This window comes from Schistocerca cancellata, chromosome 9 (assembly GCF_023864275.1).
Source record: "Schistocerca cancellata isolate TAMUIC-IGC-003103 chromosome 9, iqSchCanc2.1, whole genome shotgun sequence".
Taxonomy (NCBI): domain Eukaryota; kingdom Metazoa; phylum Arthropoda; class Insecta; order Orthoptera; family Acrididae; genus Schistocerca; species Schistocerca cancellata.
Window position 1 is genome coordinate 134,162,922 of NC_064634.1, and position 72,089 is coordinate 134,235,010.

Here is a 72,089-nt window from a genome sequence, read left to right on the forward strand (position 1 = left end):
CAAATGCTGGAGGAACTCCAGAAGTTTTTCACTTCCATGTGGTCACACCACAAAAGTGTCATCAACAAAGGCTTCAAGGCAACTGCTTTCAGACCTTTCTCATCGAAATCCTCCATAAAGAAATTTGTCACATCCGCTAATAGAGCACACCCATGGCGACGCCATTCGTTTGTTCATAATAGTCGTCATTGAAGACAAAGAATGTTGATATGAAAACAAATTGAAAAAGATTAGTCGTTGTTGGGTTGAATTTCTTTCTGATCGTCTTGAGGAAGTTAGAAAACTGGACTCTGGTGAAGAGAGAGACCACATCAATGCTCACCATAAGGCCCTGGTCATGAAGGTGTAGTTCTCGTAGCTGTTAAATAAAATGTGTAGATTCCTGATGTGGTGCTGACATTTACAAAGGAAGGGATTTATTACGCGTAGGTGTGCCTGTATTATTCACAATTGGATGTAGTGGAACATCTTGTTGGTGAACTTTTGTAAACCGTAGAGCCTTGGTGGTGCAGCCGCTTTTTGTCGAACCTCAGCCGCCCACCACATCGCGAGAAGCACTAGTCCGGCCCTAGTAAGGGGAAGGGCCGATACACAAGTCGGGAACTGGACGCAATACCTGAGGAAGTACACACACATCACTTGCCTGATTCTTGGGAACATGTCTGTTGGGATAATGTGGACCGATATCGATACGTACTACCAAATAAGTCTTCCAGTTCCAACGTCTGGCTGTGAGAGAGTAACACTCGCAAGAATAGTTATGACGAACGGTAGTCAACGTCGAGGGGAAAGAGATTGATGATGCGGCAAAATTAGTTTTGGAAAAGGGACAAAACCTCACACCATCACCCACTGCTGTACCATGCGCAAATTTCATTAGTGGTATAGAACAAGTAATTGTCAGCCTCTCCATAGAAAGCGAAAGGAGTTGCCATTTTCGAAGTATGGAATGATCTTGTAATAGCCATTCTACCTGTGGGCAAAGGAAATGCCAATGTACTACTTCCACTGTCACTGTACAACCACAAAATGTACAACTCACTGTAATATTCAGAATACTGGAAGCCTACCTACAGAGTGAAAAATAAGGCCACTGAGATTTTATGTCAGTCCCTACCGAAGGAAATCGTTAATAAACTTCACCCATGAGCTGCTGCACCATCAAGTCTCTACAGTTTACCAAAAGTGCACGAATTAGATATTGCTCTTCGTCCAATTGTGAGCAACATAGGCGCACCTAAGCACCAGTTGGCCAAATATCTAACGGCAGTATTATCCGCCTATATCTAATTTCAGCACAACATCACAAACTCTGTTCATTTCATTCAACAGCTGTAAAAACTACGACTTGATGGCCAGGACCTTACGGTGAACTTCTATGGGGTCTCTGTCTTCACCAGAGTATAACTTGTTGACTCCCTCAAGTTGATCTTGGAGAAGTTCAACCTGACAATGACTAATCTCTTCCAGTTTGTCCTCACATCAACAGTCTGTCATTTCGATGGCGACTATTATGAGCAAGAAGATATCGTCGCCATGGTCTGCACTCTGTCACCGGTTATGGCAAACTTGTTTGAGAAGGATTTCGAAGAGAAAGGTCTGGAAAAAGCTTCACTGAAGCCTCTATGCTTCTCCAAATACGTTGATGACACAATTGGGGAGGGGGGGGGGGGGTGTGGCCACATGGGAGTGAAAAACTTCTAGAGTTCCTCCAGCATTTTAAATCTTGGCACCCTAGTATCAAATTCACCAAGCAGCAGGAAAAGAATGGCGAACTCCTCTTTCTGGACCTCTTAGTCAAGCGCAAAACATGCAGCGCTATGGGACATAACATGTACAGGAAAGCCATCTACACTAATTTGTATCTCCACGCTGCCAGCTGCCAGCATTCTTCACAGAGGTGAGGATGTGTTATGTACCCTGGTACACAGAGCCAATCTCCTGAAACGCCTGCGGTGCTATGCACGGTGAAAGACGATTTGGGCCTCTGTAAACTGTATTCCATGTAAATGCAGTAAGACATATATCGGGCAGACTGTGTGGACAATCGAAGAATGATGCAACGAACACAGAGGATACACTGAACTTAAGAAACCAACAAAATCTATGATTGCAGAACGCTGCATGGCTACAGGGGACTCAATGAAGTATGAAGAAAAGTGTTAAGGCAGACCTCGTCGTTTTGGGGCTATGTTCAAAACGAGGCTATTGAAATTCGAGTGGCCAGTGTGCTAACCAACAGAGACAGTGGCTACGGAACAAGCAAGGCTTGCGACTCAGCACTCAGCCAACTGCAGTCACAACATCGGTCAAGAGCCACCTCCAAGCCCAATGGGGTCGCAGAAGCACTGAGCGATCGGGATTCGCACCCGGACTTCGGCGATGCCACCATCCTCCACCAGTCCACCTGACACATCATGTGACCAGGGGAGGGTTGGGTATGTCAGGGGTGAGGAGAGATCATAGAATAAAGGAAATGGGATGTTGCGAAGACGCTCGTTCTACAGGTGTCACATAGGTATGGACACAGATGACTTTGAAAATAGTGATATGAACAAATAGAATTTTCATATGTTCAAAGTAGAAACCTGGAGACGATGAAAACATCCGCTGTCAAAATATTGTGTTACGAAGACAACTGCACCTGGTTGGTCACCTGAGAACATTACAAGCATAGACAAAACATGATTGGCGGTTTGTTATTCAAGAGGTACTACAGAAGAGTCAGGAGGACTGGGATCCTTGGTGGTTTATATAATGTGATATGTTAGCCAACAAATAAGACGCACTCTCATTATAAGGCAGCAGGTAGAATTACGGTCGAGAAATGCTCATCTGAGACTAGAGAGTGATTACATTAGATTAGATTTACTTTAATTCCAGTTGATCCATAGAGAGGAGGTCCTCCAGGATGTAGAACATGTCAGAAAAACAACAATACATGACAAATATTTACAACTCAAAAAAATAAGCTAATGTACCATTCCACAGGTCCCAAGTGGAATGATTGTCATTTTTTAATGAACACTATATGAAAGGATCATTTTACAAATACTAATGCACTAAATTTAAAATAAAAAAGTTTTTTATTTATTTATAAGGTAATAAACGTGTAATACAACTACTATAATACTTATTTACAATGAAGACATTACTGCACAGAAATAGTGCAGAAGTTAGATTGTACTTACACACACACCCACACATATTTACAATGAACACATTACTGCACTGAAATTGTGCAAAAGTTATATTGTACGTATATGTACTCACAAATCAGTTGGTTTTACTGAGAAATTCATCAATGGAGTAGAAGGAGTTGGCCACCAATAAATCCTTTAGGCTTCTCTTAAACTGAATTTTTTGGCAGCTGGCAAGTTATTGAAAATGTGTGTTCCTGAATAATGCACACCTTTTTGTACAAGACTAAGTGACTTTAAATCATTGTGATGATTATTCTTATTTCTAGTATTGATTCCAGGAATTGAGCTGTTGGTTTGAAAAAGTGATATATTTTTAACGACAAATTTCACTAAGGAATAAATATATTGGGAAGCAGTAGTTATTTTCCCTAGTTCCCTAAACAGGCTTCTGCAGGATGTTCTTGAGTTCACACCACATATAATTCCTACTGCACGTTTTTGTGCCCGGAAAACTTTAACTTGGCTTGATGAATTAACCCCAAAAAATAATACCATATGACATTATGAAATGAAAGTAAGCATATTATGCCAGCTTTTTCATTTTTATATCTCCTGTGTCTGACACAATTTGCATTGCAAATAGAGATTTGTTAAGCCGCTTCAGCAGTTCTGTGGTGTGCTTTTTCCAGTTGAATTTATTATCAAGCTGTAATCCCAAGAATTTAACACTGTCCACTTCTTCTATCTGCTTGTCATCGTATGTTAGGCATATACTCGTGGGACACCCCTTACAAGTTCTGAACTGCATGTAGTGTGTTTTATCAAAGTTTACTGACAAAGAATTGGCTATGAACCAGTGATTAATGTCCACCAATATTTTATTAGCTGATCTTTCTAAGGATACACTTGATTTGCTATTTATTGCAATGTTTGTATCATTGGCAAGCAAAACGAACTTGGCATCTGGTAATGTTACTGATGAAAGGTCATTGATATACACAAGAAAAAGTAAGAGCCCTAACATGGAACCTTGTGGGACCCCACATGTAATTAGCTCCCAGTTGGACGATGCCTGATAGCTTGATACATGTCTCTTTCCTAATAACACCCTTTGTTTCCTGCCAGAGATATAAGATTTGAACCATTTTGCAGCATTACCTGTTATACTGTAATATTCTAATTTGCTTAAAAGGATATTGTCATTTACACAGTGAAATGCCTTTGACAGATCACAAAATATACCAGTTGCCTGCAATTTTTCATCTAATGAACTAAGCACATTTTCACTGTAAGTGTAGATAGCCTTCTCAATACCAGAACCCTTTAGAAATCCGAACTGTGACTTTGACGTTATGTTACTTGAGATAAGATTGTTATAAATCCGATTGTACATTAATTTATCTAAAATGTTGGAGAATGCTGGCAAAAGTGTAATTTGATGCTATTTCTTTATCTCCCTTCTTAAACAGTGGCTTAACTTCAGCATATTTTACCATTCAGGAAATATTCTACTGATAAATGACTGGTTACACAAATAGTTTAATATGTTACTTAACTCAGAATCATATTCTTTAATTAGCTTTGTTGATTTTCATTATATCCACTAGATGTTTTTGATTTTAAAGCTTTTATGATGGACATTATTTCTGCTGAGGTAGTGATGGTCAAATTCATATTATGGAAGTGCGGAAAGGTGTTAGGAAATCAAGGTTGTGGGAGTTCCTGTATGTTTACTCGATCCACAAATTATTGGGGTTGTGAAAGTAATAGAGGGTAACATAGAAGAGACAGCTCCAAGATCTTGTGAAAATGTGGAGTCTAAAGCATCTGAAGTGACAAAAGAAGTATATGTGTGCTGTACGCAAGTAAATGGGTGATTGAGTAACAACATGGAAGATATTAAATTTTATGCAGCAGTATCCAGCCAATTCGTTGATAATGGTTGTTGTTTTGAGGGTGTGGCTCCTGGTCCAGATGTACATGGAAGCAGATGTGCCACTAATTTTTGAATTGCATGGAATGGTAATGCAGATGGTGATTGAAAGCAGATGCTATGGAGGATGATGTTAGTTGGTGTTGCAATATGTTGTATAATGAAGACATGCAGGCACACAAGCAATAAGTATGTTTCCAGGCAATGCAGTTATACTAGTGCCTTAGGGCGCTACAATAGCCCCCACTCCAGCTCCCGAGTTTGGCCTCCTGCACCTGTAGCATCACCACCTAACCTGCTCAGCCTCCATATCCACTAAAAAGCCTAACCTGAGGGGTGACGACTACACTGCCATTTCTTGGCTATTAGCAAAGGTGAACTTGACTTTCTCAACATTGACAGCTTCTGCATGATATATCATGATAGAGAGATAACATCGACACAGATGACTTCAAAAATAGTGATATGAATAACTAGTATTTTCATGTGTGCTTAGTAGAAAACTGTGCATATATAAAATGTTGGTTGTTTTTCGTAAGGTATAATACAGCCGAACTACAGGAAATACTGTATTAGTATTCAGTCTCTAAAGGAAGATTGTTGGGGCTCTGTGTTTAATTATTAAGAGTCTGTGTTCTCACATAAAAAAGCACTGGAATCGGTTCCAGTCTAAATGCTTTTTCAGAAATGAATGTGAAGGTGGTACAGTCGTTCAAGAAATAATGTTTTACAAGTTCTGAACATATTGTTGACAATTAAGAATATATTTGTTGTACTGAAATGATTCTGTTTCAATAGAACCGACTGGTTGACTGTTACATTAAGAATATATTCTTCATATTGTATAAATTTTGCCCACAAAATCCAATTCAATGTCATTTCGATTTTATTAGGGCAGATACAGTTGTATAAACTTAGAAGGTGGAGTTACCTTAAGTATTTTCTCAGTTTGTAGCAACTACTGTTTGCAATAGATGATATTCTAAAAAAGGGTTGAAGATGAAGCAGAATATTTACAAAATTTATATTTTCCACTGTGTGTGACAGTATTAAAAGTGATTCTATTTTAGTATAAGGAACTGGTTATCTTTGTAGTGTGAAAAATATAAAACATATCAAAAGTGTGGAAATTGTAAAAAAAAAGTACAATGCGCAATTTAATCTCTAAATATTCCTTGTCGCTTGTAAATTTTCAGTTAGCAGCATGTGCATGTAACTTTCATTGAAATGTAATAAATTTTATATCTGGAATATTTTTTGTTTGAGTGTTTCCTTTCTTAGTCCTTCTTTATTGCATTACAAAGACAGAGACGAAATTTACTGATGATTTTATATAGTACAATGTTTTGACATAAACATTAGTGGGGTATAAAAAAAGACCGTAGTAGTTGATATAAACATTAAGTGCCGTGCAGGATTAGCTGAGCGGTCTAAGGCTCTGCAGTCATGGACTGTGCAGCTGGTCCCGGCGGAGGTTCGAGTCCTCCCTCGGGCATGGGTGTGTATGTTTGTCCTTAGGATAATTTAGGTTAAGTAGTGTGTAAGCTTAGAGACTGATAACCTTAGCAGTTAAGACCCATAAGATTTCACACACATTTGAACATTAAGTATGAAAACAGAGAGAACATTATGCAATGTGAGATGGAATTTACAGTTCAGTATTTGGCATAAACATTACTATTTGAGTGTGTGTGTGTGTGTGTGTGTGTTTGTGAGCGACTGTATGTGCATTTCCTTAGCAAAACGTATTGACAGATAATCCAGTACTTTATAACCTGATGCTAAAGAAGCATATGGGAAATACTGAATTCTTTTTAAAACAAAAAAAAACAAAAAAGTTCTCCATGTGTGTGTGTGTGTGTTGTACCATTACCTCCTTTCTGCATAATTGTTGTGGTGTTGAATTAATATAGTTATCCATGTAAGTCAGTGAAGATTGCTACGTGTGGTTTGAAATATGCATGCAGGCGTCAGTCACAACCCACAACGATGATAATGTAATGTAGCAGTTTAAATTCTACATATTGTTTTTGGGTATGCTACGTATATTTTGGGCATGAGTAGATGCGTCTTAAATATACGTAGTGTGACTTAATCTCAATATGCAGTCAAAAAGTTATCTATTATTAATGGAAATGTTACACTCTCTTTCAATGAATGACAACATAACGTAACCTGCAACTAACCCAAAGATAATGCAGAGTATGATATGATTTTTTTTCAGCAAATTAATCTAATTTTACACAGAAATAAAGAATGGTAGAAACACCAGCGCATTATTAGGATAATTGCAAAGAATTTCTTTATCACTTTAATAACTGAGTTAGTTTTTAATCCTTTGAAGTAACTGAAAATATATTAAATCACAGGTGAAGCCTCATCTAAGCCTTGCGGTATTAAATATCTGAATAAGTTTCGTAATCAAAAATATTAACTAACTTTAATATTGAAAACTGACTGTAAAAATTCATAAAAGCAGTTAGAATTATTTTCCTTTGCGAGTGAAGCTTGCAAACACTGAAATATTTTTTAGTGCACGTAATGGCGGACTCAGCGCCAGTCGAAGCCAGATGGGCAATCGACAGCATTATTATTATTATCTTTAAATAAAGTTCACATGGAGTGAGAGATATTTTTGAAAGGAAACATAAGATACTTTCAATTAACAATATATTGTAACTTTAAAGTACAGACAGTGAACTATACATACATGGACCCACAGGTGAGAAAGAACAAACAGACGAAAAACAGAGAACAAACAGGGGGCGAGCAACATGGCTCTTTTGTATATATGTTACACTTGAAGTTCCATGCTTTCATAGAATGTATTGAAATACAGTATTTTTAATGGAAAATATTTACAATATTTGTCACAAAATATTGTCAGACTCGACAAAATGACTTATAATATTACAGATATTACTACTTTCTTATTTTGCATTACCTTCATATCGGTAAATAAATAGTGTCATACATGAGATTATGCTTCCAGGTCACGTCATAGTGTGTGTGTATGTTTGTGATAACGAAACTGTTTGATAAATAATCAGATGTCACCATCTTGTGGTGTGATTAGCCGAATCTTAAATTTTTAAATTTACAGCTATGTAGCATAACTGATTTTTTTAAAATTTACCGCCATCCACCATCTTGCAATTTTTAAATTTCCTGCCTTACTCCATCTTTAATTTTTTTGATTTCACTCCATCCAACATCTTTAATACTTCAATTTCCCACTAGTCACCATCTTGATGATGTCATGTTTTCAGTGTCTTTGATGGTGTCAAAGGAAGAGGGGGGTGTAGATTCTCTAAGGTACTAGTGATGTGGGAAGTGGCCCAGAATTATCACAGCCAATACAAATCTTTAATCAGTCTTAAACTTCTCAACATTACCCTTAAGACATTTAAAATGCTTTGGCAGGTCACTGAGTACATTTTTGTATCTGTCTCCTTGCTGTACTACTGTTTGTTTTTAAAGTAATATGCCTCTAATAATATGAGCAGCATAAATAACTGAACTAAGGGGCTTCATTAATTCTAGGAAGTGGTTTCTCATCAAGGTTGTGATCAACGTGTGGTCTCAAAGACAACACCATTCGTTGGTGTTTTCAAATACTTCGCTACTGTGTTTGCAGTAGGAGGACTGGTACTACTTTTCATTTCTGTACTTGCATGGTCTGCAGTAAGAACAAAATTTTCATCTTATTTCAGTGCATGCACAGATCTTTTCTGTGTTGATGCGAGAAGAGCTTTTCAGAATGACATCCACTACCTATGGAGCTCACAGATATCATTAACAGCATACACACTCCGATATGTACGAGCACTGTGCGATGCTTACGGTAATCTGACTCTTTGTGGACAATACTTGTGCTATATGGAAATGATACAGCCATTATGTAAGATTAGCAGATAAAATGTGACCCTAAACACTAATATAAGTTGTGGCACTAAACTCGTGCATATGTGCCAGTATGTAGAGTCAACAGAGTAAGACGATTCGAATGGCAAAAAAAAGAGGTGGAACATCCTGGCAGATTAAAACTGTGTGCTGGACTGAGACTCGAACAGTGAGGTTTACCTTTCCTCGAGCAAGTGCTCCGGCTACTGAGCTACCCAAGCACGACTCACTGCTCGTCCCCATCTCCCATTTTCCAAACTCCACAACAACACTCCCATGACTAGCAGTCCTGGAAAAAAGGATACTGCATAGCCTGGGGGATGTTTCCTAAGTGAGGTCTCGAGTTCCTCGGTCCAGCGCACGGTTTCAGTCTGTAAGGAAGTTTTATAAAAGCGCACCCTCAATGGCAGAGTGAAAATTTCATTCTGGAAACATCCCCCAGAGGCTGCGGCTAAGCCGTATTTCTGCAATATCGTTTCTTCCACGAGAGCTAGTCTTGCAAGTCTCGCAGGAGAACTTCTTTGACGTTTGGAAGGTAGAAGATGAGGTACTGGTTGAAGTAAAGCTGTGAGGACGGGTCGTGAGTCGTGCTGGGGTATCTCAGTCACTAGGGTACTTCGTCGCGAAATGCAAACGTCCCCATTTCGAGTCTTGGTCCGCCACACAGTTTTAATCTACTGGAGAGTTTCATAACAGCACACATTGCAGAATGACAATTTCATTCGGGATGTAGCGTGTTTGGACGTACACTGGACCACAACGTGTACGAAGTTGTCGGATTTGTTGATGTGTCGATGTCATCTGTTCAATGTGTATTGAAGGAAAGTTGTACCACTCGCAGTCCCGTAGTACTGTGTGAGAACAGTGGTCATGGTAAGATCGTAGCCATCATAAATGGAGTCGAGTGTCACACGTAGGCAATGATAATCGGTTTCATATCCAACAGGAATTGCTATTGACAGCGAATGCAGGTCTATTTGGACCAGTTTAAGAGCGAAGAACTGCATTTAATGGACATCTGAGGTCGTGCAGCTCGCAAAAGGTCATTGCTCAGAGCAGCACATACGGGGAGGGGTGGAAACACCGCAATAAATGTATGCTTCAACATAAATCCAGATTGTACGTATATACATGGAAGCGATGGGTGAAAATTTGTACCAAAGCCGGGAATCTAAATTGGGTCTCCTCCTTACTAGGCAAGTGCGTTAGCCACTAAGCTAGCTTGGTAGTTCACACAGCTGCAAGGATTACCGTGGCGTGCCTCGCTCATGAAGCCAAATTCTTACTGCCACCCCAGCCCGCTTTAAATTCCCCCATGCACACAACAGAATTGCCGATGTCATCTCATATGCATAAGTACCCTGTACCTGGGTTTCAGAGTGGATACTGCCCCCCCCCCCCCTCCCGCCCCATTTACGTTCGATGGTTAGGTGCTATTCCGGGACATGAAGAGCGTCGGCAATTCTGTTTGTGTGAAAGGGGGAGTTTAAGGTACACTGGGGTGGAACCGAGAATACGGATGGAGGCGAGAGTGTGTCAGGGTAATCCGTGCGACTGCGTAAACTGCTGTGTCAAGATAGCTTAGTGGCTAAAGCATCCGCCTAGCAAGTAAGAGAGCTGCGTTCAATTCCCGGCCTTGGTACAAACTGTCAGTCGTCCTTGAATTTCTATTCACAAAATCATATCTGTATGAGATCAGTAAAGTCTCTGAAATTATGTCATTTCATTTTTAAACGCTGATGCTAGCCGAGCCTGCAGGTTACACTCTTGTATTTGATCACGAAACGCAAGCTGTGCAATATCCTCAGTAGGCTGCGTGCGAGCGTGGGTAAATTCTTGGTGCTCCTATAGTGGGTGCTTCCGTGACCGAGGTAGCCGAAATGTTTGACATTTCAAGAGACACCGTAACGAATTTTGTACCGCATACCGGGAAAGCGAGAAAACGTCATCCACTAAGTCACAACACGGACGAAAGTGTGTGTTGACTGATCGTAAGGAATCGTCATTGAAGAGTATTATGATGAAAAATAAGGAGACGAAGGCTGCAAAGCTCACTACAAAACTGAATGTCGCACTCGCGAACCCTGTCAGCACCAAAATATCAAGGGAGCCCCAAAGAAGGGAATTTGAGGGAGACCTGGGATTACAAAACCACTCACCAGTGATACAATGCCCATAGAAGGAAAACGTGGTGCCGAAGACATAAAACCTGAATTACAGATCAATGGAGGAAGTCACTCAGTTTCACATGCTTCAAACTTCTGGGATGGCTTAAATCCCAAGAGTGAAACATGACCGGCGGAAGGGGGGAGGGGGGGGGGGCGATTTGGTCAGCCATACAGTGGTGTTCCGTGGGTCTCGTGTTGCTCTGCAAGGTCTCATTACTGTCAGGCTGTCAAGGATTGTGTGAGGCTTTTTGGCTGATGATAACCTCCCCATGGTACAGTGTTTGCTCCACATTTGTGAAGCTGTGTTCCACCAAGATAATAGGACCCTGTTCACACAGCTCGCATTGTCCAGGACTGGGTCTGAGAGCACGGGGATGATTCTCTCGCCTCCCCTGGTCACCATAGTCACCAGATCTCAAGCTTTTGTGGTCTACTTTTTAGAGAAGGGTTCGTGATTGCTATCCACCTCCATCATTGGTACCTGAAGTGCGTCTATTTTACAGGAGGAATGGTATAAGATTTCCTTGAAGAGCCATGTACGACCTGTATTTACCTATTCTGAGCAGTTTTGAATGCAAACGGGTTTCCTAAACTACATTAGGCATGGAAATGTGTTGTAATTTAGATGTTTCTATGTTTTAATGCACCTCCTGAAAAGCTGCAAGCTTTAGTGGGCCTAGAGATGGTTTCAAAAATTCGATTCCATTTCTGGGGAGCTTTCCTTGTAAGTGCTCTTCATACCAGGAACGTATGCGTTCAGCTCTATGAACATGGCTGTTGTCATTCTGGAAGATGGGAGCATTCACAGCATACTTATCATGAAGATGTAGAAGAAAGGGCAAGACTTGGTCACCAAGGGAGTCCCATAGGGCGCCTCTGTTCCTGCTAAATTGAATGAGTGTGCCGAAGTCATGATACGAAAAACACCCGCAAAACATCACTGAACCACCTCTGGCTTGAGCTACAACCTCCACTCATTACACCCTGCAGCCATTCACGCAGGGGGCCCCTCGGTTGCGAGTAATCGAAGAAAAAATTTTGAAATTTATGTGATGGTGTATACCCTTACAAAAAGGAGTTTTGTGCAGATTGCTTGCGTAGTGTTATGGTTAAGGTACAGTCCTCACATGCAAAGGCTTCTGGCTTCGAATCTCATCAGGTGTTTTCAAATTTTTTTTATTTTTAAATATTTAACAAAATGAGTTTTGTCTTTATTCATATTCTATTAATTTCTTTAAAAATAATTTTTTAGTATTTCCAATGCTTCGTTGCATCATATTAGTCACCATATTAATTTCTTCAGTTAGTATCGTTTATTATTTCTATCATTCTATTTGCACTTGGAGTCTTCGTTAACGTGTTTTTAATTATTTTTATGTATTAATTTCGATTTAATTCCTTCCCTTTTATCATCCTATGTTTTCGTCCAAGCTATTGCATTCATTATTTCTATTTCTCGTTTTGCTTGAATTTCGTTACACTTATAACCTCTTCTTTCGTTTAAATCTTCAAGAGTCCAAGCCGAAAAAGAATGATAAAAAAAATAAAAAACGACACCAACTGAAAAAGTTATATGGTGATAAAAATGATGTCACGTGACAAAGGAATAAAAATAAAAAATAGATTTAAATCAGTTAACTGGATAAAAATAATGATCAAATTCATTTTGATAAATTTTTGGACAACATGGTCGTGGAGATGAAGCAGCGATTAGTACGATTAATCAATTATTCAAAAAGTCTTAGTCGTATTTATTATTATTATACCGCATAGTTTCCTGCCGTTATGTAGACAGGAGTGACATCACCAGCAGTCGACCAATGGTGTAAACGCCCAGAAGATGACCCCTACGTCGGTTTGAAATCGGTTGGCGGTATAATAATAATAATAATAATAATAACGATTAAGACTGTTTTTGAATAATTCATTTCGATAAAGATTTAAACATAAAAAATTTCAAAGTAGCTAATGAAATTCGAACCCACAGCCTTTTGGATGCGAGGTTTATACCTTTATCACCATGCTACACAAGCACATTATTTTTTCAGGGCTTTGTGGCATCATACGAAATTCTGAATTTTTTTCTTCGATTACTCGCAAACGCGGGTGCACCAGGGTGAATGGCAGCGAGGTATGATACCCGGCCAGTGGCTTCAGCTGAATATGGGAGACCTGAGGAAACCTGTTGACTTCCTTACGCGCCGAATTGAGGCCATTATCGAGGGCAGAGGCGGTATTACTCGATATTAGCACAGTGTCTCATGATGATAATTATTAATTTTTCGGTGTGCTAACAATTTAAATAGATAGTTTTCAAAAATAACCCTAATATATTGTTTATTTTTCAGTTTCAGTTAATTCCATGACAACTTTCGACCTACCTGCATCATCTTCTGATCTATGTAGTTGCGTCAGCAATTAGTCGTATCTGAATCAGAATCACACATCAGATTACCGTCAGTGACGTGTGAGCTAGTTAGTTACATCTTCCACAGATAATCTGAACGATTATTTTATAGAAATCACGTGAAACGAGTCAGTTTACAGGATATGACTAAGCAAATAGTGTTAACATTAATGAACACATTATTTTTTAGTACAAGTGTACTTAAAAACTAGTTTTTTTTCTCAGGTTACGAGTTTTTAAAGAGAAATTTCTCCATGGAATAGAAGGAGTTGTCCAGAAGAAATGATTTGAGGTTAGATTTAAAACTTGTTTTTCTACCTGTCTGATATTTTGGACTGTGGGCCAATATTACATATAATTTTTGCTCTCGCTCTTGTGCAATAAATACTATCTTTCCAGTTATGTCATAAGACAGCATTGAGTGGAAATGTGCAAAATACGTCAGGAAGTTAATTCGTTTCTTTACTTGAATAGCAATAACATAAAAGCAAAAGCAGCTGAAAATACGATGTCTGCTACGGAGATATTTTTTTCATTCTCTTTGTGTGAGGCACCACACCCGTATATTTCTTAAAGAACATTTCAAAGTTTTCCACCTCGGCTGTTTTTCATAAATATTCACTTTATTGTATCTTGCACGATTGGTAATTTCGGCCTTAAAGACCATTTTCATGTGGAGTAGGTTTCAATGTGTTTTTCAATTATAACAGATAAGCTCTTTTTTATGTGTGTCATGAATTCATCATTTTGGTTGACTTTAGTGACACCCGCCACATAATTTTTTGAGTAATCGTTGTTTTTATTTCTTGATTTACAGAAGTCGACGTTTGATTGCCAAATGGAACTTTTATTCAGCAATTATGAACATTCTCCTTCCATTAACTTTTATATTGTTCTCCGTTATATTTATTCATTTCTTATGTGTCCTTACAGTCGTACAGTCCTTCGTGGATGCTTTTTGGACTGCTGTGAAGAAACAATTTTGTGCAGCAAGTTATGGTTTCTGAGGGAGGGGGGTGGGGGGGGGGGGGAAGCAGGAAGCTATACAAGTCTTCAGATATCATAGAGCAATGGGTGAAATATTGAACTTATTGCAGCCTACTCGAAAAAAGTATTAGTTACAGAGCAGTTTCTTGTGGACAGGGGTCTTGCTTACAACGGGCACTGGGCACTGATTTGGGGAATCCAGAGACCTTGAGCTGCAGGGTGGTCAGTGACGTCAACTTTGTAGTACTATGAAATCTGGGAGTGTTCAGCGAAAACTTCTGGGCTATAAAGGTCTGATTGAAAGGTCTGCAAGTACTGTACGCACGAAAAGTAACTGAGGAGCTTAGAAGCCACGGGGCGAAAGTGCACCGAGCGAGGCCGTGCAGTGGTTAGCATACTGGACTCGCATTCGGGAAGACAACGTTTCAAATCTACATCTGGCCATCGAGATTTAGGTTTTTCGTGATTCAAACGAGTGTCAGGATGGTTCCTTTGAAAAGACATGATCGGTTACCTTCCCTATCGTTCCAGAGTAATCCAAGCTTGTGATCCATCTCTAATGACCTCGATGTCGACGGGACGTTAAACGCTAATCTTCCTTTTTTTAGGTGTGGAGCACAATGAAACGTACTTTACCACGATTTAAGGAAATTAAGTGCAAAGTTGAGCAAATAGCCCTTTCTGTGGTTGGATTTAATCTAGTATGTAATACAGTTTCTATTTTGTCTGTACACCGACATTAACGTCAAAGAGTTAAATGCTCTGAATATATATCGATTAGTTCACGTTCAGAAATTCATTAATGGAGCATAGCACTTACTTCATTGGGATCCTGTACTGTAAATTGTAATATGACAATGTAAAGCAGGTAAACACAGGATTCTTCTGTACTCTCACAAAAATGACTGCAAAAAACCAAAATCGTTCACATGTGAAGTATCTACACTTCTGACTCAGGCTGCGCAGCAAAAGTACGCGCAGCTCTCCATTACATTCTAGTTTGTGGTACTACTGTCGTCTTCGATAACCGCTTCGACTCTCCTCTTCGTGAGGGAGATTTATGTTAAATCAATGGTAGCTTGATGGAATGAAGCACCATGTCCGTGATGTATTTCATGTATGTTGGATCTTCCACCGTATGCTTCATATACCTTTCACTGTGTTGTAGTTCGGGATTTCAGCTGTTTTGAAGTCTGTCTTCTACATCCTTATGATAGCAAACGTTTTGGAAGCTTTAGCAACTAACTGTAGCCATTGTTCTGGGACATATATATCTCGCTAACACTGATGTTTACTTTTATCGATTATCGTGAAATCTAGATCACATTCGTTAAAAGAGCGTCCTCCCTTCAAGTACTTATGGGTATTAGTTCCAATTGATAAACTGTTCAAGACTCGCAGTCTTAATTTCGCCACATGGTGGGTTTCGTTTTGCTCAACACAGTTGTCACTAAACATTTCATTGTGCTCCGCACCTAGATGTAGTACTACCAGGAACTTCAGTAATCAACAGTTTATTCGTAGCGACCACGATAAAGTTCATCCACACTCTTAATCTTCATTGTGTGATTCAGTTTTCAGTGATTTCCCCCCAAAAAATTCTGCTGAAAATCTTGCCTGCAAAAACCTTTCCAAAATAAGAATTCATTTCAGCATCCATATTCATCACTTCCGAATGAAAGCCAACTGCCTGTGAGTGACAACATTTTGGGTTTCATGGTTGTCTCAACTGCTCACCAAGCAATGCATTTTCAATCATTCTTAGTAAGAGTACTTATTTCTGCAGCTACATTTCAGCACCTGCTTGACTTGCAACAAAACCCTGCTCATTCTTTCGGTAGACTTTGTTACCCATTCATCTGTGCAACGAACGTTATGCACATGGAAACTGCACTTACACCAAGGGCTTCTAGGCGCCTCAGTTGAAAGCATTTCACAACTCATCTCAAAGCGTATGTCCAGTTCTATGAATCTGTGTACTATGAGCAGTTCACTTGTATGCTTGATTTGTATTTACCGTATGAGTACGCCGACAGTAAACTGTTCGCTAATTGTTTTTAAGACGTCACTTTCAGTGTGTCATGAAATTGTGGTCGGTACGAAGTAACTGATTCTAAACAGATCTTATTGATATTACAGTTTGTTTCATGAATCACTGATCTCTAACAATTTCCTTTTTTAACACCAAATAGGTTTATCGTGGTTGGTCTCTCTGAGGACCGAGTGAGGTGGCGCAGTGGTTTGCACACTGGACTCAACTTTTCATAACTGGGATTCAAAGTCATGTGAAATTTCTTGAAAGATATCATTTTTACGCCAGTGACTGTTAAACTTTTTATTTCCACTATTGCAATTTCTGCCTTAGGCCATTATCAAGTGCAGATGTTTTGGCTTTAAGCCAAATGTGTCAGCTTGTATAAAGTAGACATGGCTTAAAGTTCAAATGGTTCAGATGGCTCTGGGCACTATGGCACTTAACTTCTAAGGTCATCAGTCCCCTAGAACTAAGAACTACTTAAACCTAACTAAGCTAAGGACATCACACACATCCATGCCACTCCGGCCGGCCATGGCTTAAAGCCAAATCATCTGCACTTGATAATGGCCTAAGGCCGAAATTGCAATAGAGGAAATAGAAAGTTTAACAGTCACTGGCGTAAATATGATGTCTTTCAAGGCACTGGACTCACATTCGGGAGGACGAAGGTTCAATCCCGCGTCCGGCCATCCTGATTTAGGTTTTCCGTGATTTCCCTAAATTGCTTCAGGCAAATGCCTGGGCGATTCCTTTGGAAGGGCACGGCCGACTTCCTTCCCCATCCTTCACTAATTCGATGAGACCAATGACCTCTCTGTTTGGTCTCTTCCACCAGATCAACCCAAGTTCTTTCTCTGTAATAAGTTATCCAATTTTTCTGAAATTGTAATCATTTTGTTTGTCTGTACATGTACATCACATCTACTGATTTCCATCGCATTCAGATAATTACTCCGTATTTTATATTTTATTTATTTATTTATTTATGTCTTAGAGTGTATATGGGAGTAACGCTCGACAGAACTCTTATACTCAAAAACCATTGTAAGAACAATGAAATGAAAGTATCCACACAAAAAATCTCATTCGTTAAATTGGTAGTGTGAAATATGGCTTACGCTGTTAAACAGTCCGTCTGTGTTGTTCTGCTGCTGAATATGCCTCTCCAATCTGCTACATACCATCGTATATCATATTTGGATACAGCGTCAATGAAACATGCAGGCTGATTACAGGTTGTCTGAAGCCTACTCCAACAAATAAACTTTGTTACGTAGCTGGACTAGCGTCACACCTTGTACGCAGTTAAGTGGTTGCTGAGGTTTCAGTGCTGATGACACGGATTGTGGATATGATCAAGAGCAAACTACAAGCCCCTTGCTTCAGTGCCTTCTGCTCCCAACTTCCTGCTCGGAAAATGATGCCGCACATGCTATCTAAGTGCCTTGGAGGTTGCGATGTTCTGGGTACATGCTACGTGAAGATACTAGTTCGCTATGTGTGTTGTATTTCACCAGTATAAATTATATACTTCCTGATTTGATTATCAGAAGTTATATTTGTATGCTTTTAACTCGAGAATAAATGACGGTACTAAACCATAAATGATGAAGAAAATCTCAGGCGAATCGTAAAGGGCACTATTAACTGTGATTTTTTCTGCCTGCCTTTCCAATGATATTGAAATTAAAACGTACAATTAATATTCAAACATTTCATTACAATAGTAAAATATACTTGCCGATACTGACTAACCAACAATATGAAAATATAATTCTGTAAATAAATTTTAATGGGTAGTTGCTACCGTTACTTACTAACCCTTTTAATTACTAAAGCCACTGTTTCCAGAGTTTCGTAAATATTCACTATGGATGTAGTTAGATAAGTGAGTGTTCCGAAGCATCTTCATACATGTCACCTTTCAGAGTTAATGCTTAAGATAAGAAACACAGATTTTTTGTGTAGTGGTATTAGAAAGAATTTATATTTAATGGGAAACTAATGTTGTTAGAATCCTCTCCTGTGACTTTAATAAACAAAATAATATATGTTCGCAGGAGTGCGAATAAAAAAGTGGAATCGTTAGGCGCGACTAACTGTCTTCTTGATTCTTCATATTTGTGACTTTTAGATTAAAAAAATGTAACTATTATTTTGTTGTTGACCAGTAACAAAAAAATTTCACTTCTTACATCCCTTCGAGTCCAGAACGCACAGGATCTTGATTTAGTCCGTCGAAAGCGTTGTTGTAGGGTACTTCTGAGTAACAAGAAGTATTTTGTCATCCTGGACACTATAAGTAATATATTGCCAAATGTTTGAATCTGATGAGAATTCCTAATGAGCAACTGATCAGCTATTATTAAGTTATCTTCGATCGTCTTTTGTTTCTTCTTTTACTTGATTTTTGTTTCGACATCATATTAGTATACGTTGGTGGCGGCTGTAAGAAACCTATGAAAGGTGCGAAACAGAATTCTACTAACATGTAAACATCCACTAAGTGGATAATGGGATGAACGTTTTTTATGTGCTCTTGGCGGAGACGTTTTTAGACTCATATCCATGTTTTCTCTGTGTCAGATCGAGAAGATGTTGAAAGAATATTTATGGGAAGCAAGGTCTGTGGGTACGTCACGAACCCTGAGGTAAACATTGTAGCGTATTTCACACGCCAGTTTGGAGTACATTTCCGTGTCATGACTGGAGATAAAGGATTGTCAAAGAGTAAGACAACAATGGAATTCATGTTTTGTAAGGAAATTTATTACATTTAGTTGTATTCATCACTCATGCACCAAAGAGACTATGTTTACAAGAATTGTAGAAAAAAAATTCAGTCTGAAATTTCACATTCGACTTCACACGTAAGAAGTTTTACACACATTTTACAAGTTAAAAGATAACGCTGAAATTTACCTTGTAAATTGGCTTAATAATTACAATTCTAGTCTCTGATACTACTATTATGGGAAGAATTAGAAACTCCAACCAGTAATAGTTAACACAAAGTAAATGCATTCCTTTAACATGGATCAGGAAGCGAGATGTAGTTCGCTAGTGATGATCTTTCCTGAAATAAAAAGTATTTTTACTGTGCATGACTTAGCAGTGTAGTTTAATTAACGATGTGATCGATATGGCGCTGTTCCGTAGATATATATGTATATATATATATATGTTTCCATTTTGTCAGCGCTTGGGGAAGGTCGGATATTCGGTAACACACCGTAACGAACGAATCCTTTCGAGTAAGCATTCGGTATATTAGATGTCGTAAATGACTTTTCTCGCTGTCTTCTTTTTTTACGAAGTACTACGCGTGAGTGAAAATGACTGAGGAACGATTACTCTTAAACGAGACAAGACTAAACATCATTTTCACTGCCGTAAACGAAATAATAATCACAACACATACACGACAGACGACCTTTTAAAGATCATATTTCAGGTGCACTGACTGGTGTGCCTCTAGGTGTACCTAAGCATTAAATTTATTGTATAAATATCTAGAATGAATGGATTATATCGCATATGTGAGACAGCTGTGAAGACGACACGGCGTACTTGCTACAACAGCGTAGATATTTCTGCGAGCTAAGGTAAGAACGTTGTCACGGTAGAGAGGGTATTTTTACAGATGTATTGTCGATTTACGGTTGTTGTAGGTTCGAGTCGAGTGACTTACAGCGGTGATAGAAGGTCGCTATTTACATTATAACCGTAATGCGTGCTTTCTGAGATGTTAAACACGAGATACTGCATAGTTTAGGGATACTTGTTTTTTTAACATTTTTCACGCTTGAATAACTTTAGCGTTGTATCGATCTGTTAAGTTTGGCCAAATATGATAGTAGTAGGCAAGCTTTGTGATGGTTCCGAGACAGTAGCGGACACACATTTGGTGAAAAATCGCGAGGCGGCAGGATAGGAGGAACAGAGAGGTGAGGCAAGAAAGAAGTAGAAAGGACAGTCCTTTTTTTTGTAGGAAAGAAGTGAAGCGGTGTTTCACGTAGATTGCTGGCTGCCCGACGCGTACTGCCCGGACGAAGCAAGACGTCGGTTCTGCTCGCGAGGTCAATCGACTGAGGGCGAAGAAAGCCGATCCGAGGTTCACGTAGGGTAGGCGAAGGATGATTTTTGACGCGTCGGGCAGCGACGCGAGGATTTACGGCGAAGGTGAGGGATGCGAGCCGCGGAGGCTGGGGGTGCTACTGTCGGTGTGGCGTGGGCGGGCGCCGCTTAGGCCTTCTTCTCCTTGTCGGCCGCGGGGGCGGCGGTGGGGATCTCGGGGTACTCGAGCTTCACGCCGGGCTCGCACTCGATGATGGGGCAGCAGCCGGGGAAGGGCGCCGTCTTGTTGGTCTTGTCGCTGAGCTTGCACTTGGGGTTGGCCTTGGGCAGAGGTCCGCAGTCCTCGACCAGCTCGAACAGCCTGCCGGCGTTCTCTCCCTCGCCCGGGGTGCACGTGGAGCGGCCGCAGAAGGGGGTCAGGTCCCAGGTCTGGCCGGGCTCCACGAAGCCGCAGCGCGTCGACGCGAAGCACATGCCGGGGAAGTCTGCAACAGGAGCGGCACGTTAAGTCCAGCACTTGAAATGACTCGCGACTGCACAGTTTCACATGCGGCTCAGGAACGCTTTAAGGCAGGGCTTCCCAACATGTCGTCCGCGGACCCCTTAGGGGTCCGCCGGCTCTTTCTAGGGGGTCCGCGGCCACTTTCCACTAAATCGTGTAAAATTGAATAAAAATTCACTCGCTCTGAAATTTAAAGTTACTGTGCTCTTGACTCACTAGGGGTCCGCCATGGATTTTCGACTGAAGAAGGGGTCCGCCAGCTGAAAAGGTTGGGAAGCCCTGCTTTAAGGTATTGTGGGATTTCAAGTACATCTATTACACAAATGCTGACCCCAGGCCCCTCCTATCCGCATCCTCCACTGACAAGACGTGAGGATGACACGGCGGTCGGATGGTCCCGGTAGGCTACTCGTGGCCTGAAGACGGAGTGCTTTTTATTACACAAATAATTATTCCTTTTTGTGTTCAAAAGTGAAACAGCGCCTTTGTCCCGCTAGTAGTGGGTACATACACTCAGTTCTTATTACGCTCAGTGCTTACTTTCTAGAAGTTAGATTTTGGAGAAAAGAGAAGTCACGTAAACGTAAATACCGTGGTGAAGGCATTGTAGTATTAACCTGTAGTGTTAGAAATTAAAAGCTGCAGATTCTCAATTGTTAACAGTTAGAAATATGACCTACTAATGTACTTAGGTAGTAGGTTAAATTGTATAATTATAATGTTTGAAAAAAAAAAAAGTTAATACCGACGGGAGACCGTGACCCAAAGAGCATTACAAGTACTTAATAACCTCATCTCTATAGGTCATAAAGGGCAACGGCCTTGCCACAGTGGATACACCGGTTCCCGTGAGATCACCGAAGTTAAGCGCTGTTGGGCGTGGCCGGCACTTGGATGGGTGACCTTTCAACCGCCATGCGCTGTTGCCATTTTTCGGGATGCACTCAGCCTCGTGATGACACTAGTCGTGCCCTGCATCCTGTCAATTTGAATCAAGTCGAGGGGAAGTTTGTACCGTTCCCCCGTAAGCAAAGACTGGAAGGCCGAAAGCTAAAAGGAAACATAGCGATCTCTATAACGTAACCAATACTGAAGACAATATTATAGAAAGAGACGCGGGAGTAAACGAAATTGAGATGTGAGATATGATACTGTGAGAGGAATCTCACAGAGTTCTGAAAGACCTAAGTCGAAACGAGTCCGCTGGAGTAGGTGACATTCACCCAGAATTACTGAGATCCTCGGAGAGCTATCCGTGACAAAAATATTCCATCTGGTGTGCATGATATATCAGGCAGGTGAAATACCGCAACACTTCGAAATGAATGTAACAATTCCTGTTCCAAAGAAGGCAGGCGCTAACAGATGTGAATATTACCGTACCACAAGACTAACAAATAATAGTTGCAAAATACTGATACTAATTATTTTCAAAAGAATGGAAAAACTAGAAGACGCCTACCTCGGGGTTGTCTGCAGAAATGTAGGAATACGCGAGACTGTACCGTCCCTTCGGCGAAAGAGAGACAGAATACGTTTATAGGTTCTGTAGATTTAGAGAGAGATCTTTATAGTGCTGACTCGAACACACTCTTTGAATTCTGAAGGTATTAGGTGTAAAATGCAGCGAACGGCAAGTTATCTACAACGTGTACATAAACCATACTACAGTTATAAAGAGTCGATGGGTATGAGAGGGAAGAGGTAGTTGAAAAGCGGGTGAGGCAAGGTCCCGATGTTATTCAGTTTGTACACGACACGCAGTAAAGAGAACCAATGAGAAATTTAGAAAGGGAATTAAAGTTGAGGGAGAATAAACAAAAACTTTGCGGTTTTCCGATGCCAATATAATTTTCTCAGCGAGGGCAATGGAGTTGGAAGAGAAACTGAGCGGATGTTAGCCTCTTGAAAAGAGGTCATAACGCGAATATCAACAAAACTGAAACGAGGGTAATGGAGTGTAATCCAATTAAACCAGGTGATACTGCGGGAATTAGATTAGGAAGTGAGACCCTAAAAGCAGGCAGTTAAATAATTGACGATGGCCGAAGTAGCGCGGATATGAAATGTAGACTCGCAATAGTCAGAAAATCTTTTTTCTAAGAGAAATCTGTTAACATTGAATATAAATGTGAGTGTTAGGAAGTCTTTTCTGGACGTATTTGTATGGAAAGTAGCCTTTTACGGAAACGAAACACATCTTTCCGGACAAGAAGAGAATAGAAGTTTCTGGAAATGCGATGCTGCAGAAGAATGCGGAATATTAGATAGGTGAATCAATTAACTATTAAAAGAAGGTATCGGTCGATAGGACAGATGCTGCGGCATCAAGGAATTGTCAGTTTGTTGATAAAGGAAGTGGAAGGAATGAACGAAAATACTGGGCAGGAGCCATTTAAGAACGATGTTGCCCTGCCTTGCTGAGTGGTTTCCGCACGGTCTGTTCCTGGGCTACAAATTCGTGCGATAAAGTACGTACTGACTCATAAGATAAGGTTGATACATGACAGACAGCTACCCGGAAACTTTAGTGACAACTTGTGTTATCGCTACTGGGAAAAGAGAAATGGTGATTACTGACGCACGCCTCACGTATAGTGGTTGATAAGTATCGCCAACGACAAACTGTTGTTGCGCACCAGAGAATGAAAGTTAGACGTTAGCGATGTACGAGTGAGAATACATGCATACGGATACGTGCTTGTGTGTGTAAGCAGGTCTGCTAGAGAAGGGAAGTAGAGAGACGGAGTGAGAGAGGCTTGATATACAATCCCGAGGGCTAGGCGTTCCACTTTCACTGACTGGTCCTCGGCCAGTAAAGGAAAAAGAAATTTCTGGGTCGCAATCGATATACCTGCCGGCTACCGCTACACTTTCCCTTGCACGCTCTCCGGGGGCGAGACATGTTTGGAATGTTGTCGAGCCGGTGTTTGCGAGTTGCGAATACGCTGGACGTATTGAATGTGAACAGGTACGATCAGATCTCTCACATAGTAAGAAGCTGCCAGACATTCTAAACCGCGTACAACTGTGTGAATCTGTCTCTTTCTGGGAAAAAAAGATCACGTTAGGGGCCTTGGTCGAAACCAGCTGTCCATGCTGTTACGTAACGGATACGGCGAGGACAAGGTATTTGGCCGTAACACTCTTCGGAAAAGGCTAGACTTCTCACGAGCAGTTGACTGAGTACAGAGAATTAAGATCCATCCTTATACATTTTAAATGAGTTGACAGGGAGCGTTTAGTGAAGACTCAGTGTTGCCAGAAGCATTTCTGAAGATGTTCAATGCACCTCTGGATGAAACATCAGGAACAATAAAGTTTCATGGACTATGACCATACACCCGAAAAAACCACCAGCAACTTGACACGAAGAGTTTAGTGAAACATTCCGATCATAACAAAGATCTCTATTTTCCCAAAGGCTGTAGTTATAAAACATATTTTGCAATGGTTTAGGAGTATTAGTCGATCTTCTAGTATAATAATTTTAGCCGCTTGTGTGTTACATTACTCGATTCTGTAATAGTGCAAGAAAAATTGTTATTTCGGTATAGTGTAGTTAGTTGTGCAAAATTCTATTGGCTTGTATCGTCCCATCAGGTATGAGTCCGAATACTGGGTGCAAGTTTTTTGCTTTCATGTTGTTGTAAGTGCTCTGTATTTGTCTGAAATGTTGTTATCCCACGAAACTAGATTAAAACGGAAAAATGTGAGTGCAAAATTAAAGTATAGTGAAAAATGTACGTCAGTGTAACACACCTGTACTTTCCGTAGCGCGTAAACGCATTGATCAGTAAATTAAAAAGATTGTTTTTTGATTCAATCAAATCAAATTATTTCTACCTTTAGTTTAATCGAGAATCAGCTAGTAATGATAGGATACATCGAACTGTAAGATAAATCCGCTCAAATTAGTGTACATTTCTGTTCAAGTTCGTAGAAATAAGTCCCACATATGCTCTCTCTCTCTCTCTCTCTCTCTCTCTCTCTCTCACACACACACACACACACACGCGCACACACACGCACACGCACACGCACACACACAAACATTAATTTTTGTGTGAGACAATGAACACCTTTGTGCTAGAAATAAGTGAAAATAATTCCTATCTCCTGTTTACGACAAAGGTTCTCGGGTAGTTTCTCTTAGTTATCACGGGAATGCTGGACCTGGAAATCCCTACCCAAAAATTCTAATTGGAAATTCCTCTGTCCCGCTCCCAGCCTCTGGGCTACTTGACTGAAAAGAACAAAGTTGTATAACAATACACACTGCTCTCATCAGGAGGGACTGAAAAACGTCAAATAAAAATAAATAAACTGTACAGGCGCCACGACAGTTTCTCTCGGGCGTCTAACGATTAAACGCTGGTACACAGTTCCACTGTCGTCATCTACTTAATCTGAGGAGCTGTCCTCTGTCAGTCATATAACATTGTGAACGTCAGCCGTATATCTCTCGACGCTGGAACACCTGTGATAGCGTCCCATTGACATCTCCGCAAGAATTCTGATAATAGAACAATAACGTCGTTACAACCATAAAAAAAGCAGCCATGATATTCTCGCCCTGACACTTAATGTATACAATGAACATAACAGTTTACATAGTATGATACCCACGTGCAGTGAATGGGAAAAATACTATACTAGCGTTATGATTAAACTAAAAATTCCGCTTGAAGGCGTTGCCTTGAGTCTACTGTAAGGAACAACATGCTCGAATTTTCCTGAAGCAAACGCGGAGCTCCCTTTCGTCGCCCGCGGAGCGGCATTCTCACGGCTTATGTCACGGTTGGTCGGTGCCCTTCAGGAGTCGGGGACCGTGTCGCTGGCAGCGGTTTCTCCGCGGTATCCGCTTTCGCTTTTTATATGGTAGAGGATAAAATCCGCTTCTGTGGTCGGGCGGCGCGAGGTACGTCTGATACGTGGCCAGCGAACAATGCACAAATGTCACCCTCGCCGAGGCTAAGGTGCCCGCTATTCTGCACGACTACACTGCTTTTGGCCTTAATATAATACCGATCACATCTGACCCTTCTCTTATTACGTTTACGGTCGACCAGTGAGGTGGTGTGATTCGCTTACGTCTTCATCTTTTTTATGGTGAGTCTTCTATCGTAAGCGTGATTTGTAGGTAGTGGAGTTATGCTAACGTTCGAGGCAGCTAGATCGGCTACTACTGGTTTAATCTCTCTTCATCGCTAGAATTTCATGGCCGGTGAAAGAAGATGGTACCGTCTGCAATCCTCAAATTGCCAGATTGCACACTAACTGTCTAGATTAATCGGAAAGCTCTCATCTGATCATTATCCAGTGAGTGAAATTATGTTCTGGTTATTAGTAGAATATTCGTGGGGCGGAAGCATTAAACTTGAAAAGATACTTGGTGCTTCTCGAGGAGGTCATCAGAATCAGACTTCATCTTCTCTCTTTCCATTACACTTTAAACGCTCTCGTCGTAAATACATTTCTCCATAACAACTGTCTCCAGTACTGCCTATCATCTGTGCTGAAGCTGAAAACAGCTCAAAGGACACCCCTATTTTCTTCTGCTGGGGCCCTCTCCGATCGTATCAAAAATGTTTCTTGCCACATTTTTTTACGCTGAAGTTGGTCTCGAAAGCTGTCGGGATTAATAACAGAAAAATATAAAATTGTTTGAGTTTAGCGGTGGGGGGGGGGGGGGGGGGGGACTGTTGCACCTCTATCACGTCACTGTACGAAATCCCTCTTCCAATGCATCCATTCATATTACTCAAGGAGATGGCCCAGCGGCTTATTCCACATCCGAACGCGAGGTTCGGAAGTCCGAACTTGCATTCTGATTCAGATTTCCTGCAATTTCCTACAGTCACTTCCGAAGGCTGTCAGGATGGTCTGCTTGAAAAGGTCAAGATATTTCTGCTCTCGTCCTTTTCCAGGTTAGCAAATGGATCATTCCGCCTGCAGCGGAATGTACGGTGTTACATAATTTAGTGACAGATTATAACAGTCAGCCAGATTGAAGCTTCAACCTGAATCGTTTACCTCTCACGGTCTACGTTGAGGAAGTTTCATTTCGACAGACTACTTATTTTTCTGAGGCGGATTAGTCACAGAATGAGAGACAAGGGTGTATATTCTGGGTGATATCAGTAGCCTCTGTTCTGCACAATTACGTTCTCCAGAGTTATGTCGATAGTTCTACACGATAGCGCCGATAGCTCGTGTAGGTTTATCAGCACGACACTATTCATACAGACCGTTTTTTTGTTTTTAGTGATGCGGTTGACAGTGACGGCAGAAAAATCACGACCAAGACGGTGGAGTCAGTTCTTCATGGCCTAACACAGTATACATCTCACACATCAATATGTAACCAGGTATTCTTCATTTTCTACTATTATCCCACTGCCTATATCTCCACTGGTTATACTCTTATGTCCTCGTTGTTGCGAATTGTACCTTTTAGTTTATCAGCCACTAGTATTCCTACGGGATAGTTTCGTGATTAATATTGACGTAATCTCTATCGTTCAGTATCAGCATTATTTGTTTTGTCTGCAATAATTTCTAGTCCTTCTTTATTTTCACGTCGGTGAACAACTATAATTTGAGATATAAGGTCGTTTTGCAGTATTAATCTGTTAATCTTCCTGAAGGGCAGCGATCGTGGCTGGTACCGCAAGATAAAAAATTGCGACACACAGCGTGACTTTCAGCAGCTGCATTGCCGAACGTCAACGGCTATCGATTTGAAAGTTCGATAGTGCTGGCAAGACATTTGGAGCGCAAGAAGTTAGACGTTTCCCCCTCCCGCGAGCCGGCGGCCAATCGCTATACGCCGAGGTGTCTCTACAAACCCACCAGTAGCTCCACAGTCTATAGTCGTCCTTGACGGCTTCCTCTCGTCTGGGGTTTCACTGCTCCAAATGGCCGGCGAGCTAAGGCGCCACGTCGCTGTCGGTTCTAGAACACCTCCCGCAGAATGCTGCACACTTTCCTAGCTGCAACTGACTCCTGAGTTACGCCAAATACAGCCTTGTACCTGTGTAGCTGTCAGCGCTTTCTTGGTCGATTCTTTTTGTACAAATGGCCGTTTTTTTAGAACACCGTTCATGAAAATAAAATTGTTGATCGTCTTACGTTATTTAGGGTACGATCCTAACGAAGCTTATCACACAGAGCACAGAACTCCATGCGACTCTGCAGAAGCCGTATACGAATTCACAAATTCGTTGGTAGATCTTTTTTTTTTTTTTTTTTTGACTAGCTGTAGCGTTTACATGATCCTTAAAACCTGAAAATCTTCTAGTCTTTAGCGTGATTTATGCTGTGACGATAGGAAACTATCTGCGCTGATGCAGTAGGAAGGACCTTTGCCTTTTGCGGGCAAGTGCTCTACCATCTGAGCTACCCAAGCACGACTCACGCCCCGTTCTCACAGCCTTACTTCTGCCAGTACCTCGTCTCCTACCTTCCAAACTTTACAGAAGCTCTCCTGCGAACCTTGCAGAACTAGCAGCTCTGAAAGAAAGGATATTGCGGAGACATGGCTTAGCCACAGCCTGGGGGATGTTTCCAGAATGAGATTTTCACTGTGCAGCGCAATGTGCGCTGATATGAAACTTCCTGGCAGATTAAAACTGTGTGCCGGACCGAGACTCGAACTCGGGACCTTTGCCTTTCGCGGGCAAGTGCTCTACCAACTGAGCTACCCAAGCACGACTCACGCGCCGTCCTCACAGCCTTACTTCTGCCAGTATCTCGTCTCCTACCTTCCAAACTTTACAGAAGTTCTCCTGCGAACCTTGCAGAAATAGCACTTCTGAAAGAAGTTGGTAGAGCACTTGCCCGCAAAACGCAAAGGTCCCAAGTTCGAGTCTCGGTCCGGCACACAGTTTTAATCTGCCAGGAAGTTTCATATCAGCGCACACTCCGCTGCAGAGTGAAAATCTCATTCTGGAAACACTTTTTTGTAAATTCTTTACAATTTGGGACCACTGAGCAACCGAGAAACGTACAGCTACTCCTAAGGCGGGAAGGGGTTCTGCGCGAAGCGACTGAGAGCGTTGGCTAGACCTTCTCTGGTGGCCTTTCGCTTTCGTCGGCGAGTGCCAGGCGACTCCTAGCAACAAACAAGGGGCGCGGCGGCTGTGTGGGCGGACAGGGCGTCGTGTGGTGTGGCTGCTGGAGCTGGATCTGGACCACGCCCCGAGCACCGTTAGCGGCGACCTTGGGCGCGGCTGCCGCTGCCGCAGCCGCCCACCGTCTGGTTGTCGCTGCGCTTGCTCCAGTGCGGAACGGGCCCGCTCACCTAACTGGTTTCCTTTGTGGGCAAACTGGGTCCTGCGCGGCGAAGCGCTCGTGAGCTGCATCCCAGCGCTCGATTCCTACTCTGCCTTCAGTATTAGTCCGAATGGAAGGGATGTTGGTCACGATCAGCAAGGGCTGAGGTCGCGTCTCTTCCGGATAATGTACGAACCAGTACCTGGCGCTTCTGGCGGAAAGCCTATGAACTAGACGAGATTTGCTGGGATTATTGTTTCGTAACGAAATGCAAAAATTATATAAACTCAAGATGGAGAGGGGAGAAAGGAAAGCAAAGGGAATGAACTGATGATATCAGCTGTATCACGACTTCAAGAGGAAACCTTCTTCGTTGATCCATTATGGATCGTCGGACGACAGCTGGCATGAACTTCTTGATGCAATAATTTACCTACAGCCGTATGTATTGTAGAAATTTATTTTATTTTATGAACTATGTGCTCCCAGTTTCGGCATTATATTGATGCCATCGAGTGGGGCCTGAAGATGGCATCAATATAATGCCGAAACGGGTAGCACATAGTTCATGAAATAAAATAAATTCATACAATACATACGGCTGTTGGTAAATTATTGCATCAAGAAGTTGAAGCGGAAACAGTGGCGACTAGCGAAAAGGTGTGACAGATCGGCCTCGAACGCAGGATCACCTGCTTACAAGGTAGTTGAGTTAATCACTGCGCCACCGGGACACAATGTTTACTGGACATGCACAGGCTATCTCGGCAGGGTCTTCGGGCGACCCTCACTCCCTCCTAGCGCTTCCTTTTACCCGCAATCCTCGTCCATGTCCTCCGTGCTCGCTAATTTTTGATTCCTGCTAGAGGTCGAACGGAATTGTGCAGCTGCGCTGGTGGTTGTGAATTCTTAGCCCATCGAGACGCGTTAATTATATATATGAATGCATGGTGTCTGCTCTTCTGGACATGCATTCGTATAATAATGCAACAACTTTGGCACGCAGGGAGACGTTACCAAGTGATGTATGACATTGGATTTTACTCGGAATATATAGCGATTTCTGAGATGGTGTTTGAGGTGGTACTTCATATTAGCACAGCAAAAGACAGTTACGATTTTCATTGTCATATGGTTTTGGCGGTTCTTAGGGATATGGCGTGATTTCCGAGGTAATGACTAGATTGGCATCTGAGAGCATAGCCTAAATTTGACTGCACATTTCGCAGTGTATCATCTCCTACCGACAAATTTAATTATGTTGCCGCATACCTTCCTACGGGTAACGTCACGTTGGCATTTATCTAACGCCATTTTGCAATGGTCTGCCATCTTCTTTAATTAAACAGCATCACACATTGATGATCCGTATTTCGTACATTTCTTTACAAAAGTCATTTCTGATGTACACAACGGCGCTTTTTATGATTTTAAATAATACATGGACTTCATGTCAATAGCTGAGTACCATACTTGGATCTGAGAAACGCTTAGCTTTTCTCTCAGAATATATGTAGAACATATGTGTATTTTATATACAGTATGTTAGAGGTATAAGTGCAGATATTTTGAGCGGTGACTGAGGACAGCGTTCCAAACAACATTACATTCATTACTTCATTTTGAGACTAATAATTCTAGCTGTTAGGCGTAGTATGTTTCTAGGTTTGTTAGGACCTCTGAATGCTTATTTTTCACTGGCCAGCAGGTCAAATGTTGAAGTCTGGACACGTGCACGCTATATGGTTAGTGTGTACTGACTGGAGTAGTCCACTTAGTGGTGCAGTTATGACCGTGCAGAAAACATCAGGCTGCAAATTATGTGGCATGTTTGTGGGAAGACTGTTAGACACACCGAAAATACAACAAACGCACTGAAGTGAGTACATACTAAGGTACAAATGACCACAGTATCTACACTTATACGCTAACACCCTATATGTTCATGCCTTGTAATCGCTTTGGAACTTCTACTAAATTTTACCACTATATTTCCCAGTCTTATTCTAGATAAATGACGAAATCGGTGTCATACAGTGTTAGGGCAACTGTAAATTAAGATACGCAACTGCGGGATCCTCTTTTCCAGGAAAAAGCGTCACGGCGGTTTAGTGATATGACCTGCCGCAAAGCCAGAGAATCTCATCGTTAATAAGAGAGTAATTTATAATGACACAGGACGTTGAATCATCTCAGACTGACGTAATTTATGAGCGTTTACCTTTCAGTCTGCTCGTGAACTGTTATTACTCTGAACGGTAATACATTTACCGAACTAGTAAGTAATGTTTCAGTACGATATCGAGGAGAATACAGACTAGGCGATTTAAAGGCACATGGCATAGACGAATGTTCTCTCTTTTGGGACAAAGTGGTAGTTTCGCAGCAGTTAAGGCTTGTTGCTAATCTGCTGCTCTGTCTCACCAAGAGCGTACGCTTACCACAGGGAGAAACACCACGAGAAAACGAAAAAAAAAAATTTGCAGTCTAAGAGTGGATTCCACTGCTATTGTGCGGCAGGTGAGGAAGAAATGAAGTACAGGTTGTAATGTTCTGTCGGTGAACGGTGTAGCTGTGGAGTTGTGCACTTAGGACATTTCCTCTCCAGCCACTGTAATGTGCTGCCCGGAAGTCTTCTATCATCCGCGATAAATTGGCCTCTGGCAGCCATGGGAGAGCGTAGCGTTTAGGGAAGCATATGAAGTAACATCGTCAGCCTCATGTAATGCTGCTCGAGTTGAACAACAGAACTAGTTTCTACAACATGGCCACGTACTGTGCCATCTAGCAGGAAGAAATTGAGACATATCAACAGGTAGCTCTAAATGAAAATCACGTGGTACTACTAATTAATTAATGATGCCTCGCTGCAGCAATTTATACTGGTCTTATGCAATGCAGGAGTGTAAGTAATGTAGTGTGGAACATTTGCTCGCAAGTATGCCATTTTGTGATTTGTAATTGCGCTATACGACAACGATCACGATGCAGTTGCCGACTTCATCTCGCAAGGTGTCTTCCTCGTCTAATTAGTTTGCGACGAAGTCATTCGACGCGAGTTTTATTGTCTAATGGGCCTGCCACTGGCTCATTGTATCTCATACGTTGTGCATCGTGTCCAGTTGGGTCGTAACTAGCTTATAATTCGTCAAGTCAGTTTGCGACAGGAACGGCATTGACGTGGAAGACAGTGTGTAGCATAGAATCGCTGGGCTCTGCCATCTGATTCATCGGTGACTGGGAACGAATACTACAGACCGCAGACAGAGGTGAGGACGCTGTGAAGGCAACACTGAAAAAACAAATGCATAGCTGCGCGAAGATATGGTTTCGTGAACAGAGGCTGTGGCTTACGATGTGGTTGAATCGCCGTTCACCTTGTCCTATGAGTAATCCTAGCGGAGAGAGGGGGGGAGGGGGTGGGGGGTGGAACTTCACCATATTCTCAGCCATAGCCACTACGCATGAAAAGTAGCGTCCTCAGTGCGAAACAATACGCTCGTTTCATCTGGGGAGCAAGCAACACGAGATGGTTTGTGTAACGTAGATAACTTTACCAACCACTGATAATGCAAAGTAGAGGATTGGCTTTTATAAACATACAGACTTGAGAACAAATATAACGTAAGTGATCAATTAGAAGAAAGTGTTAATGCGGAAAGAAGGAAGGCTGAAGTGGAACGTCGCATCGACGTCGTAGTTATTAGCGAAACAGCAAATCGGCAAGTGCTGTATGTGGGAGAAAGTCTACGTAACTTTATCGAAGCAACAATTTCGGAACTTGCTTGAAGTAATAGATGAAAACCATGGAAATATGTGTCGCAGGAGAGGTGTTTCAATGATATTGCTTTCTAATACGAGTTCAAAGTCTTAAAATTTAACGCCGCCTCGCTCCTTTGCGATTCCGATTATTCACGCGTTGTTACGAAAATAATAATGATATTCGAACATACATTACAGATGCTCACTCAGTCAAAATCGAATACAAGATTGAAAACGATTTCTCAGCAAAATATGTAAATAGTTGAGCAGGTTTTTCCTCGTCCATGGCAATCTATCTGCAGTTCTCTAACGTGTTAAGCGGAGATGGCTGACGAGCAATTTTCGCAAGAACAGTACAAAAAATACCATTTTTGAAGGGAGAAACAAAAAGAAGGCAAGTCCAGAGTGTTAATAACTTTCCCGACTCACCGGGTAATGTCCGGTGATCAAGATTACACAACACCAAAGCAGGTTCGATTGAAAGAATAAATCAAAAATTGAAAACTGAAGGTTGATCATCATTTCATTGTTGAACACACTTTCAGCCGTTTACTGACCCAAATTGCTCCACTGTAGCCGACTGTTTAGTCCAACGATGACGGAAAGTATTTCCTTGTTACAGTTTGAGCGATAATAGGCATATAAATTTGAATTAATTTTGGACGGAATGCCCTGAGACCTGCAGCAAGTGGCTGAAGAAATGCTTCGCGGGGCTTCCCCGCTATACCAGCTGCAACAAAGGCCGACGCCAGCTTCGGCGGCGTTGTTGCTAGTGACGCAGTGTGCGGAAGAGTAGCGTGTAAGCCGAACTGCGACCTCAGCGGGCGCTGACACATAGCGGGCACGCCTCGTGCGTGCAAACAACAGGTCGGAGGGTTAGTCACCGGTGCACCTGAGCGATATTGCGTCTGCGCATCGCTGAGTCTCGACACAATGCGACGTGGAGACCGAGGTAACGGCCCACCACGGTTGCCATTCCGGTATCCGCTGATGATCAGTTCTCTGCTTTGTTTAGCAGGGACTGCTGACTTCGATCTACCGTTCCCAACAGGCTAAAGCCAATCGCTGCGTTCGGGAATGTACCCTTTCCGAAAACGTCACCGTGCTTTTGCACGTTTGTTTCGTTTCTTTATTGTTCATTTTATGCTCCAGTGTCATGGGGGAGGGGCTTTGTTTCTTGATTGGTCATTTTATCATCTAGTGTCGAGGGGGGAGGGAGAATCAATATGCTGTCAGGAGCCATATTGCTGGTATTCGCCGAATTATGCTAAAAAAAAACATAGCTCCTGTAGTTAAAAAACAAACTTCGTCAGAACAGGTCTTGAACGACGCTGTTCGGGCTGTTGTCAGTTTCCGTGACTGGAGCCGCTATTTCTCGACCAAGATGCGCCTCAATTGGGCTCACAAAGACTGAGAGCAACCCGCTTGCCAACAGCGGTTCGCAGACGCAGAGGGTCACCCATCCCATCACTAGCCCAGCCTGACAGCGCTTAACTCCACCGAGCAAGGTGGCGCAGTGGTTAGCACACTGGACGCGTATTCGGCAGGACGACGGTTCAAACCCACATCTGGCCATCCGGATTTAGGTTTTTCGTGATTTTCGGAAATCGCTTCGGGCAAATGCCGGGATGGTTCCTTTCAAAGGGCACAGTCGACTTCCTTCCCTAATCCGATGGGACCGAGGAGCTCTCTGTTTGGTCCCTTGCCCCGAATCAACCAACCGTTTAACTCCAGTGATCTGGTGAAAACAGATGTTTCCACTGTGGCAAAGCCATTGGCATAAAGTTTAAAATAATGGTCATAAAATGCCGTGGAAAATGATTGTGTTGGTATTATTTTTTATGAAAAACAGATATGGAAATAGTGTGGTTGTTGGCTAGGGAACAAATGTAGCTGCTGCTCCTGGCAGGTCCATGCATGTCAGTTCCCAGTACTGTAAGGGTAGGAAAAGGTGATGGACAGGGTGAGCGCACAAGACGGCCTGTTTGATCACTGGATCGATGTGTGAAGGATCAGTGTGCAGGGGTATGATATTGGGCTGGGAAATGTGATCGATAACTGCACTCTGAAACAGGAAGTAACGAGGGTGTGTTTATGGTGAAGAAGAGACTGGGAGGGGAATTATAATGCATTAATAAAATTTAAGTAATCAGTCAATGAATTGCGGTTTGTAGCGGCTATTAAAAAATGGGACTGACTGCCATGTTATCCTGTCCCAATGGTGTCATGGGATGTGGTTTGGAGGGGCATGTGGTAGACACCGTTCTGGCTCAAAATGGTTCAAATGGCTCTGAGCACTATGGGACTCAACATCTTAGGTCATAAGTCCCCTAGAACTTAGAACTACTTAAACCTAACTAACCTAAGGACATCACAGACACCCATGCCCGAGGCAGGATTCGAACCTGCGACCGTAGTAGTCCCGCGGTTCCGGACTGCAGCGCCAGAACCGCTAGACCACCGCGGCCGGCTGACACCGTTCTCTCCGTCGTTGTAGGGTTTCTTGACTTTGGAGTCGCTACTAATCAGTTGTGTAGCTCCTCAGTTGCCCTCAAGAGTCTGAATGCACCCCGTACCAGTCGTGTCACCAAGAAAATAATCCCTGACAGCACCGAGAATGAATCGAACACGGATCCCCCGGATAGCAGTGCGACAGATACGGAGACGGTCGCTATTAAAAGAATGTTTATTAACTTTAACAAACGGGCGATGCTGATAAATATCCAGAACGAGTGTCGATTGTTTTCAGATCCGACGAGTGGTTTCAGTGAGATAAAATATTTTCGTGGGACTGTGTTCCGCAATTTGTTTGGCTCATTTGGGGGCGTTAGAGAGATACTACCGAAACATACCTATTATCTTACGAATAGTTTTGTCAGTGAGGAACGTAAACGTAACTAGATCTGTAGGCACCAGCAGATGCATCGGTAGCGACTGACCGCTGTGTCATCCTGGCAGTACTGCGAATCGAACCCGTGCCCTCGATATGTCAGTCAGCCGCACTGAGCTTTCGCTTGTGGAGGCGGACTGTCAATGACGAACCTAGGAGTTATTTCAGTCCATGAACACTGCGCTTATAGAAATCATAGGGAGGGACGTGAAAGCAGAAACTCTTTCCGCCCTTTGTCCGATGAACGGGTTAGACAGAAACGTGTGTTACGTCACACATTTTACAGATTAGCAGAGCAAAGACGCAACTGCGTCAGAACGTTTTCGGATGATGGGTGTGAGAGGAGGGCGGGCGCAGAACCGGATGGGTGCCGCACGGCGCGTGTGGAAACTGTGCCGCCGCTTTCGCAGTCCGCGGTTCGTATCGCGGCACTCGCCCGCCAGCCCGGCCGGTCGTAAAGGGAAACTGCCGCTTGCAACAGCCGCTTGCAATGGCCCGCCTCTCTCTCCTGCAGCGTAGGCCGCTGAAGCCAGCAGGCTCTACAAATGTCGCCTCCACCTGCAGCTTCACGTCCGGGCGTAGAAGCACGGACGGAGTGCTCCTGGAGTGATCAACTGTGCTTCAGAGAGCGCCATACATAGCCCATATACATAAACTTGGCTCTTTTATTTTTGAAATCGTTCAGATCTGTGACGTCGGTGCGCGTCACATTACTGTTGCTGTGTAGATGCTAGGACATGGAAAGCCCTGAACTCCATCCGGGCCTGACGGATCAGCCCTGGCTCCAGTTCTGCTCAATTTGTATATCTCATACATTTTAGCTACTAACTACAAGAAAATCCAGTATGCAAATGATCTGTCAATAATATGTCAGAACAAAGCTGTCAAGAATTGTGAGAGTATACTCTCTTGTAGCCTCACCGTACTGAAAGAGTATTTTTGTAAATGGTGGCTTCAGACATGCCACAGTAAAGCAGAGCTCACAACGTTCCATATCCATAATAGGCACGTAGAAAGTCACATATGCTATTTGATGGAGTCCAAGTATCCAGTAACTTCTCTGAATGCCATTTAAGCAGCGTTGCACTAACTTGTCAAAGAAGCTTGACTCAAGAATAAATCTGCTTAACAAAATTGCCGGAAACAACTGTGGAGCAAATGCAGATCGCTACGTAATGTTAAGATGCTTGCCAGAATGAGTACCATTACCTACACTCTCATATCGATTCCCATTCTCTGACTACCTGTTCTATCCGATATTGCTCCTTTGAATCGCAGAAGAAAAGCTGAAGAAGACCGACTCTCATAACAGTAGGGTTCCAATTAGTGGTTTACAGAACCGATGAGTTACACGCTTGAAGACATGCAACCTACCTCGGGACGATTAACAAAAACACAGACCGATGTCACCGAGAAGCGAAAAGAGCACTGCAAATGGACATTCACCACAGAACGCGTCCCTAACTGAAAACCGAATCCCAAAAGTTACAAGATTTGATCTACCCCCAAAGCACGTGGTCGAGACGCATCAAGACGGGACAAGAGAGACGTGACCACATCTTGAAGAAGTGGCTCATGTGAATGTGCTGTGAAGAAGCAGACAATTAGAGATATTGTGCAGAACTGCTCACTCCAGGTTTTTAAAGAACGTTATCAAGTAAAACAGGAGGGATATCTGTTGTTCCCCATGAAAGTGTTACTCTGTTGTTCTTAATCTGCATAAACGATTTAAGAGACAATCTGAGCAACCCCATTAGATTGTTTGCAGATGATGCTGTCGTTTTTCGTATAGTAAAGCCATCAGAATATCAAAACGAATTACAAAGTGATTTAGACATATCTATACGGTGGAAAAAGTAGCAGTCAATATTAAAAAATCAAAAAATGACGAGCACTACATGAGCTCTAAAAGGAAGCCATTATATTTCGGTTACACGATAAATTACACAAATTTAAAGGTTGGCGTTTCGACTAAACCCCAAGGGATTTCGAAAATGGTACAAATGGCTCTGAGCACTATGGGACTTATATCTGAGGTCATCAATTCCCTAGAACTTAGAACTACTTAAACCTAAGTAACCTAAGAACATCACACACATCCATGCCCGAGGCAGGATTCGAACCTGCGACCGTAGCGGTAGCGCCGTTCCAGACTGAAGCGCCTAGAACCGCTCGGGCACATCGGCCGGCAAGGGATTTCAATGAAGAGCAATTTAAATTGGAACTGTCAAATAAAAAATGTGGAAGCTGAGGAGAATGTGAACTAAAGACAGTGTTTTATTGCCTGAACGCTTAGAAGACGCTACAGATCACTGAAGAAACTGCCTACATTACGCTTGGCGGTATTATTCTGTAGCCTAGGTGACAGTATAGGATCGTTATCGGATAGGATTGTCGGAGGATATCGAAAAAAGTTCAAATATGGGCAGCTCGTGTTGTATTACCGCTTAATAGGGGAGTGGGTGTCATGGATATGATACGCGAACTGGGGTGGCAATCGTTAAAACAAAGGCGTTTTTCGTTGCAACGAGATCTTTTCACGACATTTTAGTCATCGACTTTCTCCTTCGAATGGGGATTCTCCCACCAACATTTCTTGGTAAAAAATTGTAAAATGTACGACTTACTTTTAAAAATAGGCAGTAGCTTTTGAAATACGCAGTAAATCAAATGCAAAAAAAAAAAAACTCCCATCAATATAGGGAGAACGAGCATCGTAATAAACAAGAGAAATCAGATCTGTCAGGTAAATATTTACGTGCTAATTTTTCCCATGTGCTATTCGCAGCCCGCATCTCGTGGTCGTGCGGTAGCGTTCTCGCTTCCCACGCCCGGGTTCCCGGGTTCGATTCCCGGCGGGGTCAGGGATTTTCTCTGCCTCGTGATGGCTGGGTGTTGTGTGCTGTCCTTAGGTTAGTTAGGTTTAAGTAGTTCTAAGTTCTAGAGGACTTATGACCACAGCAGTTGAGTCCCATAGTGCTCAGAGCCATTTGAACCTTTTTTTTTTTTTTTTTTTTTTTTTTTTTTTTTTTTTTGCTATTCGCGAGCGGAGCAATCGGTAAATAGGCTGAATGCAATTGTATGAAGATTCTGCCAAACACTTAAGTGTGAACTACAGAGCTGTCATATAGATGAGGCACCTAGTGATGCGATCTAGTTGTCAAATTTAAATACTGGCGTGTAGGGCCATTGAGTGTGTATATGTGTATGTAGCGTAATGTTACTACTGTTGTATGTATGTTAAAGAAGATAAGTCGGGGAGTCTCTGAAGGAGAGGCGGTTGACGCAGAGCACGGTACCGGCGGCCCGCGTGGAAGAAAGCTGCCGGAAGCGGGGGCGGCCGGCCAAGCGGAAGGCGAGCGCTGCGTGGGTGGCATCGGGCCAGGCCGGCGCGGGAAGCGAGCGACTCACGACAGTGACATCTTGTGCTGAGGCAGCGAGACAACACGAAAGTCTCTACAGATCTGCAGCAACAGCAACAGTAACAAGCTCGGTTGAAGTTCAACCCACCATGACCCTCGAAGTGTCCGCCTCCGAGGTGTAGTTGTTTCCGTTGCTGGCTGCTGATAGGTTCGATTTGCGTGACCACTCGCCGTTTTCCTCAGCTAAGAAGTCCAGAAACGAGGTCCATTCAAAGGCAAACAGTGTATATAGCAAGTGATTTTACAAACAAGTGGTGTCAAAGCGATTTCGAAACATTCTTTCGAGGTCGCGGCGTTAGAGCCGGAGAAATAGGAAAATTGCCGGCGGGGTGGGAAGGAAATCTGCTGCGGCCTACTCGAAGTTACTATCCCAGTATTCGCACGACGTGATTGAGGAAAATGGCCGTACTGCAATTGGAAACTCCATTCTCTATCAGTACTGTGTCTTAATAACAGAGAACACACGAATTATTTACAGGAGAATAGAAAAAAAAATATGGAGGTCGTCCTCCAGAAACATCAATTTGGGTTGCGGAGGAACACTTGAAGCAATACTGACCCTACGACTTATCTTAGAAGATAGGTTAAAGAAAGGCAAACCTAAGTTTGTACCATTTATAGATTTAGAGAAAGCTTTCTGCATGTTGACTGGTCTGCACTGTTGGAAATTTGGAAGATGTCAGGGATAAAATACAGAGAGCGGGTGGTTATTCACAGCCAGGACCCAAACAAAACAGCAGTTGTAACATACGACGGACATCAAAGGGAAGCGGTCTCTGAGAAGGGAGTGTGGCAGATTTTTAGCCTCTCCCCGATGTTATTCACTCTGAACAATAACCAAGCTACCAAGGAAACCAAGGAGAAATCTTGAAAGGGAATTAAAGTTCAGGGAGAAGAAGTAAGAAGTTTGCTCTTTGCCGATGACGTTGTAATTTCGTCAGAGAGGGCGATGGATTTGCCATCAGTTCAACGGTGTGGATAGTGTCTTGAAAATAAGTTACAAGATGAACGTCAAGAAAAGTAAACAAGGCTAATGGAATGTAGTCGAATTAAATCAGGTGATGGCGAGGGAATTAGATTAGGAAATGAGGCCCTATAACCCGTAAAAGAGTTTTGCTATTTGGGCTGCAAAATACGTGATGATGACCGACGTAGAGGGGATATTAAATGCAGACTAGCTGTAGAAAGAAAAGCGTTTCTGAAAAAGAGAAATTTGTTAACATCGCGTATATAAATTTAAATGTTAAGAACTCTTTTCATAAGCTATCATACGATGATCAAATAGTAGCGGAAGAGGGTTATAGAAATACAACTAAGTTTCCACCTCCTAAACCATTGTATGAGAAAGTGTGCACGCTGACGTCAACCATTTCTGTGGTTCCTGACAATGACTACAGGAATATGAGAACGAGAACACTTCATGGAGTAGTTGGTATTATTTCCTAGTACAAGGCCGTGATGGTGTTAGAGTTGTCTTGCACAAAATATTCTTCAGAAATACAAGCCAAGAGAAAGAACCGATGTAATTATTAGGTAAAAGAATGTGGATATGGCTCACTTGTACCTACAGGTAACAATGGGAAAACAGAAAATCGTTGGTACATAGTTAACTCGTTTTATTAATTCTACACGAAACAACTAAGGAAGTAAAGGGAAAATGGAAGCAGTAATAAGTCGGTTACTTTATTCTTTGTTATGAGGTGCCTTGCTCGGCCAATGGTTTTTTTAATAATCTGACATTTATAGGCCCACTCCCTCAGTGTTGTCCAGAAGAGTCACAAAATGGTACTCGAAAGTACAGAAATGAACCTACATGGACGTCAAGAAGAAACATGTGGTTCACAGCGACAGCGTGCTTTGCGGAGCAAGGTTCCGGTGCCCGTCGTGGCGTGGCCTTCTCCACAAGGTGACATTATTGACAGAACCGCCGCCTGTTCTAACGCGTTCCGCTCCACATTCCTCTTTTTTTTTTGCCCATTATTTTTATGTTCCTCTCGTGCTGCGCGGACAACAGAGAATGGCTCTATTGTCGTTCTCAGTTTCCGCCCGTTAACCAACATTCGCGCTCCTGTGAAACCCTTCACCGTATTAAAAATCAAAAGGTGACTCACCGACACGCCAGATGTACATTATAGGCAAAAGTGGCTGAGTCATAGTTTGTCCACCACGATTTTTTTAAAAAATACTTGCGATTGTGATTCGATAGTAATGTAGTTACAGATTCACTTTCAGCAAGGGATAGAAAATTGCCATTACCTCTTCGAAGTAACCACTCTGATCTCATTAAAATTTGTTGTCGACAGCCAAGTCGTTACAGATTTGCACAAACTCCTTAAAAGTAAGGAAAGAACCGCTTTTTTGTCATTCATATGAGGCACTTCAGGGAAGTCATAGGGTTCTTCCATCACAAGGAACGGTGTGCAATACATGCACGAACAGATTCCATGTGTAAGGTATTATCCCTTCATATCGAAGTCAACCAAGAACTTCATTATTCTGAGATAACAGCTGTTGTTTTCCTGTGTGTATTAGAAACTAACAAAAATTAGCGACCAATGTCTTTATGCATGAAGTAAAGTCTCAAGAACTGCTTTGTGCTGTAGGTACCCGGTTTCTCCAATTTTAGCAAACAGACTAATGGTTTGTGTCATCGGATTTAGGCAAGTGCATTTAGTGCTCAAGGACAAGGATGAAATGCTTTTGGCTTTCATTTTCAAACCTGCTGCGATATGCCTCAAGATATATCATTGTATTTCGTCGTGAACTATAGATAGCTCTTGAACAATTACGTAGATTTCCTGTAAAAGCATAGAGGGGGGGCAGCGTTCGTTTTTAACTTCCCGTGGAGAGTAAATTGAACAGAGAAATAAGCATTACTTAGTTCTGTCATGAGTTAAGAAAAGAATTTACCATGGCCTTCCGTGCTAAATGTTTCCAGTGCTGGTATGTTATTGTTCACTTCGAACAGGAAAAACGTAAAACGAAATGACCACTCTCGATTTCGAACGGGATCCTTCAGGGCACAAATCTCATTTTCTCTCTGCGCTTCAGCCCTATCCGGTTGACGTAGCTCTGTTTGTGAACGAACCACACTGTCGTAAAACAAGAAAAACCAGCAGTTTCAGTGACGTAAGTGAATTAGTGTGTAATAACGATGAATGGTTGAAAAATTAATATAAGTGCCTTCGAAAACATCTGCTACAAGAACTCATCGCATGAGCTACCACGCCTCCCCACGTGGAATTACAGTAGGGAAAATCCCGGTGTTTTTCATACACTGGAAGGTTACCGTGCGCTCGACAGACTTAACTACGTCATTACCTGTGGGGTTCTCCCGTAACACCGGCGGTCACGACAGCTTATCTTTCACAGCTAAGAAGCGAAGTAAACTGTGTGTTCCGCTGGTTGCACCACAAAATAGTAGACCCTTCCCAGACACTGCAGCCTTAAACCTGTTCTGCAAGTGAATCTTTTATCATTAAGATAAAGCATAACAGGGTGCACAGAAATGTATAAAAATTAAAGCCAGAAATACCTTCCTTCTCAAAATTGCCAGAAAAGGTACTGTCACCAGGCTATATCGTCAGCAGCACCTGTTTTTATTTCCAGTTAATTAACCAGTGGAGCTGTAGTCCCTAGGTAAAGCTGTTCTCAATAGGTTAGAGGAGACCACGCTACTACCTCGGTGTCGCATTAGTGAGACCAAGAGGCAGTTCTACTGATAAGTTTAAACTCAGAGCTGATGGTTCAGCTTAATAACTGATTATGATTGAAACACAATATCTGCGAACACGCATGGAATAAAGACTGCTCTTTACTGCTCTGTTGGCAACAGCCTTACCGCAGTGGATCCACCGGTTCCCGTGAGATCACCGAAGTTAAGAGCTGTCGGGCGTGGTCGGCACTTGGATGGGTGACCATCCAGGCCGCCATGCGCTGTTACCATTTTTCGGGGTGCACTCAGCCTCGTGATGCCAATTGAGGAGCTACTCGACCGAATAGTAGCGGCTTCGGTCAAGAATACCATCATAACGGCCGCGGAGAGCGGTGTGCTGACCCCACGCCCCTCCTATCCGCATCCTCCACTGAGGATGACACGGCGGTCGGATGGTGCCGGTAGGCCCCTCTGTTAGCAACAGACAATTAGAGTCTGCTCACAGGACACTACGTCATTGGGACAGGGAAGAAGGAAATCAGTTTTGGCATTGTCAACGGAAACATCCCACCGATACTGATCCAATAGTCGCACTTTAAGGAAGTTTCTAAATTGAAAAAAAACATATGTCGATCTTCTTAATTGTCGCTTTGACTTGGGTGACCGTATGTGTTCTTTACATAGCTCCACCCATCATTTCTGTTCCTGGCTCTCGTGGTCCATTCTCCTTTTCTCGGGCCATCGTCTCTGTATCGCTTCCTCTGCCGCCTCTACATTTCCCCGACGATGATAACGCGACTCGCAGTAGCCTTTTCCATTCTAATTAGGGCTTCACCCACATCAGTCATTTTTCTCTTCGTCCTTCGGCCAATATCAGCTTCTTAGTAAAGGTCTGCCAGTTTCTGTTTTTTAAATATCTTCCATCTCTCTGTCTGCATGTCCCTCTTGGGGCCAATTATTTTCCTTCGCCTTTCACTCTCGAAGACAAGCAACTTTTCTTCGTCTGCTTTCCTTAATGTGAATTTTCAGACCAGTATAAGGCTACCGGGAGAAATCAGACTGCTTCAGTCTGATTTTAAAACTTCTCGGAACTTCTGTACCGCACAGCATGCCCTGTAAGTCAAAATATGCTCTATTTGCCGCTGCAGTAATTGCCTTAGTCTCAATTTCCTTCTGTTCTTCTTCCTAAAAGGCAACGGCCTTGCCGCAGGGGATACACCGATTCCCGTCAGATCACCGAAGTTAAGCGCTGTCGGGCGTGGCCGGCAATTGGATGGGTGACCATCCGGTCCGCCATACGCTGTTGTCACTTTTCGGGGTGCACTCAGCTTCGTGATGCCAATTGCGGAGCTACTCGAGTGAATAGTAGCGGCTCCGGTCAAAGAAAACCATAATAACGACCGGGAGAGCGGTGTGCTGACAACACGCCCCTCCTACCCGCATCTTCCACTGAGGATGACACGGCGGTCGGATGGTCTCCACGGGCCACTTGTGGCCTGAAGACGGAGTGCTTCTTCCTAAAAAAATATTTAGGTATGTCCACTCTTTTGAAAGTGAATTTATCAGCTATCAATGGGGTATCATCGTTGGGTGCCTTGCTCACGACCGTGCACACAGGTTTCTCCTTATTAATTTCTAACTCTGCTTCCCTTACAACATATACGTAAGAACTTGACATGAGCTGTGCAAGTCCTGTCTGCTACCACCTATTAGAACATCTTTCGCATGTATGCAAATCGATTTTATGTGTTATTACTCAGTCTTCTTCCAGCTGGGTTTAATGTTGTTCTCTGTCTATTTTCTCTAAAATTAAATTAAGAAGTGCTGGAGATAGTGCATCTGCTAGTCTAAGATCAGTTCTGACTTGAAAATGCTCAGGCATTCCTGAACTCATCTCTGCTCTGCAATAATTTTTCTCCAAACATGTCTCTACTACACGTATTAACTTTAGTGGAAACGGAAATTCTTTCAAGACATTCAGAATAAGCTTGAGTTTCTCCAACAGTACAGTAGTGGTAATCCGCGAAGTGTGTGCCAGTGTTGATGCTTCGTGGGACGCATACCGCCCACATTTGTTTGAATGGTAAGCCTTTCACACAATAAGCACCCGGCTGCTACGAGGCAGCATCTGAGTAGGGACGGCTCGTCTCGTGGTGAGCGGACGACCTGATTGCGTCTTTCAGACCTGCAACTGTGCAAGTGAAAGGAACCCGCCGAGTCCAGCGGAGAGGCGTAGCGTTTCTGCGGCCGCGATGACGCGGCGGCCGGCAACTGGACTGGCGGCTGCAGAGGGCGACAGCGGGGTCAGCTGCAGCAGTGGCTGGCTTGGCGAAAGTACGCGGACTGGCCCAGCAGGTCTCGCTTTCGCAACACCGTGCCCATTCCTGTACGGCCGCCGACTCTACATAATGGCCAGCAGCCACTGCGCGCTTCGCCTCCGGGCAACGAGTTCGCGATATCTTCCCGCTTTCGTAACCGGTACCCGCCGTTCCGCATCCTTACGTGCACACTTTCACGCGATGGTTCGGCAACAAGTAGCATTTTAGAAGACTGCTACTCACTTCCGGGCTGTTTCAGCTATGGTTTAAAGTTTTCCGTGCTTGCACAAGTCTGCTACGATTTCATTAATTTGTGACCAGACATGAGTCCTTGTGGCAGCATGATTTGGGTCAACAAATCAACTGAGCGAGTCCTTTTTGTATTTCGATATCGCACGTATTTCGCATTTCGAAAGAATACTCATGCATGTATTCGGTTAACCTTATTTAATCAATGAGATTTTTGGCAGCTTCATCTTGCGTTGGTTACGTACGTTTGCCCAGAAATTGCTCCCCTGGCGCAAAATGTGTTTGATTCCACAATAACACGTTGCAGCCCCACGTCTTTCCGGCGATCTACTTTTCTTGTCTTGGCTCTGAGCACTATGGGACTTAACATCTATGGTCATCAGTCCCCTAGAACTTAGAACTACTTAAACCTAACTAACCTAAGGACAGCACACAACACCTAGCCATCACGAGGCAGAGAAAATCCCTGACCCCGCCGGGAATCGAACCCGGGAACCCGGGCGTGGGAAGCGAGAACGCTACCGTACGACCACGAGATGCGGGCACTTTTCTTGTCTTTTAGTTGTAATAACTGTGTCGAGGCTATGGAAATGGAAATCAGTGTTTGACGTTATTGGCCGGGAGGCCCCTTGCGGGGCAGGTCCGTCTGCCATGGTGCAGGTCTTATGACATTCGACGCCACATTGGGCGACCTGCGCGCCGGATGGGGATGAAAGGATGATGAAGACAACACAACACCCAGTCCCCGAGCGGAGAAGATCTCCGACACAGCCGGGAATCGAACCCGGGCCCATAGGACGGCAATCCGTCACGCTGACCACTCAGCCATCGAACCGACTGTGTCGAAGCTATAGTTCTCAATATTAACTACTTAGAGAGATACTACGTCCTTAAATGTTCCATAAAAAGGAGTGCGGTGCGTACTTTTCTTTTTCCTGCGTATCGTGACAGCAGTGCCAAAGAAGCATTATAGAAAAGTAAATTATCAACGATTTTTAATTACTGCTATCAATTAGGGTTCTCTGTACATCGGCTTCAAGATTTTACCCACCAGTGGCCGTTGCCTCGGCTGTCAGTTGGGAATCGTTGGAGAAAAAATACTGGAAACGTCATTATAGGCGAATGATAGTTACTTCATGGGGAAGTATTATGCCATTCAGGATAGACAAGAAAAATCATTAGTATTGAGGGATATGACTGGAAAGATAATTTGAACCAAAGAAATCTATCGAACATGGGCTCCAAAATGCATACCTTAAAAACTATAAACACTTGCTCATCTACGCTAATGTGAGACGCAACCCTTCTACTGAACAAGTGGTCATAGCTCTCAAGGTACGCAGTTTAGAACCCATGTTTACTAGACTTTATGCTTCGAATGATCGTTCCTGTCACATCACTGAATATAGACCATTCCTCTTGGGATTTTCTTACCTAGTAATATACTGAAGTTCTCTATATCTACTATTAATCAACCTGGTAGGTGTTCCTCATTACTACAAAATATTAGACAGCCCTTTGCGGACTATGTTTTTTTCTAAACTCGTGTTTCGATATCTGGTACTGTTTATGAAGTTTACGCTCTCGCGCTTACTAAACTTTCCAGTGAGGAAACACGTCACTCTTCGTTGGATCTCCTCTATCTCGTTTATTAATCTAAACTGGTATGTGACCTAGGCTAATACAGAACAAAAAAATGACCCTTTGCGTACTATCACTTTGCCAAAAATCGTTCTCCGCTATCTGGTACTGTTTGCGAAGTTTACAGATGACCGCGTTACGTCGGTGACCCCCTACAACAGGTAACAATCTTTCAGACCATTATGATGAACAACAATTGTTTCTCAAAGTGAGGTCGTAATTTCATCCTGTCTCTCTCCTGCTTTTATGGACTCAGCAAGTAGAGGTCACTGCTTGACCGACATATCACGAATATGCTAATCATGTAGAGCAATTTGGAATCTGGAAATCTAGAAGACGGTATTACCAGGCCGAAGATGTGGACTGACACATGGTTTACTATCATGGTCCTGTGCAAAATGCTGCTTGTGAAGAGCTCACACAGTTCTGCTCTTTCGCTATTGCTTAGCTACGCAAAGTGAGAGATTTCACGCTGTAAACGGTACGTTGTTCCTCGACGGTTCCCCCTTTTCCTTTCCTGTTTATGTGCGCGGACTCGACTGTGTCAGCAGGATGTACTCTCACGCAGAGCAGCACAACGAGGCACCTCGTGAGACTGCAACGCGAGGCGCTCTCTAACGTGGGTTTCTCCCGGAGCCAGCCAGCTGTGTGCAGGCGCGCGTGTTCTCCAATATCTCCTGCCGCGCGGGCACTTTCTCACCTCTGAGGACATCAGCGGGGATGAGCCTCTTGAAGATCTTGGGCCTCTCGTCCTCCTTCTTCTCATCGGCCGCCAGCACGGCCACGGAAAGGCAGATCACCAGGATGGAAAGTACCTTCATTGTCTGTCAACAAGAAACAAAACATTCCGATAAATTTCGTGCCGACGCATGGAAATTCTTACAAACACTAATTATGTACCGATGAGAATTACTTCATCGGTTTTTTAACGTAGAAGTAACAACTAACACACAAAGCATTACTCCTACAGACAGTTTGCTAATGTCTTGTTTTCGAGAACACCGTTCTTGATGTGGAGTGAAGGAAAGTTACCATTTAATGTAGCGTCAACATGTAAGTCATTAGGGGCGGAGCACTAGCTCTGTTGCACAAACAGGGGAGCAGGTAATAAAGATTAAGGTTTGCCATCCTGCCGAGATCAGAGTCGTTAGAGATTGAACCATAGCTCATTTGGAAAAGGAAGGGGGAGAAAACAGACTACATCCATTTGGAAGTTAATATGTAGGCACAGCCACGCAGTGCATAAACACTAATTTAACGCTTTTCGACGATACGAGCCCTCATCTTTAGAAGTATCGACACACAAGAATATTCATTGCATAGAAACGTTGATCCACACATTGTCCTCACTGAACTATCATTACTTTTATATAATCACACTATTATGAGGATATTGCGTGGATTAAAGTTCGTAAATCTGTCGCTCACAGTTAAGATTCTTCTGTGGAGGCATTGCTAGTGACGAAGGATTATATACCTTTGAAACGCCTTAAATTCGTGCTTATGCACTGTGTGTGGATAAGTCTACATTTCAGCTTCGAAATTTGAGTACGGCCATGACCTCACAATCAATCAAGTATCAATTCCTGGCTGCATCCATTTTAAAATAATCATTCCTGCATACGAGTGGAGTGATTTAGGGAAACTACCAACGTATTAAATAAAGATGAGCAATGACCGGAGGTTTACTTTACTGTTGAATTTCCTATCTAATTTTACGTAAAACTAATCAGTGTGGTTCTGCCACTATTTGACAGACAAATGTTATGCAGCCGCCGTGAATTTTCAGGAAGGAAATAACGGATTTAACAACTGATATTAATTTCAGTATTTTCAAAAGGCTATTTTTCAAGGACTGTTTGTAAATAGTCTGAGTAGCTTTGGTATTAGACTGTATCAGAGAAAATGAATATCTCATTTAACTGTAAATACTGCGCCAACTAAGTTGCTGATAATTCAAACAATGGATCTCAGGGATATTACAAGCATTTTTCAGTTCATAAGGGTGAAAGCTTCTTCAACAACGATTTCGTTAGGAATGGAGCACAACCTCGAACAAGGCAAGAACGGGGGAGGAAAATGACCGTCGGTTTTAAGGAATCACCCGAGCATTCGTTGTAAACTGTTTGGAGAACCTAAATCTTGATGATCTGACAGGGATTTGAACATCACTCCTTCCGAGTGTGAGTCCAATATCTTGACGACTGCGCCATCTCACTTGACGTTTCACTTCGATTTTTGGTGCGGGAATGATGACTTGAAATCCAACAAGGCGTAATGTGACTGTTGAGGCTATCCGTCATCACTGAAAGAAAAAGATACCGTTTCAGCTGTATAGGCAAAATAACGAGAACATGAGAATACTGTTCTTTCCTGCGAAGGTACCATGGAAAACTTTTTTTTGCAATACCAGCAGAAAAAGAACCTCAACGGTTTCACGCTGAGATTTCCTTTGACGGAACCAAAATGCCACTTACAGCCAAAACGTAGTATTATTTTTAATTTTTACGACATTACTAGCAGAACTGTTTATCTGTTGTAACTCCATATGAAACTCATATGGAGTATTTTTTTTATTTTTTACGGCATTAATAACAGAACTGTTAATTTGTTGTAATGCGGAGTTACATAGGAAACTCATATTTTCCCTGTCTGAGAAGAATCCTATAAAGACAGGAGTGCTTAAACAGAATATAGCGATAAATTCCACTAACCACTAAAAAGAGAGGACAATAACAGCTCACGGTAGGATAGGAGGTGGTGTAAGAAACGACGAAGTGCTGAAATGTGTGTCGGCAAGAGTTTTAGTGTCGTTCCACTTTCTTCGTAAGCATCTGAACGAGAAGCACAAGTCACCGTACGTCCCGACAGAAACTCCTCTGAAGACCGGTCCTGCTATTAAGCTCGCCGGTGAAAGGCGCTGAACAGGCATACGAGGAACACTCCATGTAACAGAAACGTAGGTTACAGTACACAAAAGAGATGCGAAGAACTATCTCCTTCTCCTTTTCCTTTATTGTTCATTTACTGTCAGCGCACAAAAAGTAGAGAAGTTTAACACTGTTGTTTATGATTCTTCCTGTTAACTACCCTGTCTAAGTCATCTTTAAGGCATAATGACGACGAAACAAATCTTCTGTTCTCTGAAAAACACCATTCCACGTATATCTCCGCTTCCATAATAATTTTTCATAAAAAACTCTCATGACATTCAGTCATAATTCTGAAAACCAGGGGTGCTTCGTGAGGAAGATGTTTGCGGGTGTGTGTGTGTGAGGAGGGGAGGGGGGGGGGGGAGGAGGAAAAAGGAAAACAGTAGGATATCATGGCGGTGAAACAAACAACTGCATTGCGCGGTCGGGTTTTCCTGTTGTAGTGAATGCTGGAATCAGCGGAACTAATTGCTTTGCCGAGCATGCCATTTTACGGTGTTCGTCGGGTGCATACAGAAACTGAATGGCGTACTTTGCAAAAGGCTCTGCCGTAACGACAGTGAGGAAGGTGAATGTTTCTGATGACTGATATCTGATTTATTTTAATAGTACTTGGCTATGGTGAGAATAAACACCAGATTTTCCTTAAGGCTCGTTTTAAATTTAGAGTTTACTCGGTTTGTGGCACTTCTCTTGAACTGCCGTTTCCAAACGAGACTATAACTTGACTGGAGACTTAAATGCACGCACAGAACAGCAACCTCACTTTGGCACGTACAAGATGATTAGTGCTGCACAGCGTGATTACAGTCTTAACTTAATAATAGCATGCAACAGCTATAATAGTTATAATCGCATGCTACTAAAGGATAGCTTGTTGATTCTGAGCACCTTCAGCGAACGGCTTTTTGTTATTGACGTACGTACGACTTAATTTGCAGTTTACGTTTAAAACTTTAGAGAGAAACTTAGCAATCTAAAAGAACGTTAGTTTGTCTTATAAAAGTGGTCACTAAAGATGGATGTCTCTTAAGATTTTTAACAATCAGTTCAAATACTAATAAGAACTTCCTAAAATAGTACTTCAGTTTAATAAGAAAAAAATTGCGAACATACACATGTCTCAGCATAAATTATAAACTTTATAATGTTACTTCATGCTGTACCGCTTCGTCGAATGTGCAACGGCGTGAGAAAAAAGAGCCTCCGTTTCCTTTAGGAGGATTCTACTCCGTTCCCAAAGTAACAACAACGTAATGCTTCCTGTCATATAGTAATTTGGAGTCCATTGTCCGTAGTGTATCTAGTCTTTATGTATAATTTATTTTTTGCCTTTGTTTCATTTTTACAGCTTCATTACAACTTTCTATATTTGTGAGGAATGTGTTTCCCGAGAGATTAAGTTTGAAGCAAAGAAAGTAGTTAGTTTCCTTCGTCCGTCAGTGGCATGATAACTACAGATTTCGGAATTAATGATATAGCGTTGAACCGAACGTTATGAATGACATTTTTTGTAGCCAAGCCACTTATCAATTAAGAAAGAGGCGGACGAAAGGCCTTACAGGCAATGGCAGTAGCCATAAAAGCATTGTCTAGAAGCGTTTCTTGTTAGTTGCACTGCTTTATTGCATTTCGGAAAGGTAACAGGATTATAGCCTGAATTAATTATTCATGCAACCCTCAGAATCAACATAACCCTCCGTATGAGTGGGCCTTTAGCCAGTTGTACACTCTTATTGATTCGGTTAACTCTGAAGAATTTGTCTTTCGGTAGAGGTTTCCAGACTTCTACATCTATACAGTGCGACTGGGGGCGCACTGTCGTCCCTAGTTAATGATTAAGGCAGAGAGCTTTAATTGATCATCAATGTCAGTTTGCATTTACAGTCTGAAGACGTGGAATGGAGCGTTTTTCAAAGTACAATATACTAAGGCTTCTTCTTGTTTTACATAAGAATGTAGTGTGGGAAGAATGATTATTTATTTTCCGCTGTCTTGATATTAATAGTGTAATTCGTTCTTCACAGCTCCTGCGGTAGCGACATGTAGGTGGACCATAGATGTTCTTAGATTCTGCTCCGACAATATTTCTTGGAACGTCGTAAGCAGATTTTCAAGAGATATTGGGCATCTTTCTTCAGGTGTCCGCTGGTTAAGACGCGTCAGTATTCTCGTTACCATCTATTGCCAATCAAAACGTAGGCTGTCCTCTATATGTATGCTCGATATCCCTAGTTCATTCAATACGAAATTGACACCCAAATTAGAGGTCTTAATAAGGAATCTCTTTAATGAGGCTACATCGAACCTCGCTGAAGCTATGGGAGACTTCTCTTCGTTTCTCCGTGAGCAGTTACTCCAAAGTTTTGTGTGATATGGGAGATTCCAGTTGTGAGTCATTAGTCGTGAAGCCTACTATAATATTATACATTAAGGGTTGCCTATCAGTGTTTACCACAAACTATCTTTGAAGATCTGGCCCGACCTTGTTACAAGTTTAATCGGATAATACTAGATAAAGTAAAACCACGCCATCTACGAATGGCTGGAGGTTCCAGTAACCGCTAAATCATTCGGGAATGAACACTTGTAAGATGCGGAATGAATCTCTTTACCATTTCACAAATACTTCAAGAATTTCGGCAATCGGTAACGGCAAAGGGTGAGTACTTTACTGTATGGGTTGTTAACTGTATTTACTGACCGTACATCAAGACTATGGTCGATTCTAAACTTTTACTTGCAGAATATTCTGTTTAGGTAATTTTAGCGGTTCAGCATTGGTTCCACACACAGTGTAACATTTGCAGTAGCGGTTCTAAAATACTTCCGCAAACCACTGTAGAGTGTTTGTCGAAGTTATCAAGTTTCACTTCAATTCCGTTGGCTTACTGAGAGATAAATGATTGTCTCTTTGCCTCTTATGCGCCTCTCTCTTATCTCTTTCTCATGATCCCTAGACGAGATATGTTTTGTCGGCAAGAACTACGTCGTCTTTCGCCTAGGATACTCATTCAAGTTCTCAGAGCATTTTTGTTACTATTTCGACCTTTTACGATCATAACAACCTATCTCTGTACGATTTCATTTACAGATGCACCACACTTCCCCAGAAGGCTTGCATCAAATCTAAGTCTCCCATTCGCCTTACCTAATACTGGTTTCACGCGATCGTCCTACTTTATACCGTTTTTTATTATTGCCCCCAAATTTTTATACGACACGGCATGCTCAAAATGTTAAACACTAATCTTTCAGTCAGATACTATCCGCTTATTTCTCATTCTTATTGATATAATCTTGAATTTATCAACATTCAGTGAGAGCTGCTATTCGTTACATCAAGCAGAAATTTTGTTGAAGTCTTTCTGCAATTCCTTAGGATCTTCGAGTGGTGATACTTCCCTGCACATAAAGGCACTGTGAGTGAACAATTTTATAAATTCATACTGTAAATTGATGCTGATCCTATATTATAAATCGTTTACGCATATAAATAACATTGGAGGTCCTATTACGTTTCCTTAGCGCGCAGCGACGGTTACTTTCGATTCTGTAGACAATCTCCCGTCCAGTGTAACTTACTGGTATCTATTAGTCAAATATTCCTCAAGGCAATTTGATGTGTACTCCGTATGATCGTATCTGACCCTGGTAGACACCTATATTTACTTCCAAGGCTATGGGCGACTCACCACCCAAAATGACGTGCTGCCATATGCCTACCAGCAAGTTTTCTATAGAGTCAAAAACGTGGCTGACTATCACTTTAGCAGCAGGATTTCACTGGTTCAAATGGCTCTGAGCACTATGGGACTTAACATCTATGGTCATCAGTCCCCTAGAACTTAGAACTACCCAAACCTAACTAACCTAAGGACAGCACACATCACCCAGCCATCACGAGGCAGAGAAAATCCCTGACCCCGCCGGGAATCGAACCCGGGAACCCGGGCGTGGGAAGCGAGAACACTACCGCACGACCACGAGATGCGGGCCAGGATTTCACTGCCCCGTGAGGAGAAAGTGTTAATGCCAGCAGACGACAGGTAAAGCCAGTAAGTTCTCCTGCCTCGTGGTCCGGAGAGAAGATACACTGGTAAACAACGAGAACCACAGGTGATGGAGCACCTGTTGGCTAGCCTTACATGAAATATGTGACCAGTTCTTGAAGAACTACCTGTCGAAAATTTAGTTTTGAAAATTTCAGCAGTTCAGCTTAGGTGCTGCACTGAGTACGTCATGAAAAGTACTGGATCTATCACAATTCCTTGTGGGACCCTCTTATTTACTCTCATAGGTACAAAGAAATCTTCTCTCAGTATGACGTTCTGCCTCATAACTATCATGAAATGTCTGTCGAGCTAGAAATGTGACTGACCATCATTTTAGCTACTGTATTTTGCTCTCTCAAGAGTGGAAAGTCTTAGTCTAAGGAGATACTATGAAAGTAAGTTCTCCTCTCTAGTCGCCCTCATTTCTACGCAACGAGAAGCGCAGAAGATGACCTTATGTCAAATAGGAGACCAGTTCTTTTAGAAACTTTAGTTTTGATATTTTCAGCGGTTCAGCTTGGATATCGCACTCTGTATGTCATGAACAATAGGGATTGTAACACAGCTCACTGGGGGACGTCCGCATTTACTTTCTTGACTGTGGACGACTCTGCACCCAAAATAAGGTGCTCCCTTACGCCGCGAGGGATTAGTCGAGCGGTCTAAGGCGCTGCAGTCATGGACTGTGCGGCTGGTCCCGACGGAGGTTCGAGTCCTCCCTCGGGCATGGGTGTGTGTGTTTGTCCTTAGAATAATTTAGGTTAAGTAGTGTGTAAGCTTAGGGACTGATGACCTTAGCAGTTGAGCCCCATAAGATTTCACACACATTTGAACATTTTTGCTTCCTTACGCTTATCACAAGTTTTCTACAGGGTAACAAACGTGGCTAACCGTCACTTTAGCAGCTGCATTTCACTCCCCCAAGTCCGAGCAGACGGTAGAGAAAGTGACTTGTCCTGTCTAGCGGTCACAAGAGACACCGACGTGGCTAAGCAAAGCAAGCACAGAAGGTTGTGGAGCAACTGTCGGTTGGCCTTACATCAAATATGTGCTCAATTCTTATACTGTTACATGTCGAAAGCTCTGCCACTTGCAGTAGTTCAGCTTAGCTGTCGCACTCTGTTGTCGTGAACAGTAGTGGCCCTAGCACAGTTCCTTGTGGGACACCCGTATTTACTTTTATAGCTATGGGTAGCAAAATGACGTGCTGCCTTATACCTATCACCAAGTTTTCTGTCGAGTCACAATCGGGATTGACCATCACTTTAGCTGCTGCGTTTCGCTCTCCCGAGAGGGCAAAGTCCTAGTACGAGCAGACGACAGCGAAAGTAAGTTATCCGGTCTGGCGGCCCGGAGAGAAGACGGCCGGGCGGTCTAGCAACGAGAAGCACAGAAGGTGTCGTGGTTGGCCTTACCGCGGCGAGTTGGCGGTCGCAGAAGCGGCGGCAGCGGGCGGTGCGGGTGCGGCTGGGCTGGCCAGGCGGTTGCGGTGTCGGCCGGCCGGCGCCAGCGCCGCTTATATACAGCGCCGGCAGCCTTCGCGGCCCGGCCGGCCGCCCCACCACCGCCGCCCGGGCGGCTCTTCCTGCCGGAGACGGCAACGCCGCGGCCCAGTTTCCTACCGTGAACACACCCTCACCTGGACACTCACACACACACACACACGTACGCTCGCTCTTACGCAGGCTTCCGAATCTGCGCCTCGGCGGCGGTGGGGGCGGCGGATTTGCAGACCGCTGGCGCGGGGATCCGCCGCCGGCGACCGGGAGCCGCCAGTCGGTACCCTGCGAGGCGCGCGGCCGAGACGGCCGGGCCGGTGCCCGGCGCTCTCTGCAACACCCACTACCTGCTTCCGGCGCGCCTGTCGCAACTCCCCGTGCCTCGCCTCGCCTCTTTTCGAAACACGGGAGGCGCCGTGACTACTTCAGGTGGTACACTCTCTTCTTCACAAATGTCTCGATTGTTTTTAGCAGATATTTTACAGTTAACTAAGTCCAATTCATATGAGTCATTTGTTACATCGTCCGCAGCTTGTGGTCTTGCGGTAGCGTTCTCGCTTCCTGCGCGCGGGGTCCCGGGTTCGATTCCCGGCGGGGTCAGAGATTTTCTCTACCTCATGATGACTGGGTGTTATGTGTTCATAATCATTTCATCATCATTGACTCGCAAGTCACCGAAGTGGCGTCTACTAAAAAGGACTTGCAATACGGCGGCCGAACTTCCCCGCATGGGGCCTCCCGCCCAACAATGCCATACGATCATTTAATTTCATTTATTACATCCATAATCGATGAGAAACTGCAGCTGTGCTTTAAAATGGCGGTTTATCTAGGTATGATAATTATGATATACAACCAGTCGCTTTTAAAATTTGGTACTGTGTGGCTGCGTGCCTCACAAGGGGACGCCACGACGTTTGGAACGCGGATTTACTGCAAACTTCGTACAATCGCAGTACTCCAAGAGGACAACGAAATGGGTAAGCCGTAGCGCGTACTTCTCAAGCGTTACTGAGAAATATTAAAAAAATATATCGGCTCAACCACTTGTTTATAGTGTAAAATATAAGATTGACGCGTTTCGGAAGTCAAGCTTCCATCGTCAGAATAATAAAAAGTAAAAGAACCTGTTAAAACTCGCTAAAATGGAACATGCACCAGGCACTATAAAATTGATAATAAAATTAAAACATCGTGGCTACTTCCCTTGTTGCAGCCGTGTCTTCCAAGGTGCATCTCCACATAGTCGTCAAAATATAAAAAATTCTAAAATGGTGTCGCCTATGGTGTTCAACATCTAACCACATGGCTCTCTCCTCTATCGTCGTGTTTGGCTACGTGGTGTGTGGTATCGACGAAGACGCACGGGCGGTTTACGACGACAGAGGAGAGAGCCATGTGGTTAGATGTTGAACACCATAGGCGACACCATTTTAGAGTTTTTTATATTTTGACGACAATGTGGAGATGCACCTTGGAAGACACGGCTGCAACAAGGGAAGTAGCCACGATGTTTTAATTTTATTATCAGTTTCATTGTGCCTGGTGCATGTTTCATTTTAGCGAGTTTTAACAGGTTCTTTTACTTTTTATTATTCTGATGATGGAAGCTTGACTTCCGAAACGCGTCGATCTTAGTGTTTTACACTATAAACAAGTGGTTGAGCCGATATATTTATTAACACTGACATTCATAACCACGACCTCTGATCCAGCATGGATAAAATCAAAGTTACTGAGAAAATCGCAAGATAATTTCGGTCGTCGAATATATATATGTGCGTGGCCAGTTTAACGGTGAAGCGGCTACAGCCGAGTGGTGCCGGCACGGTAGCTCAGTGTGTTCGGTCAGAGAGTTGGCTGTCCTCTGTAATAAAAAAAACTGAGTTGATGGATCAACGATGAATTGAAACGGGTGTCTTGCGACGTCCGCACAGAGCAGATGCAACGAACGAAAACGAACAAAATGAGACTACAAAAAAAAAAAAAAAAAAGCGTGTTCGGTCAGAGCGTTAGTTACCCTTTATAATAAAAAAAACTGAGCGAACGGATCATCGAACAAACTGAAGGGGTGTCATCGGACGTCCGCCCTGAACAAATTCAACGAACAATATAGAACAAAACTTTTTTTTAAAAAAAAAAAGAAGTGTTTAGCGTTCAAGCCGCTAGATCGCTGGATCGAGCTCCGTTCGTCACTTTTTATTTTTATTTTCAACACAGTCATTTTCTTTATTATTTATATTACAATTGGTATAATCGGGAAAATACGTGTAATCGGATGAAATTTTATTAAAGTTACAATGTTATTTGGCAGTCTACTAATTTTTATTATCACAAATAATGTAATAATCATAACTATCGACTAGTAAACGACCAAATGCATAAAGTCATACTGAAAATGTATGCTTGTCCGTGATTTGAGAAATCCCTTATACCTGGAAGGAGCCCGAAACGACTTGTTACCTCCAAGTTTTGACCGGCACAGACGGCTTTCGAACGATGTATAATTAATCGTCGCTTTCGACATTACGAGTACAAGTTGCAGGATGGTATTTTTCGTAAAAACATGGAAAACATAAAGTTAAACGGCACCGCATACGCAAGGTCTTTTGTCGTTTTCTGTGGAAAAACAAACCTTGTTAACATTTTCAAAAATCTCTCTTTCAGACGATAGTTTGGAAGCAAACCATGCATAACGCAGTATTTCCTTAAAAATCGGCGCTGATAATTGGTTATGCAGTATCGAGTGCATTTTAATAGGGTCTTCCGAGAAGCAATTTCTCGTTCTCTTTCGATTAAATATGAACAGTTTTGAAGACACGGACAAGCATACATTTTCAGTGTCACTTTGTGCGTTTAGGCGTTTATCATTCGATAGTTATGAATATTATATTATTGGCGATAATAAAAATTAGTAGACTGCCAAGTAACATTGTAAATTTAATAAAAGTTACACGTATTTTTCCCTTTGTATCAACTGTAATATAAATAGTAAAGAAAATGACTGTGTTGAAAATAAAAAAAAAACTGACGAACAGGACTCGATCCAGCGATCCAACGGCGTGAACGCCAAACACGATATATATATATATATATATATATATATATATATATATATATATATATATACATATATATTAGAAAGGGAAGCTAAGGCGTTGACCGAACACGCTGAGCTACCGTGCCGCCGCTTCATGGTTAAAATGGCCACGCACAGATATATATTCGGCGACCTAAATTATCTTGCGATTTTCTCAGTAACGCTTGAGAAGTACGCGCTACTGCTTACACATTTTGTTGTCCTCGTGGAGTACTACGAGAGTACGAAGTTTACAGTAAATCCGCGTTCCAAACGTCGTGGCCTCCCTTTGTCAGTGAAAAAGTGTCAGACTACAAATCTAGAGGTCTCCTGTCAATCCTAGGATTTTTATCTCTCACTTATCATTTCTTTCCCGTCTGACAGTATCTGTCGACACAAAACTGCCGCTTTCACGGTGGTTCGGAATCCGCGTTCAACTGTAAGTCCCCCCACAACTGGTCACAGGAAGGTAACGGCACACCACCTCCAACAGGACCGTGCCTAGTGAAGCACTGTGGCGTCCAAAAGAATCTTCGGATTGATAGCTGCTTTACGTGTTGTACCTTTAACGAGTTTTCGAGCCACTGCAGGCTCCATCCGGATCATGTGCCGATAGAATGTAGGGTCGTGTTGCAGGCGAAAATAATGGAAATATAGGCACAGCTTTACGAAATTTGTGCGAAATGAAAATATGGTAATGTTTTAGGGTGGCTACATTGCATATAATTTTTGTATGAGTGGTAAATTAATTTTAGCCAGTTTCCATAGATATGCACTCAGTATTTAGGAGCATTTTGTTTTACAGTAAACCAAACCAACACTGAACGTAAATACAGAGACTATGAGGATGGTAGAAGGGCAGAGAAATAACTTGAAGATGGTTCGAAGAACCCTCTGAGGGGCTCTTAATTGTGAACTGCGGAGTAGTAGTGTAGATGTACGAGGTCTTTTTAGAAAGTAAAGCCCGATTGGTCGCGAAATGGAAAACACCGTGAAAATAAAAAATGCTTTATTTGTAACAGTTAGTTACATCTTCCAGCTGCGTCTCCACACAGTCGCACCTCCGACTTAGACGTTTGTCGTAGTCTTGTACCAACTATCCAATTGCCTCGTCATAAAAGGCAGCCGCCTCTGCTTTCTTCCAATCCTTCACGCTAGACTACAGCTCGTTGTCTGTGTCAAAACGTCTTTATAGTCTGCGGATCATGTGAGCAGACGTGAAACTCAGAGAGAACAAATTACGGGCTGTACTGTGGGTAATCAAACACTTCCCATCGAAAACGCTGCAGGAGCATCTTCAAAATGCGGCCAAGAATTGTCATAAAGCACGAACCGAAGGCAGTTATGTTGTGTGGGCTGCAAGACATCAGACGAAATCTCTCACGGCGCCTACTAACTTGGCACTATTTTCTAGTTATCTGTACGTGCTCTCTGTGCGGTCAGAACTGAAGAGAGCAACGTGACGTGATCGATGGGCATACTAGAGACACTGCCCAGCTCATCTGTGCAAAACTTCATCGGATTTTCACTTACATTCCGAATAGCCCTTGTGGGTGCAGGGTGGTCACAAAGTCTTCATACATCTCAAAACTATAATAGATGCATTTACATAATACGCATGTATGTTTACTGTACATTTCGAAGCATCGATCGTATAGTTGAAGAGCAGATCTGAATACATTCTGAAACAAGTCTTGTCAAATAGCTGATACCGCATCCCCGATTCAAGCTCTTAGATCCTGAAGATCCCTTACCTTTGTGTTGTACACGCCTATCTTTATGTATCCCCCAAAGAAGGAATACACTGGTGTCAAATCAGGTGAATGTGATCCCTACATTCTAGCTGAACCTGTGCCTATCCAACTGTTGGGGAATCTTCGATTTAGGTGCTTTTTTACTATCAGAGCAAAACTAGGTTATATTGCATTCTGTTAGAACACAACAGCAATGCCTTCTTGTTGAAGTTGTGCATCCAGGAATTTCTACAGCAAATCAACGTCAATGTTTCCTGTGGTTATCAGCTTCTACAAAATGAGGGGTTCATAAACTGTATGTAGTCTTTGTGAATGGAAGCCACACATTCACTCTTGGGATGTCTCTTTGCCATTTAGTGGTAGCTTGATGTGGTTCCTCACCTCGTATCCGGCAGTTATGTTCGTTAACTTTTCCGCAGTTCTAGAACGTGACGTCATCAATAAACAAAATGTGGTCGTTGAGGCATTCGTTGCGTGCAGCTTCTTTCAAATGGTGACACGAAGCTGGACTAATCTTCGAGATCTAATCTGTGAATCACCTGAATACGGTTCGGTTTTTTCTTTAGTGTAAGTGTAAAATTTTCAAAATCCTTAATTTTAAAATGTATAACGCCTTTCTTAAACGATTACTCTTTCGAGTGTTTCTCTGGTTCACTGAACAGTCTTTTGTCGTACAGGAGGATTCATCGGCGACGTTTCCAGTTCTTCGGAACTTATTGAGAAGTAACAGGGCGTTTTCTCTCGTTGGTACTGGCATGTGAAACTTCCAATAGAACCCCTGTTGTAGCTGCACATAGGACAAAGGGCGCAATCGCCTATTAACAGTTGCCACACATTCTTCTATTGTGAACTACCTTCCCATTTATCCTTAGAAAAAGGCCCTCGTTTGTCGCAGGACTGGTTAGAATTACGTATTATGGAAACGCATGCTATACTTCTTAAAAATGGATCGATATGAGCGCCTTCTACATCTACATCTACATTTATACTCCGCAAGCCACCCAACGGTGTGTGGCGGAGGGCACTTTACGTGCCACTGTCATTACCTCCCTTTCCTGTTCCAGTCGCGTATGGTTCGCGGGACGAACGACTGTCTGAAAGCCTCCGTGCGCGCTCTAATCTCTCTAATTTTACATTCGTGATCTCCTCGGGAGGTATAAGTAGGGGGAAGCCATATATTCGATACCTCATCCAGAAACGCACCCTCTCGAAACCTGGCGAGCAAGCTACACCGCGATGCAGAGCGCCTCTCTTGCAGAGTCTGCCACTTGAGTTTGTTAAACATCTCCGTAACGCTATCACGGTTACCAAATAACCCTGTGACGAAACGCGCCGCTCTTCTTTGGATCTTCTCTATCTCCTCCGTCAACCCGATCTGGTACGGATCCCACACTGATGCGCAATACTCAAGTATAGGTCGAACGAGTGTTTATAATACAGTTCAGTGTCGTGTGGCTCCACGGCCTGGTGCAAGTCTTTCAACTGGGCACCACTTCGGCGACTTGAGTGTCCCTCACTGAACGGCATCCCGTGTTCCCAGACACACAACCGGCCTCTTACTAACCCGGCCCGAATTCGCTTAACGTCGGTGATCGCGCGAGAGCTGATGTATCGAACGTGGGAAGGCCGTTGGCACCTTTGACATGAGCTGCATTAAATTAAAAAAATAAAATATTTACAAGCATAGATAATGAACGCAAATGAACACTGCAAGCTGTATTTGTGTCCGTACGTTGTCAATATATGTATACGACGAATCAAAAAATTTCTCATTTTGCTACTTTTCTTCAAGCGAAGCCTGGTTCATGGGCGCACCTACAGTTTCCCATAGTAACATGTCTGTCATATATGCTACCGACTCTTTCGCTCTTGTTTATGTAACAAATATTTCATCCTGTGTGTTATGTGTAACTTATTTGATTCCCTATATATATATATATCGCCTACGTATGCACACACCTACAACTCGGAATGTTCACTTGCGTTCATTATCAATGGTTTATTCTGCATTTCGAAGATCACGGAGTGGCAAAGTGTAGTACGTAGCACTCTCATACTCTATTGGTTTACTTTCAGTGTTTGTTCACCGTAAAAGTGCATCTAAATACGTTGTGTGTCTGTGTGGTTAAAATGCACACTGCCGACATAAATTTATTGTGGATACTAAGATACAATACAATGTAACATCCTTAAATATAACGATCTCTTTATTTCGTACATATTTCGTTAACTTCCGCCTAAATTTTTGTTATTTTCAACAGCACCACGATCCTATCATCATGCAGCACATGCTACCATAAATAATATCTCCACCCGATTACGATCATCAGTGGCTAGGAAACTCGTTAATAGCAGAACATATCATGAACTACAAATTCTAAAAACAACAGGTTGCATATCATGTCTATACAAGCACATTGGCACCTTTCTTTCACGAAGAGTCCGCCGCTCGTGGTCTCGCGGTAGCGTTCTCGCTTCCCGAGCACGGGGTCCCGGGTTCGATTCCCGGCGGGGTCAGGGATTTTCACCTGCCTCGAGATGACTGGGTGTTTGTGTTGTCCTCATCATTTCATCATCATCCAGGAAAGTGGCGAAATTGGACTGAGCAAAAGATTGGGTAATTGTACGGGCGCTGATAACCACGCAGTTGAGCGCCCCACAAACCAAACATCATCATCTCTTTCACGAAGTGTGCGAGAGCTGTGTTAAATGCATCCGTTAAGTGTAGGTGAGTGTAGCGTGTGTGTCTGTGTGTGTATGTATGTGTGTGTGTGCCTTTGTGTGTGTGTGTGTGTGTGTGTGTGTGTGTGTGTGAGGGAGAGAGAGTGTGTGTGTATAGTGTGGTGGAGATGGTGAGAGAAGGGAGAGGGTGAAACCCGGTCCCGGCACACACCTATTCATCTCGAACAACACCAAGCGGCCACTGAGCTTCACGTCGCCACCCGACCGACGGATCACCGTCTACAGTGTCGCATGCCCTCATTTCATGGGGCAGTGCGGAGTGGTTTGGAATTTAATCCGTGAGATTGGCGCGAAGTCTGGTGATCAGGAACTTTACGCTGCCGCCTCTCCTCCCCGTGGCGGCCAAATGCTGCAGGTGATTTTTTCCCCCCCTCCATTACGATCAGAGCCCTCAAATCTACGAGTCGAGCGCCACCGCACATGTGTGCGTTAGCCGCCTCGGCTACGCAAGCGGGTTATCAGAACACAAAATCTAGAAAAGAACGAAAATGCAAAATTGTTGTTAAATGTAAACAGGTAAAAAATATTTCAAAATGCAAGCTGAAGAGAAAAACGAAAATAAACCCGGCGTCTTGTTAAAGAATTACACATCAAATCGTCTTCAAGCGCTCATTGTGGTCACTTAAAATCAACTACGGTCCCTGCTCCAGCGTAGACTTTAAGATTGTAACAGTTACTTTCGTAGAGGACGTTGCGCATGCTTGGCTCACATGTGCGAGAATACAATGTAAAAAGATATGTTGAAAACAACTATAACATTATCATTATTTTTTTTTAAAATATAGTAAGAGACAATTTACAGTACTGAAAGGAACTCGGAAAAAGAGGACCACACGTAAAATAAAATGTTATTACAGTCATTAAAAAAGGAACGGAACCAAGCACAGGTAAATACATAGTTGTTAAAGATAGAATTTTGCCAACAAATGAAAAAGTAGAGTTAAGTGGAAAATATTCATTGTAGGAGCCAGGATTATCGATTTTCAGGCGGGCTCTTGTTTCCTTGATATTTCTTTTGAAGTATGACGCATGGGCAGGCGACGCATGTGCTCGTATTTAATAGTAATTTTGCATTTTTTTCTCTTCTAGATTCTTTATTCCTGATGATGACTCATTAGAATTGAAACTGGTTAACTGTAAAATATCTGCCGAATCCGATTATGACTTTTATGAATAAAGGAGTGTATTTCGAATAGATCCCTTGCTCAAATTTGACGATGTCGAAATTCAATGAACTTCAGGAGGAGGTTCTGTGGACAGCTTCTCGTTAAAAACTGGATAAAAACAAGTATCTGATTTTCAGTCAGATGTCAACGTACACGTGCTGGGCTGTTATCACTAGAAAACATTCTATGACTGGTCACTAAAACATTTTTCACTCATATTTTGTGGTTCTTTAACACCAAATTTAGCTGCCAAACTGGATTTTATATCGTCAGTACAGGTCTCAGGAATGCATTTCTGCAGTGTGATCTACTTTTACGCCATGTGTTATGCTGGTAAGCTATGCATCTAAATTTTACACTTTTCAGCTTATTATGACGACTGCAACCAATTCTAAAATTCAGGTGGTTGATTTTAACGGTTCATTCAAGTTTGTTTGAAGTTCCGACACAGTTGCATAACTTTGAAACGCGAGTCGGGTGACCAGATCGAAGGAAACTGCAGCTCAAACTTACAGTTTAAAACAATGCTGCACGTCTTTACAACTGCTGAATTTCGCAACATTGTGTTTTCTTATGAGTTCTGTAATGTTCTTTCTGTTTTTGGAGAATATCATATACAGTTTTCAAACGCAGCGTACCCGATTCAAGACTGCATATTGGTATTTCTAATGAAACTTCCTGGCAGATTAAAACTGTGTGCCGGACCGAGACTCGAACTGGTCCGGCACACAGTTTTAATCTGCCATGAAGTTTCATATCAGCGCACAGTCCGCTGTAGAGTGAAAATTTCATTCACACACACACACACACACACACACACACACACACACACACACACACACACACACACGCACGCACATACACACACACAGATTATGTATTTTTCGATCGTGCAATGTGAATGGTGTAGAACTATTTTCAAAGTGTTTCGAACTGTGATCGACTATCGTTTGGTTGCACCTGTTGTCTTACCGAATAGTCTAACAGGGCTCACGTATGGTGATTTCCTGCGAAAAGTGCGGATGTCGTTATTGTAAATTGCTCCTTAGTTACAAGTCTTGAGACAATGCGCGTTCTTTGACCATGAAAATACTATGCGCCCATTCAATGACTACTGATGTCGCGGGACCTTTTATCATTAGCAATTTACCTATGGGTTTGCATGCATAACCAAATCTACTCACAAAAAATAAACATAGTAGTAGCTCGATTTACGACCAGTGCTATCTTTACAGAAGTACACTCCTGAGAAGAGGTATTTTGAAGAAGTCTGAGTTAGATACACCAGCCAGAACATAGTGACTATCAACCTACTATCGATATAACCGGTCAAGGCGATAGCATCATCATCTGGCGAGGAATGAATGCTAGTCAGACACACGCATGATGTATGTAGTATCAGTGAGGATGCTGTCCTTGTGTAGAATAGGGAAGGCACGAGCATTTCGAAAACTGCACGACTTTTCGAGTGCTGTGGTGAGTGACACGTGGAAAAACCACGTCCACACTTCGTGCCGTTGCGCGGCCACCCCTCTTTACAGATGTCGGACGTTGTAAGCTGGACAGACTGGTAAAACAGGACAGGCGGCAAACTGTGGCGCAACAAGCATCAGACTTTAATATTGGGCACTGTACACCGAACACTGCTAAGGATGGCCTCCGCAACCGACGACCCCTGCATGTGCCAATTTTAACACCACGACATCGTCAACTACGATTGAAATGGGCACATGACCAATCGGCACTGAACGTTGGATCAGTGGCGGAGCGTTGCATGATCTGATGAATCACGATACCTTCTCCATTATGCCGATGGGAGGCCGCGAATCCGTATTCTTCCAGAGAGAAATCCCCTTGACATCTGCACTGGGCGACGGAGACTAGTTGGCGGTGGCTCCATTATGCTCTAGAGAACATTCACATGGGCATCAACTGGTTGCAGACGTTGTGCACCCTTTTATCACACCATGTTTCCCGACAGCAGTAGCATGTTTCAACAAGATAATGCACCATGTCAAAAGGACAGGAGTGTGATGGATTGATTCGAGGAACACAGTGGCGTCCAACTGATGTGCTGCCCCCCGCCCACCATCTCGCTAGAGCTGAACCCGATCTAACACATCTGGGATGTGATTGAACATAGCGCCAGAGCTCATTGCCCCTCTTTTTGGAATTTACGGGACTTGTGTGTGCGGATGTGGTGACAACTCCTTCTAGCGACCTACCAAGGCATCATTGCTTCCGTGCCACGACGTGTCGCCGCTGTTATCCATGTCAGACGTGGACATACCAGCTATTAAATAGGCAGTCGTAATGTCCTGGCTATCAGTGTACTTTAACAATTTAATTTAAACTGAATCATTAGCGTCTCTTTCAATCAACAGTTGTTCAGGATGTTATGTTATTGATCATTCTGCTAGCTTTTTATTCATAACATTTTAACAACTAACTCTGCATCTATTGAAAACTGGACACATGTTTGTCTGAACTTTTTAGTTCGAATGTGTCCACTGTAGAACCTTCTCTAGCATTTACTACTGCTCCTAAAACCCGCCATGCAGCATCTGTGCGTTTAGGAGGATCAGTTTGAAAGTCGCTATACACGAACATTACGTTCCAAAGTTTCGGATTCCATTGATGTCCATTTCACTGTTTCGGTATTGTGTGACTCTGAATTGTCAAACATCACTATTTAGTTGTTTAATAGCGTAAAGGAGTTTTACTCCATTGTCCCGTCGACAATGACGTCACTGGATGCAGCACAATAGCTCAGTTGGACGAGGACGGGGGAGAAAATTCGCCATGGACTACTTGAAGGTACCATCCCGCCATTCAACTTAAGGGACTTAAGGAAACTACAGGAAAACTAAGTCAGGATGGCTGGATTGGTACTTGAATACTGTTGTCCCCCCCCCCCCCCCCCCCCCCCCGGCCCCGTAAAGAATTCAGTACCCAGACCACTGGGACAGTACAGTTGTTAACGGTAGATGAGTAACGTTTTTGTTAGTAATCGTACAGTACTTTCAACTGCACAATAAAAGCGATAAACACATTGGTTTACGAGTTTGTTGGTTCACAATAACTACTTACATGTGTTAGAAGAAACTGATTTTGTAAAATGATAAGTTTTTACCAGTATTTCTAGTATTCGTGTTAATTTTTACAACTTTGTTTTCCATTGTGGTGGCTTTATGCATTATGCAGTCTTGAAGAAACACCACGCGAAACACGGCACCATACATAAAAGTGTTGTAGTACTTTAGGCCTTTAATACTATGAACAGGACATGAAAACTTTACCAGAACTGCTGCACGTAATGTTGCGTAGAGAGCTAGAAAGTGGTTATAACGGCAGTGAAATATGACAAACATGGTGCCTTTGTCTGGGGCTGACTGTCTTAGTTTAGACTCGGATATTAATTGTAGTCTGCGGAAAAAAACACAGATATTTATGAAAATAGTTACCACATTGTAGCAACAGTATGGCACAAGACCTTCCAGATCAGAATGACAATGGCTCTTTCCACGAAGCAAGCACCAGTGCATCACATTTCAAAGAAAATCACCTAGTTTACCTGGTCGCTTCGAAGCTATGATCTCTATACTCTCTGGATGTAGAAGTCGAACTCCAAAGTGTGTCAGCGTGCCGCTCAAACATGCTCTTATTTCGTTTGTTCCTTTAAAACAACATGGCTACCACGAAATGTCACGAGAACATAAAATGAAAATATTTTTCGATTCTGCTCCCACCTCAGCCTATTACATCGCCAGTTGATATAAAGTTCAAAGCCAGAAATAACTAAACAATTCTTTATTATGTACAGACCGATTGAAATTTTTTCCTAATTACAACATGGCGGACTAAGCAGAAGACAAGAATCTACGGACTCGTCGAAGTTCCATGCTCTCCGATCAGAGTTCCACATTCAGGTAGTATAGAGGTCACTGCTTCAGAGCTTCATACAACGTCTTTGACATGAGCTCAGACGTCAGCGGTGTGACAGATTACTTCGTTCAAAAACCCTATTCGGCACGTTTAAGAGAGAACTGAAGTAATTTAATGAATTAGTGTGTAGGAATTTAGTTGAAAGCCTTCTCCGAAGACATATCGCCGCAAGAGTAGGAAAAGGACAAAATATACGTTAGTAGTTACGTGGAGTCCAGAACTAAGAATGGGCGTTCGGTGACCTTCGCCTTACAGAATGTATGGCCGATTGCTGCGAACCAAGAACTTCTGTCTTTCCTGGCGGTCTCTGGATTCTAATATCATTTTTTTTTCAGTCGTCAGTCTCCTGACTGGTTTGATGCGACCCGTCACGAATTCCTCTCCTGTGTCAACCTCTTCATCTCATACTTGCGACCTATGTCCTCAATTATTTGCTAGATGCATTCCAATTATATCGTCCTCTACACTTTTTGCCCTCTACAGCTCCATCTAGTACCATGGAAGTCATTCCCTGATGTCTTAACAGATGTCGTATCACCCTGTCCGTTCTCCTTGTCAGTATTTTTCACAAATCCCTTTCCTCTCCCATTCCGCACAGATCCTCCTCATTCCTTACGTTATAAGTCCACCTAATTTTCAGCATTAGTTGTTAGCACCACATCTCAAATGCTTCGATTCTCTTCTGTTCTAGTGTTCCCACAATCCATGTTTCACTACCATTCAAGGCAGTACTCCAAATGTACATTCTCAAAAATGTCTTCCTCAAGTTAGGGCCTATATTTGATACTAGCAAACTTCTCTTGGCCAGAAGTGCCCTTTTTGCCAGTGATAGTCTGCTTTTGATGTCCTTCTTGCTCCACTCGTCATTGATTATTTTGGTGCCTACGTAGCAGAATTCCTTAACTTCATCTATTTCGTAACCATCAAACTCGATGTTAAGTTTCTCGCTCTTCTCACTTATTCTGCTTGTCATTACTTTCGTCTTTCTTCGATTTACTCTCAGTCCATATTCCGTACTCATTATACTGTTCATTCCATTCGGCAGATCACGTAGTTCTCCTTCGCTTTCACTCAGGATATCCATGCCTTCAGCTAATCCCATCACTGATATCCTTTCACCTTGAATTTTAATTCCACTCCCGAACCTTAATATCATAAAGGACACTAATTTGGTGTGGAAGTCATGTTTACGATAAATCCTGGTTGTGACGGCATCCTTCTGAATTAACACTGCAGACGCGCTGTGTTTGTTACTGAAAAAAGTGGAACGCCACCTAACTTACAAACGTGGAGTGTAGCCTCACAATAGTGCGTAAAGCTTCTCGAAAATACTGTAGATACCTGAGTCCGAAACAACGGCTATACAAGAATTGTAAATCGTGTACCACATGAAACGAAACCATTAGTTTTAGTTGTTTATCTCATATATATAAGCAAATACTGCAGATATTCATCACGTCGTTTATTACCCACCTAAAACTTTCTTAGTAATCGTTAACACACAAAACTGGCATTGTGATCAGCAGGAAATAGTCAAGTACTGCATGAACCATACCGATAGAACTTAAGACGTCTGTATTTCTGTTTTTAGTCACTGCGTTGATGACACGGCAACAGCGAATATTAATGTTCACTGATCCATAGTTTCATACATCTACTACACTAATCTTCATTGTCTTATCCGTGGCTAAACGGACTGGTGTGCTTCAAGAACGCACGATTATTAATGTGCAGAAAGATCTAATAAACACACTGTACATAACAGATTGATAGTTATTTTCCTTTGGTTTCAACATACGGTCCCACGGAGCAAGCGTACCGATTCCGTCTGGCTAGTATTTCGGAAGACATGTTACCTTCAGACGCCCGAAGTCTTCACGGTTCCGACCCCTTCCTTCATCAGACGTATACACGGAAAGCAATAACACTTGCAGTGTATCACGATCGTCTACGCGTGCCAAGCAAGCTAAATCTAAGTAAAGTCGAACAGGGAAAATTTTTCACAAGTAGATCAATAGGAAATGTCTAAAGATAAAAAAAAAGCTACAGTTCTGTGTAGTAAGATGTGCAGATCTCTTGTGATCTCTTTAACGATTACAGGCGTTAATTTTATACGTATTTGCTTCTTGTATTTGCAAATAAAGTGAAACTGGGTGGGAGAAGTACAGGTTTATTGTTTTAATTAAGTAAATAGTGACGTCCGGGTAACCAGATTTATGTTTTCTGAGGTATCAATAAATCGATTAGGACGAATGCCAGGACGAGCATATCGAGTATAGGATGGGTTTTGTGATTTTATTCAGGACTTCCCTGCAGACAGAACTCAGCACGTTGCTCTTAACGGGACGAAATCGACGTTAGTGAAATTAATTTTTGGGAGTACGCCTGGGTGTGTAACAGGGCCGTTACTGTTTGCAATTTATTCTGTTATATATTATCTAGTGGATCGACATATAATAGAATGAAACTGTTTGGGAGAAATACAGATTCCTGTAACAGCTTATAGTTGGTTGTGTAACGCTCCAAAATCGATTCTGGAAATCCGGTTCTGGCTGCCGGTTTTCTACATCCACAATCGTTTTTCGCCTCTGTATAAACGCACAACCAATACCGAAATAAAAATAAAAAAATCAGCTAACGAGGGCAGAGTGACTTCTTTTGCACTGAAGAAGAAGAAGAAGATATATTAGACTGAGCATGAAGCTTTCTACCTCTAATACGAGGGTTGTCCAGGGAATATGTTCCGATCGGTCGCGAAATGGAATCCACAGTGAAAACCAGAAACGTTTTATTTGCAACAGTTAGGTACACCTTCCACCTACTTCTCTACATAGTCGCCGCTCCAACTTCGAGTTTTGTGGTAGTGTTGTATCAACTTTCCAATATCCTCGTCATAGAAAGCAGCCGCCTGTGCTTTCGGCCAGTTACCTGCACCGGTCTGCAGCTCGTTGTCTGTGGAAAAATTTTGTCTTCATAGCCAGCGGTTCTTGTGAGCAGAGATGAGACTCATGGGGAATTAATTACGGACTGTATTGTGGGTGACCAAACACTTCTCATCGGAATCGCTGCAGGAGCGTCTTCATTGCCCCTGCAGTGTGCGGCCGAGAATTGGCACGAAGAAGAACTGCTCGACAGTTGTGTTATGTGGGCTGCATGACACAGGCGAAATCTCTAACCAGGCACTTATACTGGCGGGAGACGCTATTCCCTACGCATCTTTACGCACTCACTGATCACTCAAAACGGAAAAGAGCGACGCGACACGATCGACGGGTGTACTGGAGACACTGTCCAGCACATCTGTGCAAAGCTTTACCGGATTTTCCCAGTGGTTTCCATTTCGCGACAGATCGGAACTTACTTTCTGGACAACCCTCGTATATAGCTGAAGAGAATTAGTTACCGTGCTGACTAAATCAGAAACAAGAACAGCTGTTTTCCAGATGTCATATTTGACTGCACTCGTAAATACGCTTCAGGGGTTCACATGTAAACACGACAGGGAAAACGGTAACCGAGATTCGGTTTACGCATGTCAGTCCGA

At 42.7% G+C, this 72,089-nt stretch overlaps 1 protein-coding gene and 2 pseudogenes across 1 annotated transcript; 2 read left to right on the forward strand and 1 right to left on the reverse strand.

Annotated features, from left to right (window-relative positions):
- Positions 1-19,326: 19,326 nt before the first annotated feature.
- Positions 19,327-55,919, reverse strand: LOC126100752 (uncharacterized). The gene is made up of 3 exons (XM_049911373.1): positions 55,776-55,919; positions 48,073-48,196; positions 19,327-21,141 (listed from the first exon to the last, which is right to left on the reverse strand). The coding sequence occupies exons 2-3, from the start codon at positions 48,191-48,193 to the stop codon at positions 20,825-20,827; spliced, it is 438 nt and encodes a 145-aa protein (XP_049767330.1). The 5' UTR covers positions 48,194-48,196; positions 55,776-55,919; the 3' UTR covers positions 19,327-20,824.
- Positions 21,971-22,087, forward strand: LOC126102396 (5S ribosomal RNA; annotated as a pseudogene).
- On the forward strand, positions 43,337-43,454 carry LOC126102565 (5S ribosomal RNA; annotated as a pseudogene).
- Positions 55,920-72,089: the final 16,170 nt, after the last annotated feature.

Excerpts from the sequence above, each read along its gene's own strand:
- LOC126100752 (XM_049911373.1), bottom strand. The coding sequence starts at position 48,193 with ATGAAGGTACTTTCCATCCTGGTGATCTGCCTTTCCGTGGCCGTGCTG. Across the intron at positions 21,142-48,072 it reads CCCCGCTGATGTCCTCAGAG|ACTTCCCCGGCATGTGCTTC; the intron begins GTGAGAAAGTGC and ends CTCCTGTTGCAG.